General features: G+C 39.6%; 2 protein-coding genes across 2 annotated transcripts in view; both read right to left on the bottom strand.

The window, feature by feature from the left end:
• Positions 1-3177: 3177 nt before the first annotated feature.
• Positions 3178-54333, bottom strand: LOC108415118. Its single transcript, XM_037543596.1, has 14 exons — positions 54166-54333; positions 43783-43854; positions 41738-42094; positions 41082-41432; positions 39542-39631; positions 38792-38957; positions 36039-36212; positions 35743-35916; positions 35448-35621; positions 35155-35328; positions 31021-31191; positions 29475-29648; positions 23888-23934; positions 3178-3807 (listed from the first exon to the last, which is right to left on the bottom strand). The coding sequence occupies exons 2-14, from the start codon at positions 43838-43840 to the stop codon at positions 3287-3289; spliced, it is 2631 nt and encodes an 876-aa protein (XP_037399493.1). The 5' UTR covers positions 43841-43854; positions 54166-54333; the 3' UTR covers positions 3178-3286.
• A 9452-nt stretch (positions 54334-63785) lies between these two features.
• Positions 63786-72089, bottom strand: part of LOC119264774 (E3 ubiquitin-protein ligase TRIM69-like) — a 57351-nt gene continuing 49047 nt past the window's right edge. Inside the window, exon 13 of the mRNA XM_037543598.1 lies at positions 63786-66324. Within this exon, the coding sequence (XP_037399495.1) occupies positions 65801-66324 (524 nt within the window). The 3' untranslated portion in view covers positions 63786-65800. The remainder of the gene's footprint in view (positions 66325-72089) is intronic.

Below are 72089 nucleotides of genomic sequence, written 5' to 3' on the forward strand. Positions count from 1 at the left end.
AAGTCATCAAAAAAACAAAGTTAAAGGCTAGGGGTGTGACGAGATCTCGCGCGATGTATCTCAGCGATATTTCTCGTCGCGTTAAAAAATCTGTCTCGCGGGATTTGTGATCCAGCAAGCAGCCAGAATGACGTCGGAAAATACAGGTATTACTATTGAAGATGCCCCCGCCACTTTCAAATCGTTTGTTTGGCAGCATTTTGGGTACCCGGCGGAAATGATAAATGGCAAGAGCGTGACTGATAAGACACGGACCATATGCAAACATTGTATGAAAACAATGCCGTACACCGCGGCTAATACGAGCACGATACAGAGACATTTACAGCACCACCATCGTGCCTTTCTGTCCCTGCTACCTCTGTTCCAAGTGAGCGCATCTTTTCAACAGCAGGAGACATAGTCAATGCGCAAAGATCAGAACTGCTGCCAGAGAATGTGGACATGCTAATATTCTTAAAAAAGAACATGGCTGTGTAGTTGCAGCAAATTGTCAGTGACATACTTGGTCAGGCTCTGTTTGCACTATTTGCACTCTGTATTGACAGAGAAGAACTTTTTGTTTTGCACATAATATTGTTTGCACTTGAAAAAAGGAGAAATATTTATTTTATTTATTTTAACTTTTATAAAATTTTATTTTAATTTCAATTTGTAGAGGAAGAAGTTTATTAAAAGTTCATGCTTACATCATGCATGTTAAGAGTTATAATAAAACATTTCAAAATGCATGTGCAACTCAGTCAAATAAAAGTCTGTTGTCCAGTCATATAATTTGTCATTTTAGTTTTCTTAAAATCACGTCTCGTTCTCGTGAACCCAATATCGTGTCTCGTCTCGTCTCGTGAGCTGAGTGTATCGTCACATGCCTATTAAAGGCTACATTTTTCAGTGAGAGATGATGTTTCTGAAATAAAAACTGCATTTATTTTAAGGCTTTTAATACATCTTAAAGAGGGGTGCCAATAATTGTGGAGGGCGGTGTATATATTAACCCGCTAGCTGTGAAACAACTCACTAGTCATAGTGCATTAGCTCCACGCTAACCTGCTAGCTGTGAAATAGCGTGTTAGCTCTATGCTAACCTGCTAGCTGTGAAGTAGCGTGTTAGCTCTATGCTAACCTGCTAGCTGTGAAATGGTTTGTAAGCTCTACGCTAACCTGCTAGGTTTGAAGTTACGTGTTAGCTCCATGCTAACCCTCTAGCCTCTGTTTAGCCTGAAAGGTGTGTAGTTTCACGTTCAGCTCAGTCGGTTTCGTCTGTGCAGCTGTAAATAAATCAGACGCGACTTTATCAGCACTTTATTTTATTAAATGATCATAATTCTGGGAGTTTAATCAGTTCTTTATTGTAGATCTTCCACTGTTTCTGAACATCGTCTCCATCTGAATCTCCAAACCAGAGAAACACAGACTGAACTGCTTTATAAATGAGGCACAGCACAGCCAATCAGAACACAGCTCATTTACATATAGTTTTAAACACACAAACAAATACAGACAGTTTCATTATAAATGTAACGTGGCGAACGGGGAACTATAAGTTGTATAAGATTAAATAATTAAATAAGACTAGTGTAGCCAACTACGCCACTCTGGGAATTGCACCCAGAGAATTTTAAGTGAAGGACACAGTAAGACTAAGATTTCCCAAACAAAAGTTTATTTAATCAAAATCAAATTTAAATCAAACTAGATAGATAGATAGATAGATAGATAGATAGATAGATAGATACACACACACACACACACACACACACACACACACGACAACTACAAAAATAAGCATTTAATATTAACAGCAACAGCAAAGTAATACTAGATTGATCAAACTAGGAAGTTTATTAATACTACAATTATTAAAAATAATATAATTAACATTAAAATATTTTGGCTGCCAGCTGATTCAATAAAATACAATACAAACAAAAAAACCTGTAGGGCAGAGACTCACCAGGGGAGGCAGACCACCTTCAGCAACACCAAACATCTCAACACAAGTCACCCGTGCAAAGAGAAGCAAACCAAAATACACAAACTCCCAAAAGTAAAGTGAACACAAAATAAGCCACGCCCCCTGGAGCTCTCAGCACCTACAGTACAATCAACCCAACTCAACACCCAAAAGGAAAGAACAGGAGACAACGGCTGCAGTGCCGCTCGGCTAGAGAGTTACTGGGCTTAATCTTAGGCACCGCCAAAAAATGGCTTGAACTACACAAAGCTGTTACACTGAATGCACCAAGTGCACAAAACAAGCGCACTAGTATTTCTCAGCAGCCAAATCCCCCAGAAAAAGAGGATAACACAAGGCGATGGCAACCCACAGCAGATTAACAGGATGGCTGCAGTTTAGGCTGTGATAGGCCAACATACAGCTGTTCTGACGCTCAGTTAGTTCTTAAAACGGTCACTAGGGGGCGCCCCAGTCCCCCCAAACACATTCATCACACAGAACAGCCAAAAGAACAAACATTAAAACACCAGCCGCCGCTCAATAATGCGAGTGCCCGACGGCCTAATGACCGCTAAACGATCAGCGGCGCTTTAAACGCGGGCGCCGGGAGTTTCAAGGCTCCGTGAGGCGAAACGGCGGCTTATCCCCGGATACAGGCCGCTTATAGCGCTTATACAGCGGGCGCGTCGGCCGGCACCACATTCACTGGCCCCACTGATGACCATAAACAAACAGGAGCTGCAGCGCTGCTGGATCAAAGCCAAGAGCTTCAGCAGACGAGACATACTCACGGAATGAATGACGCGCCGCAGAGAAGCCTCCTGATTGGCCAAGCGCCGTCGGCCCCAGCAGGTGAGGAACAAACCAAACAACACGCTGAAGACACAAGCAGCGCCATGAAGCTCCCGACGCTCCAGACACACCTGCACGTTTACCTGAATGCTGGAGCGCGCGAGGCTCAGGCAAGGACGGTTGAACGGAGGCCAGACACACACACACACACACACACACACACACACACACACACACACACACACACACACACACCTCAGAGCAGAGCAGTGACCTGGAGGGGGAGGGGGGAACCAAAGGCAGAGACCATGAATACAATCCCAGCACATTAGGAAGCGGCAATATTAAACTGCTACCACCATTACTAACAATAATAATAACAATAATAATAATAATAATAATAATAATAATAATAATAATAAGCCACATGAAGAATGAAGATATAAATGATGTAAAAATGAATCTTTACACTGTTTTACACATAAAACCACACAAACCTGATATTTTTATGGTTTGTGTTTCACTCAGGAGGAGATTTTATTTTAAACACACTGAGGAGCGATAATCAATATAAAACCCAGCGCAGAGCGGTTCAGTGAATGTGGTGCTGAACGTGTGAAGGTGCGTCAGTGTTTGATCATCAGAGACGCTGTAGAAGGACAGAGAGCCGGCCGGACAGTCCACATACACTCCTACTCTCTCACTGGACGGCCGAGCAGAGAGTTTAGTGCTGTTATTATTGTGACAGACAGAGTAACTGTTATCAGAGCAGCTCAGAATCCAGGACTTTTTATTCCATCCAAACACACAGTCCTCACTGCCTCCTTTCCTCCTGATTGATTTATATGTTACTGCTATATAAACCGTCCCGCTCCTCTCAGCCTCCCAGTAACAGCGTCCAGTCAGACTCTCTCTACACAGAACCTGACACCAGAAATCAAATCTCTCTGGATGATCAGGATACGAGTGAGATCCCACACGCTCCACCTTCCTGTTCCCGTCAGACAGAGCGAGAGACCTGTACGCTGTGTTTGGATCCAGAGTGAAGTCACAGGAATCTGCACACAGGAAGAGACATTAGAGAGAGAGAGAGAGAGAGAGAGAGAGAGAGAGAGAGAGAGAGAGAGAGAGAGGGAGGGGGGGGGGGGTTCGCGAGAGAATGTGTGTGTGTTCGCGTGCGCGCGCGAGAGAGAGAGAGTGTGCGTCTGTTGGAGTGTGTGTGTGAGTGTGTGTTCGCGTGCGCGAGAGAATGTGTGTGTGTTCGCGAGGGAAAGTGTGTGTTCGCGTGCGCGCGCGAGAGAATGTGTGTGTGTTCGCGTGCGCGCGAGAGAGAGAGTGTGTGTGTGTTCGCGAGGGAGAGTGTGTGATCGCGTGCGCGCCCGAGAGAGAGAGAGTGTGCGTCTGTGTGTAAGAGCGCGGGTGTTGGTTTGTGTAGTTTTGTAAGGACCTCTCACAGCCCCGGTTCTGGACTGCTTTGCTTGGGGGGGGCAGTAAAACCTAATGAGGGGGCATGTTGATTGTCGTGTTTTTGAAGCCTGAAATATATTCAAGGCTTGATTTGTGCATGAATGATGACAGCCAAGCTATTGATACTGGCTTAAAGTGATGTATGAGGTAAAGAAATAAAAACTTAAACCCCAATGATTAAAAAATACATGTTGATTATGTAAAAGGAGAAAAAAGATGATCTAATTGTATTTCATTTTAATACGCCCCCTTAATTAAATTGCCATTACTAATAGAACAACTCTATTTCTTGAAAGGCTTTAATACAAATTTAAGTCAAAGCTGACAAATGTACCTACACACACACTGAGAATACTCAAACGTGGAAATAGGAATGAGTGAGAATATTTAGATTATTGGGAAATTAAAATATAAAGAAAACAAAAGAATACAAATTCTGTAAAAAAAAGGGGGGGGGGTATTCGTCACATTTCTATTTTGAAAAAGAAAAAAATATGAAAGTACATAAAATAAGGAAAATTCTTATCTACTGCACTTTAATGGTAAAAAATCTGGTAAAGTACTGAAGTTTTTATTGATGTTATGAAACGTACTGGTACAATGCAGTATTTATGCACAGTATAACAAATTATGTAAAGACTATAAGTGCAAATGAACAACAGTAATCATATTTTCATTGAACACAACTATAAACCTATATATTGTGGCTGTAACACTCCTGCCTTGCAACAAGAAGGTCATGTAAAAATAATGCCAAGTTAAAAATAACGTAACCAAACAAACTATATACAAAAAATGAAATCTCTATATGCACAGTGTGGATACAGTTATCTAAAACCTTTAGCTGAGCCTGTATTCTAAAATGAACTCAGAACTAAGAATTTACAGAAGCCGTCTTCTGTTTCTTTTAGCAAATAATCTGACAAACTCCTCCATATCAAGCCTATTGGTTATTGACTTTTCATGGCCCAGAATCACTACATTTCTTTTTCTGTCATGCAGCATTGTGCGACGAAAGGGAGTAAGAACTCTTGACAGTGTAGAGAACGAGCTTTCACACGATGCTGAGGATACACCCATCACCAGTGCGGTCACATAAAGAGAATGCAGGACAGGAAACGCTTCTTTATAGGCCTGAAGATGATTGCACACTGTTGAAAGGTTTGCTGATCTTGTCAAGAATTTATTCTGCAACATAGGCTTTGCCACGTTTATTTCATTTCTCAGGATGTTTGTGTCAGTACCTATAAAGTTGCTGTAGGGGCTCTAATATGGCCAGATCAAGAAAAGAGCCATCGTGTTTATAACAGTGAATGTAGGGAATTTCTCTACCAAGTTTTCTTTGAAGCAGTGTCTGCACTCCACCTTTCAACCCACTCATTACAGCTGCTCCATCATAGCACTGACTTATGATGTGATCAGAACAGTAACCTCCATCAGAGAGATGCTTTAGTATTTGATCAGTTATGTATTCAGCATCTAGCTGATCTAAGTCAAGTAAGCCAATAAGATGCTCTTCTGGAACAGAATTCCAGATGAACCTGATCATTAGGGAAAGGTTCTCTACATTGCACCTGTCTCGGGTTCCATCACTCTTTATACAAAAGCCTGCTGTGTCTGCAGTGTCATATTTGTGTTTAATCTCAATCAAAACCATCTTTACTAGCGTGTCAATGATCTCATTTTGCATATCTTTCGATGTATATTTTGCATTCTGAGGAATATGTTTTGCTATATCTGCCAATTTAGGGTCTTTGGTTAAAGTATATTCAAAAAGCTTGATGAAAAGTCCAGCTGATATGTCGTCATTTTGACTCGACTCCTGAGTCGACTCCTGGGTACCACGAAAAGGCAGTTCATTTACAGCCAAAAACCGAACCACATCCGCTATGCTTCGAACATAGTAGCGGGTTTTCTCTGTCTGGGTTGGACCCAATAGACCAGTGATGGTGTCACCCCTTGACTCTCTCTGTTTCTTTTCTGCCCACAAAGCCAAGCTCGGACATGACTCTGACTGGATGCGTGCTTCTGAAATCCTTTATCATTGTCAAGTGCCGCTTTCCAGTTTGTATAGCCGTGCTTTGTGAATGCTAAATCTCTCTCATTTTACCCTCAAATATTCGACACGGAAAGCAAAAGCATGCATCAGTTCTTACAGAACACTCAAGCCATGGCCTGGACCGATACCAGCTCGGATTAAAAGCCCGTGCTGTGTGGCCAAAAGTTCGCTCTGAAAAGCATTTAATACTGGCTATGATGGCGAGGAAGCGTTTAAACCATGAGCCGCGACGGCTTGCGCGGGGAAAGAGCACAGTCAGCTAACGCTGGTGGTGTTTGACATGGTGTGGAGGAGCCCTCGGGTGTGACACTCACACGGTCAGTTGATTGTTTTGAGATCAAAAAACGATGCATTGTAAGTGTTTCTACAGTTTATATTTATTAAATGAAAAATGCACAGAAAGACATCAATAAACTTAAGCCTGTGCTAGGAGAACCAAGTTAGCCTAACCGCTAACGGCTAATAAAATATTTTAAGCAACACATGTGTAAGAGGAAAGTAACACTAAAGCAACGAAAAACCACAGTTAAGCAAATATTACCATGACGACGTCAGTTTAAACTCAGAAGAGTGTTTACCAGTATACCTGCCTCTCGCTCACACTAACAGAACATACACTGCCCAACTGAACTGTTTGAGGCAGTCTGTCCATTTTTATATGACTCAAAGAGCCAATCAGGAATAAGCAAGGAAATATCTTCACGCTGTAAAGCAAAATGCATTTTTGTGATTGGTTCAGAGATAATTTTAAAAATAGCCCTTGCTTGTATTGTGCTTGGTGGGGCAAAGACACAATTTGGGGGGGCAATGCAGTCTGTAACTGTAGAACTACAGAGAGAAACTATGTGGTAAGTGGAGCTGATAAAATGGACAGTGAGTGTAGAAACAAGCAGGTGGAGTTAATGAAGTGTCCGGTCAGTGTAATGTGTGAGGACAGGCTGATGTGCTCATTTTAAATGGTTCTCTGTTGTTTTTGTGGTTCTAGAACTAAAAGTTTCTGTTCTGCTTTATTTCTGTGTTTGTGTTGACGCTGCTCTGGAAGACGAGTCTCTCTGGAGACCTGATGACCGATGACCCTGTTAGCCCATAATGAAAACCCCACAGTGGCAGGAAAACCCATCTGTGTTTATCTGCTATAAGGAGCTTTAATATGGAGATGCAGGGAGTTTAAAGATGAACATTCACTGTGAATGAAAACAAGATTAACTGATGTTTTCATTTCTAGTCTTTTTCTGAAACTTCCACATTGATCCTCATGATCATATATTTACAGAGAGCAAATGAGAAAGACCAACTACAACCACAAGAACAGCGTCTGACGCAGCCAATCAGATCACGGTTGGAACCACGTTCTGGATTTTATTCTTGTTTCTGGAACGTTGCTGAGACAGATGTGTTTCAGCCTTTACTGCTTTGAATGAAGCCCAATACAGTGTTCTGCTTAATCAGCACATCCTGGCATCGTACCACAGTCATGTCTGTGTTGGTGTATAAAGTGCCAGTAAACCATCTTTGTCCTTCTAACACAGCGTAATGACCTCATTCCTGTCCTGTGTAATCAGCGTCCTGGTGGAGCAGGTACGACCTTATGAACCACATTCTTACTGCAGGTGGGAAATTTTCAACATGTCCCTAAATACCAGCGTCAGGTGAGGTTGATGTGTCCAGAGTTTAAGTTGGTCTAGAAGAATCTGAAGTGATATTTTTAAACATTTCCAGCTTCTCTTTAGAGCAAAGGGAAAGGTGGTCCCTGTAAACACGTTCTAACTGGTTTGATACGGAATGTCCTCATAAGACTTAAAAACCTGCGTGTGTGTGAGTGTGTGTCCTGCAGCAGATCGGTGGCGTCCTGAGATGGTGACCTGAGATGAGCTAACAGCTAATGTTAGCAGCCATTTAGACACAGTAATAGTGGTTTATAAGCTGGGTGAATCTTCAGAAGGTGATAAAAGCCTGAAACAGCATGTTTCTCTCATCACTCACAGTTTATAGTCCACACAGCTGGACGGCTGGATGTGCAGAGCTGATAAATGTGGCTGGACTCTACGCTCAGGTTACGGTTCTTCTGTGTTTGTGTTTTGTGCTGCCTTCTTTAAACTATACAGGTGGGCTCATAATTAGAAACGCCGGTGTGGTGTTTCCACAGTTAGCAGAGCTGGACTAAGACTAGTTCACTCACTCTACGAGTAAATAAAGATGAGCTGAATAGCTGAAGGCCTAAAGGTGCTCTGCAGATTTAAAACATTGACCAGGGCAGCGTTTAGAGTAACACCTGTTCATGATCTATATGTGAGGTCTAGACTGACGTTTTAATAAAGTGATGTTTTAATTACATTCGGTAACATTTATACTACAAAAATTAACGGTGGCATTAAAACAGTGTTTGGTTCTTTTACTCGTGTGACGTTTTACACACCTTGTAGATTTTAATATGAACACCAGCTTCATTCCGTCTGTAACTAATAATAATAAATGAATTGGTTTGATCAGATAAACACCACTGAGGTGGAGGAGCTTAACTCAGAGGCTTCATAGGAGTTCAGCACCGTCACTGTTACACTATGAATGTGTAAAACTGATTTACAGGCTTGATTTGTCTCATTTATTCTGACGTATTTTTCCTGTTACAGAAGCACAACTGAAATATGGAGGAGACTCGACCCAAAGAACCCGGTCTGTAGTGTAACTGAACAGCACAATGGAAGAAAGACACACAGATGAGTTCAAAGGTGAGAATGTGTCTGAAGGTCTTTCTAAATGTTTAATTGAGCTGTAAGAGTCTCAGTAACAGTGGAACACCTTTTACTGTGGATGATATTCGACCAGTTGATCTCAAAGGGGGTTTTAAATGGTTTAGTAATTAAGATGAAGGTTAGAGTTGATTAACCAACAGTAGAATGAGGTGAGAATAAATGTTCAGAGAATCTGTTTGAGAAAACGTCGCCTTATTTTCATTTCATTTATCTTTTTCTCTGACGTCTTTTAGGCTGCGGTGTATTTACAAAAGTAAATATGGAGAAAGGAAGTTTTATTCTGGAGTATGAAGGACGCAGATCACAGGAGGAGATTCAGACTCTTGGGGAGCGAGATTTCAAACACTGTGGGGAAACTGAGCTCTCAGATTTTATAAAGTAGATTAATAAAGATTCTGTTCTTTCACTTTCACTGGGCACTTGGTCAACGACGGTCCAGATCCCAGTTAAAAACAATGAATAAATTGTAGTAAATGGTAAAAACACCTGTGTCTGTTCAGTAGATGTGACTAATGTCTAGTTTTGAGAACCTGGTTGGGTTTATAAGAGCTGAACGTGGCACTGTTTAGACTTTATATGTAGGCAGTCAGTGACCTGCTAGCTTAGCTGATCTTTGCCTGGTTGAATTTAAGACTTTATTTAATATTTTCTACAGGACTAATGTTGATGTTCTCTATACACTGATTTTTTTCTTTTATCACTCTAGATAAATGAAGACGTGAATCAAACGAGAACTACAGTTTCTTTAAGAAACATCACACGTCATGACCAGCTGGAGACCGACATCCCAGTAAATAAATATTTGACCCTTTGAAGTCTGTTCCTAATGAGATAAAGCTCAGTGTTGGTTCCTGCTGTGTAGGACTGAGGCTGTTGTGAGGGGGATGTTTTCTATACCTGACTTAATGCTGCTTTATAAGAACAGGGTTTGGTTTGTGAGGATTTGGTACAGAAATCAGTGCCGTGTCCTGAAGCACTAATACTGTGATTATTACAGTGCTCTAACACTTTGAGGGTTATTCAGATATCATTTGATATTCATTGTGTTTAAACTGCGCTCTGCATGACCTACATATGATCAGTGGGCGAGGAGTTTGTGTTTGAGTGACGTATTCAGAGTTTTTCTGTAGACAGACTCAGTAATTATTGTGACAGTAGATGAAGTAGATAAAGCTCAGTATTGAGTCCTGCTGTGTAGGACTGAGGCTGTTGTGAGGGGGATGTTTTCTATACCTGACTTAATGCTGCTTTATAAGAACAGGGTTTGATTTGTAGCGACTGAACTTCAGGACACTGTCTACACTGAAAGCAGCTCAAACAAAGGCGGAGATAGAAAAGTAAAATAAAAGATAATCTGAAAACTACAAACACTTCCTCTGTAATTATGAGAGGAAGATCAGCTTTAGGTTTCACTTCTTTGATCTTTGAGGAACAAACACTTTTTATGGCTTGGAGCTGTTTCTTATTGAAGCCTTCTTTTGGGGCTTTTAAGTAGTTTTGGGGCAGTTTCTCTTGTTTTTCCAGCCCACTTTCTTTTTGTGTTCTTTTCTTATTTTTTCTTTTTGTTTAAACACTCACCTGGACTAAGTACCATTCTGGTCACCCCTCTACAAAGGCATGACAAAGGGCTGCTCTTTGCCATGGCCTTAAGTAGATGAGTCCACAGGTGTGCCAGGTTGGGCCTAATCAGCCTGAGGGCTTGTGGGAATCGGAGTTCTCTGTGCTTGTGGCGCCTCGCTGTCGTTGCCCTGTGCTGGCGGCGCAGTCTGATTACTCACTGTTACTTTATCATTATTTATTATTCACTGTTACTTTATCATTATTTATTATTCTCTGTTACTTTATCATTATTTATTATTCACTGTTACTTTATCATTATTTATTATTCTCTGTTACTTTATCATTATTTATTATTCACTGTTACTTTATCATTATTTATTATTCTCTGTTACTTTATCATTATTTATTCTTCACTGTTACTTTATCATTATTTATTATTCTCTGTTACTTTATCATTATTTATTATTCACTGTTACTTTATCATTATTTATTATTCACTGTTACTTTATTATGAGTGATTTACATTAAAATGTTAGTAGGACAAACTCACGACTTTATTAAGAGCAGTGTTTATTGTGTGAGGGCTTAATGAGAGACTGGGAAAGGTCTAACATGTTCATCAGTACCTACGAACTACCTTTAAACCAGTTTTAGACTCTACCAGAGGATTAACACTTACAGCAGGATATCCAGTAATATGTGTCTATTGCGCTTACGCTGCTCTGTGTGTCCCTGAAGTGTTCTTTGTTTATAAGGTCTATTCAGGGACCTGCAGTGAGACTATGGAAGGATTCTTAATATATATTGATGGAGCTCAGTCTTTCTGTATGGTGATGGTTTTAACGTTACATTAACAGATTTGTGTGACTGTAGAGATTCTGAGGAGGAACCTGGTGTTGACAGTAATGCAGAATTGTGTCAAGACTGGCTTGTGAGATTATGTGCAGTATTCCTTAAATACGCCCCAAAGCCATTATGATGACAGTTTGGTGGGGGGTGTGGCAAAGAGCCTCTTTCACACAGGAGTCAATATCACAAAGATATATGTGTAAATGTCCCACCAGCCCTCATCTGAGTAGGTTTTCAGCACTAACAGGAGAAAGATGGGATAAATATTGACTGACAGGATGATCTAAACCCCAACCTGCAGGCTGAGGAGCTCCCATTTGAACATCACAGCTGCATTTTGTGTTTACTTGTGTGTCTTTATCTTTATTAAAACTAGTTGGATTATCTGAAACATTTAAATGAGACAAATTAACAAAAATAGAAGAAATCGAGTGAGGGGCAAATACTTTTTCACAGCACTGTGAGACAAAAGACTGGAGTTTTCACATTATGTAAAACGCAGATGTTGCACCACTGCACGGGTTAATTCAGTTCCATCAGCAGCGCTGACAGATAAAAATAAATGAAATAATCAATAATCAATCAAATATCTCGGTCCATCCATCGTGTACCAAGATGATCTATACCGGCTAAAATCTGTTTATTTGTAGTCGCTTCCATTTTAATGACGCCTTTAAAACATCCTAATTAAAGTGAAGCGTGTTGGAGCTAAACGTCCAGTGCAGTGTCTGTCAGCTGAAATGATCCATGTTGATGCTCCATAGAAACCAGCCGGACTGTAGATCAGCTGCTGACGGATTCTCTCAGGAGGCTTATTCGTATTGGGACACAGCCGATTTGGAGGTCACACAGATAATAATAGCCTCCTTTATCGTTATTAAATTAAACATGAGCTCTTAATGAGGTTTCATTTCTAATTAATGCAGAATCTGCACTGTGTATAATGATCTGTGCACTAAAGCCTTTTATTTATTTATTTATTTGTGGAATCTGATGTATTTTTCCACAATTCCTGTTTTTTTATCCCTGTTTTCTCCCCTGATAAACTACCTGTTAATGCACTGGATGTTAATGCATATGGAGCCTGTGTAGTGGAGCACCTTCTGTCTGTGTTTTTCTATGTGGGCTACGTCAGTAATTAGGATGGGAGCAGGCATATATACAAACACCTTGGGGTCCTGGTGGCAGGTTTTGGTTCATTGCTGCTAGGCTAAGTCGATGGGTGTCTTGGTGCCAGCGTTCCGTGTTGTTGGAACTGCAGGTTCAGTCTCGACTACGTTGATCCAAGTAGCCTGGAGAATCAGCAAAGTCAGCACCAACTGCAGCGTCCAGTTTACAGCACTGGCCTTAGTACCCCAGACTGACTACAGCGTACACCCTGGGCCAGCTGCTGTTCTCTTAGCACTTTAATTATTCAGTTTTTATAAGTTTTAATTGAGATGCTGCTCTAACTTTTAAAGAAAGTATTTTACTGTCTAAGCTGCCCTCTAGTCTGTGGTCATACTGTGTGTGCAGACAGGTATTTAGTGTGTTGTGAGCCACTGGCCAGAGTGGGTGCATTGTTTTAGTTATTATAGTTATTATTTAGTTATTATATTACTAAAGCAATGCGCAACTACACTGTTATCCGATTTATATTATTATTATAGTTGCGTACATGTAATGTTTTTTCCAAAAGTAGTGGGATTAAGAATTAAATCACTCCACAAACACATAATCCTAAATTTATTGTAATGATTAATTTGCATGTACAGCCAAAAGTCTGATCCAAGCTCCAAGTAAACAGGCATCAAAAAAACAGGTCACCTGTTGTAGTTTGAAATACTTTGGTTGCAACGCTATAAACCGTTCCATGCATGACTTTAACTAACAGCCATCCGCACTCTTCCATATGTATTTTTTTCATCCCTCGTTCCTTATATCGACTTCCATAGTATCCGCTGTGCAACTATCCTGCGTTTCCTTCAGGAAAGGCACAATTCTAGTTCTTACTACTATCTTTCCTTTAGTTATAGTCCAGTCTGCGTGGGGTTAAGTCTAGTCCAGGGAGTTTGGGAGGAATGTTTGGGGATGGACTGCAGTTTTCACTTGAATGGTAGAAGTTTGCAGTGCAGTGAGCTTGGATTGATTAGCAGGTGTTGCTGGATTGGTGTTTTTTTCCTTTTTCTTTTTCGTTGAATCGATTCACGCGTCATTGAGAAAATGATCTTCCGTCATCGTCCCCCTTTACTCTAAGTACAGTTAAGCCCAGAAATATTTGCACAGTGACAAGTTTTGGTATTTTAGCCGTTTACCAAAACATATTCAAGATACAGTTGGATAATCAACATAAGCCTAAAGTGCAGACGCTCAGTTTTAATTTGAGGGTATTCACATCCTAACTGGAGGAAGGGTTTAGGAATTACAGCTCTTTAATATGTAGCTGCCTCTTTTTCAGGGTCCAAAGGTAATTGGACAATTATCTCAAAAGTTATTTTGTGGGCTGCATGGGCTGTTACTTCATTAATCCATCCTCACTTAGGAAAGTAAAAGGTCTGGAGTTGATTCCAGGCATTTGCATTTGGAAGCTGTTGCTGTGAACCCACAACATGCAGTCAAAGGAGATCTCAATGGAAGTGAAGAAGAGCTTCATTAGGCTCAAAAAAAAGAGCAAATCCATCAGAGAGATAGCAGAAATGTTAGGAGTGGCCAAATCAACAGTTTGATACTGGTGAACTCGTGAATTCAAAAAGGCCTGGACGTCCATGGAAGACAACAGTGGTGGATGATTGCAGAATCTTTTCCATGGTGAAGAAAAACATTTCACAAGAAGACTTCATGAGAGCAAATACAGAGGGTTCACCACAAGGTGCAAACCATTAATCAGCCTCAAAAATAGAGACGCCAGATTAGACTTTACCAGAAAACGTCTAAAGAAACCTGGAACTTCTGGAACAGCATTCTTTGGACAGATGAAACTAAGATCAACCTGTACCAGAATGATGGGAAGAAGAAAGTATGGAGAAGGCTTGAACGGCTCATGATCCAATGCACACCACATCGTCTGTAAAACATGGTGGAAGCAGTGTGATGGCATGAGCATGCACGGCTTCCAATGGCACTGGGTCACCAGTGTTTACTGATGATGTGTCAGAAGACAGAAGCAGCCGGATGAATTCTGATGTGTACATGGATAAACTTTCTGTTCAGACTTAACCAAATGCAGCAAGGTTGATTAGACGTCGCTTCACAGTGCAGATGGACAATGAGCCAAAACTTACTGTGAAAGCAACCCAGAAGTTTTTTAAAGCGAAGAAGTGGAATATTCTGCAATGGCTGAGTCAATCACCAGATCTCAACCCGTTAGACCATGTATTTCACTTGCTTAAGACAAAACTTAAAGCAGAAAGACCCACAAACAAGCAACAACTGAAGACAGCTGCAGTAAAGGCCTGGCAAAGCATCACAAAGGACACCCAGCATTTGGTGATGTCCACTGGTTTCAGACTTCAGGCAGTCATTGCCTGCAAAGAATTCTCAACAAAGTATTAAAAATGAACATTTTATTTATGGTAAAGTTAATTTGTCCAGTTACTTTTGAGCCTCATTTCAGGGGCTTTGCAGAAAAATGGCTGCAATTCCTAAACATTTCATAGGATATTTTTGTGCAACCCCTTGAATTAAACCTAAAACTCTAAACTTCAGTTGCTTCTTGTTTCATTTCAAATCCAATGTGGTGGCATGCAGAGCCCAAATCATGAAGATTGTGTCACTGTCCAAATATTTATGGGTCTAACGGTATAAACCAGGGGTGGTGTAGTCTAGTACACCATAACGGGCCGCCACATATAAGTGTAACTGTATATTTCTGATTGGGCCAAAGTCAAAATATGAGTAATAAACATCTGTAGAGGTTAGCATAAATGCTAATACCCTTAAAGACAATGCTAGCTAGCTTACTTTACTTTTTGGACTCTTTACAAAATGATTAATCTACAAATAGTAGTTGGCTCAATAATATATGGCTGTAGTTTATATTCTGGGGCAGTCTGTGAACGTGTAATAGTGCAAACATGAAGCTGAAGTTGGGTTCTTCTTCACCAGCTTCTCCTTCAAATTTTCCATTCCACCTTAAACGACACCACAGTTACATTCTGACGCCTGTGTAAATGTGCATCACTTAAGGTGGATCAGAACATCTGGACAAGAAGCCACCATCAGCTGATTGTATTCGTGTTCTTTGTGTTTCTCTAGTGTAAATGATGATCTGTTGTTTGTCTCCGTGTTTAGGTATAAAGGGAATAAATACGTTGCTGCTGTTGAGTCTGGTGCAACTGGCTAACGGTAAAAGCAGCAACCAGACAAGCAGCACGGCAGGAAGGAGTGATGCTGTAAACACGACCGTGCAGAGCTTCATTTGTAGAAGGCTGTGTCTCTTAATCCAGCTCCCCAGAGCACCTGATCCAGCTAATGAAGGGCTCCATATTTACATTTAAATAAAAACACTGTTGGAGTTTCGGAAAATAATGTCCCAGTTACCTGTTATTCTGCCTAACGTTACCTTAATAGACACATGTTGAAGTGTGGAACACTGAAATTATTCATTTGACTTGCTGACTAAGCAGGTCAATAACCAACAACATGTTCATGCAGATTGATGATGCGGCGGAGATTCACCCCGATCAGTGATGCCCTGCAGCACATCACAACATCCAGACTAAACAGAGGAACTGGAGACAGAATTCCTCAGTTTTCAGAAAGGTGTCTGTATCCAAATGGGGTTAAATAGTGTTATGGTAATGAACAGTGGCATGTTTTCCATATTCATCAGACACTATTCACACAGTTCAATTAGGACTGGATGACTGGAGTTAGAATCTATATGATGTTAAACGGCCCGGAGGGTCTTCACTGACAGGGGCTCCAGTAAAAACATCATTTAAGCTGTTAGACAGTCAGAATACAGTCTGACTCAGCGCAGCAATGTGGTCCTGGATACAGTTGGGTGATGAAAACAGACAAGCTGCTAAATGCTGTGACTACAAATACAAACACAGTTGGGACTGTGAGACTGTCAGAACTGATCGTCCTGTTTTTACAGCCGTAAAGTGTTTTACTCTGTTTTACTTTAAAATGTTTAGAAACTAAAGAAACAGTTCACTGAAAAATCACATTCATCCAGTTTCCCCCTCACAAGCCTCACGAGCCAAAACCTGTTTGGTGTCTGAAGTTTGCTTCTTTAGCTTTAGCACTGGAGCTACAAAGCTAATTTAACTTTAGCTACATTAGCTTTGTAGCTCTAATACTAAAACTAAAAGTAAAGTTCAGACACCAAACCTGTCTCGGCTCATAAGCTGTGTAGATGTTCTTCTGCTGTATAAAGGAGCGTTCAGACTCTTAAACTCCCTCAAGCTCACATTTCATTACGTCTATGAAGCACTGGGACTGAAAACTTCTCCTCTAGTCTGAACAATAAGCTCCACATTATCAGTCCGCACGTTTAAGAGCACCATATGTCATCACAGCTGACCAATCAGTAGCAAGGAGGTCTTCTCTCTAGTCACTCATCCAACCAGGAGGAATGGTGGGCTTTGGCTGTTTTCACCTGGAGCTGAACACACTTTACACACAGACCACCAGACTGACCGTGAGAAACTCTTATTCTGGCTTCTTTCTCTTTCTGTTTACTTTAATGGGGTCTAGAATTGATGCTGCAAAGCAGGATGAGTCTTTAGGAGGACAGGTCAGTGATGACCAAACAAAGGAATGAATATGTGTAGATGATTCACCACACCTGTGTTTGTGGGTCAGGACAGTCAACCAGGTGAGGAGATGACGTGCGACTCAGGTTTGTAAAATAAAGGTTTTTATCCTCAAATTACTGTCAGAGGCGTTTTTGAGCTTTAAGTCCTGAACGTCATCTTCAGTGTTACAAATGAAGTGATATGTTTATATGATATGATTAAGATAAATGGAAATGTTTAGCCACACAACAGTTTCTAGAATTTATAGAGTATTTTAAGATTTTCTTTACAGCTGTAGCTTCATAACATTAGCACTAACTCTTACAGGAGCTACAGAAATGGAGCATAAAGGTCTTGGATTAAACATCTGAATGTCGTGTTGTTTTAGAAACATATATAGCATTTAAGTAGTAGAAGAGAAACTTTAGAAGCCAAAGGAGCACATTCTTCTTCTTCTTCTTTCGGCTGCTCCCTTTAGGGGTCGCCACAGCAAATCATCTGCCTCCATCTTGCCCTATCCATTGCCTCCTCTACTTTCACACCAACCATCTCCATGTCCACCTTCACTACATCCATAAACCTTCTCTGAGTCTACCTCTTCTCCTTCTACCCGGCAGCTCCATCTCCAACATTCTTTGCCCAATATATCCACTATTCCTCCTCAACACATGTCCAAACCATCTCAACCTAGCCTCTCTGGCTTTATCTCCAAACTGCTCCACCTTCACTGTCCCTCTGATCTGCTCATTTCTAATCTTGTCCAGCCTTGTCACTCCCAACGAAAATCAGCATCTTCATCTCCGCCACCTCCAGCTCAGCCTCCTGTCTTTTAGACAGAGCCACAGTCTCCAAACCATACATCATAGCAGGACGCACTACTGTCTTGTAAACCTTCCCTTTCACTCTTGCTGCTGTCCTTCTGTCACACATCAGCCCTGACACCCGTCTCCACCCACTCCATCCTGCCTGCACCCTCTTCTTCACCTCTTTCTACATTGTCCATTGCTCTGGATGGTTGACCCAAGATATTTGAAGTCATCCACCTTTACGACCTCTACTCCTTGCATCTTCACCTTTCCACCTGCCTCCCTCTCATTCACACACATGTATTCCGTCTTGTCTCTACTGACCTTCATTCCTCTCCTCTCCAGTGCAAACCTCCACCTCTCCAGATTCTCTTCCACATGCTCTCTACTCTCACCACAGATTACAATGTCATCTGCAAACATCATGGTCCATGGAGCCTCCTGCCTGACCTCATCTGTCAACCTTTCCATCACCATTGCAAACAAGAAGGGGCTCAAAGCTGATCCCTGATGTAACCCCACCTTCACCTTGAAACCATTTGTATTTTCCCAGTCCTCAGGTAGCTCCTCACTGCCCCCAAGGGCCTGTTGCAATTTTTCCCTGAACTGCCCGCAACCATCCTCCTCCTTCAGCTTCCACCATCTAATCTTTGGCTCTGTCTTCACTCTCTTCCTCTTCTTTGTTTCTAATCTCATTCTACAGCCAACCACCCTATGATGCCTTGCTACATTTTCCCCTGGTACCACTTTACAATCTCCAATCTCCTTTAGGTGGCATCTCCTGCTAAGGATATAATCCACCTATGTGCACCTCCCTCCACTCTTGTATGTCACCCTGTGTTCTTCCCTCTTCTGAAAATACGTGTTCAATGCCAAAGGAGCACATAAACCTTCAAAAATAAACTGGCTTTACAAAATAATCACTGTAGACATTCACACACCAGCCACTTCAGTAAGCCCACTTACTTGTTTCTACCCTCTGTCCATTTTATCAGCTCCACTCTGTAGCTCTACAGTTACAGACTGTAGTCCATCTGCTTCTCTGATAATTTGTTACCCTGTTCTTCAGTGGTCAGGACCCCATGGACCCTCACAGAGCAGGTACTATTTTGGTGGTGGATCCTTCTCAACACTGCAGTAAAACTGAAGTGGTGGGGGGGTGTTAGTGTTGTGCTGGTGTGAGTGGATCAGACACAGCAGTACTGCTGGAGTGTTTTAACACCTCAGTGTCACTGCTGGACTGAGAATAGTCCACCAACCAAAAATATCCAGCCAACAGATTCCTGTGGGCAGCGTCCTGTGACCACTGATGAAAGACTAGAGGATGACCAACACAAACTGTGGAGCAGCAGATGAGCTGTCGTCTCTGACTTTACATCTACAAGGTGGACCGACAGGGAATGAGTGTCTAATAGAGTGGACAGTGAGTGGACACAGTGTTTAAAAACTCCAGCAGCACGGCTGTTTTGAACCACTCGCACCAACACAACAATAATACACCACCAGCCTGTCAGTGTCACTGACCCACCATCCAAATAATACCTGCTCCTAAGAACTGGCTAATTCTAGAAGTCTGTAATTAGTCTTATCATAATCTACAGAGTGCACCTATATGGTAAGATGAGCTGATAAAATGGACAGTGAGTGTAGAAACGAGGAGAAGGGCTGAATGAAGTGGTCAGTTTGTGTACATGTGGTGTAAAATATAGAAAATATAAGTTTAAACAATTTAAAAGACAAAAAGCCTGTGAAACATTAGATGAACCAACACTGGAGTTCGGCAGTGCAGCATTATATGAGGATGAGGACTCGTCATTTTGTACACAGGGTCTTTTAGAAAACCTCCATGACAGCAAAGCACATTAACATGTGTTGTTCACTAGGTTAACTACTCTAGCTGATCGTTCCAGAAACAATGATTTTTCTCTTAAAAGCTGACTGTTTTCACATCGTGCCCTGAGGAGAAAATACCTTTATAGAAGATGATGAGTCCTCATCAGTTGTGGTGATAATTCATTAGTTAATCTGAAGGGGCAGCCTCTGTTACTCTAGCAACACAAAAACTTTCAGATTTTTTGACTGTTTATAAATAACAAAAATACAAGTCTATTCTTTTATGCACTGTAATATTTTGTGCCACATAGGTTTTTAAAAAATAACACCAGGACTGTCACCTAATAAGTAAGCATACAGTCCAGCGCTGTCACCTAATAAGGAATCATACAGTCCAGCACTGTCACCTAATAAGTAATCATACAGTCCAGCGCTGTCACCTAATAAGGAATCATACAGTCCAGCACTGTCACCTAATAAGTAATCATACAGTCCAGCGCTGTCACCTAATGAGTAATCATACAGTTCAGCGCTGTCACCTAATAATCATACAGTCCAGCCCTGTCACCTAATAAATAAGCATACAGTCCAGCGCTGTCACCTAATGAGTAATCATACTGTCCAGCGCTGTCACCTAATAAGTAATCATACAGTCCAGTGCTGTCACCTAATAATCATACAGTCTAGCCCTGTCACCTAATAAATAAGCATACAGTCCAGCGCTGTCACCTAATAAGTAATCATACAGCCCAGCGCTGTCACCTAATGAGTAATCATACAGTCCAGCCCTGTCACCTAATAAATAAGCATACAGTCCAGCGCTGTCACCTAATGAGTAATCATACAGTCCAGCGCTGTCACCTAATAAGTAATCATACAGTCCAGCGCTGTCACCTAATAAATAAGCATACAGTCCAGCGCTGTCACCTAATAAGTAATCATACAGCCCAGCGCTGTCAGCTAATAAGTAATCATACAGTCCAGCGCTGTCTTCTAATGAGTAATCATACAGTCCAGCGCTGTCACCTAATGAGTAATCATACAGTCCAGCGCTGTTACCTAATGAGTAATCATACAGTCCAGCGCTGTCACCTAATAAGTAATCATACAGCCCAGCGCTGTCAGCTAATAAGTAATCATACAGTCCAGCGCTGTTACCTAATGAGTAATCATACAGTCCAGCGCTGTCACCTAATGAGTAATCATACAGTCCAGCGCTGTCACCTAATAAGTAATCATACAGTCCAGCGCTGTCACCTAATGAGTAATCATACAGTCCAGCACTGTCACCTAATGAGTAATCATACAGTCCAGCGCTGTTACCTAATGAGTAATCATACAGTCCAGCGCTGTCACCTAATGAGTAATCATACAGTCCAGCGCTGTTACCTAATGAGTAATCATACAGTCCAGCACTGTCACCTAATGAGTAATCATACAGTTCAGCGCTGTCACCTAATGAGTAATCATACAGTCCAGCGCTGTTACCTAATGAGTAATCATACAGTCCAGCGCTGTCACCTAATGAGTAATCATACAGTCCAGCGCTGTCACCTAATGAGTAATCATACAGTCCAGCGCTGTCACCTAATGAGTAATCATACAGTCCAGCGCTGTCACCTAATAAGTAAATCATACAGTCCAGTGCTGTTACCTAATGAGTAATCATACAGTCCAGCCCTGTCACCTAATAAATAAGCATACAGTCCTACATTAATTTCAGTTGATGTCTGTTTATTATTTTGATTTCATTATTATTGTGATTTCCTTCTCTGTGGTTAACAGTGTGTTTATTAACTGTTACTCCCATATCAAATTAGTCAGAATACAGATTCCTAATACATGCACTTGTTCAATTTACTGGAAGCACTGATTGAAAACCACATCGTGATGTAATTTATCGCTCTATCATTCTATCATTGTATTGTCCAGCCTTTACACACATTCAGCAACACACAACCACTTCAGTGTCACGGCTGTGCTGAGAATGATCGATTATGGTGATTAATCTATGAATAATCATCTATAATGACTGATCAATCTATGGTGGTCCCGTTTCACTGTTCACTGTTTATTATGTTGTTCCATGTGTAACATAATGATTTTATGGTGTAAACTACTGGCTAAACATACCAGCCAACTCCTCACTGATGTTTCACACTTTAAAATATTCATGCCGGCCTCACAACAAACCACTTTTCAAGCCATTTCACTGGCTCAGACAAATTTCCAGTGTCTGAATAAAATCATGACAGTCCTGCTAGAGTCGCGTCGCGCTCACATCATCTCGATCGTTTAGTGTGAGGTGGTCAGGAGCCGTCTTAATTCAGTCTCTTTCTCACCTGGCTCTTTTACTTTTTCAAGTTCACTGAGTGAACAGTGATGTAAGGAAATGTGCAGACGACTTTAGGAACAGCTTTACTGAAGAAGCATTGATGTTTTTTTCTCTCTTACAGCAGCTTCTTATTTTGTTTATTAGCTTTTATGGTTTATATCATAACACCCACTCAACGATACTGAATCACTGCATGTTGTGTTGATGTTTAAGTTTTTATGTTGAATAAAAAAGTAACGGCGTGTTTTACAGGTAAATTAATAAAATTCTGGGTGATGATCTGCCAGAATATACAGCTCTACACTGAACTGCTCTGAGCCTCAGATCTTTACATGCCCAGTCAATGTATCTTTCCATTTGTACCACTACAGAGTGTAGAAGAAAAAATGGTTTCTCTGCTAGTAAACTTCCACCAGGTGCATGATGGGAAATACTCTCAAAGCTCTAGTTGCAGTTTTACAAATAGTGACCCTGCAAGATCCCCAGTCTTTACATCATCATAGTCAGAGACTGAAAGCTCTGTGAGTGTCGTGAGTTGTGAGAGGCTGTCAGACTTTAGTCTTTTAAAGCCTGTTTAAAGCCTGTTTAGTCTGTTTAAAGCCTGTTTAAAGTCTATTTAAAGTCTCTTTAAAGCCTGTTTAAAGCCTGTTTAGTCTGTTTAAAGCCTGTTTAAAAGCCTGTTTAAAGTCTATTTAAAGTCTATTTAAAGTCTCTTTAAAGCCTCTTTAAAGCCTGTTTAAAGTCTGTTTAAAGCCCGTTTAAAAGTCTGTTTAAAGCCTGTTTAAAAGCCTGTTTAAAGTCTGTTTAAAGCCTGTTTATAACCTCTTTAAAGCCTGTTTAGAGCCCGTTTAAAGCCTGTTTAAAGCCTGTTTATAACCTGTTTAAAGCTTGTTTAAAGCCCGTTTAAAAGCCCGTTTAAAGTCTGTTTAAAGCCTGTTTAAAAGCCTGTTTAAAGCCTGTTTATAATCTGTTTAAAGCCTGTTTAAAGTCTGTTTAAAGTCTGTTTAAAAGCCTGTTTAAAGCCTATTTAAAGCCTGTTTAGTCTGTTTAAAGCCTGTTTAGTCTGTTTAAAGCCTGTTTAAAGCCTGTTTAAAGCCTGTTTAGTCTGTTTAAAGCCTGTTTAGTCTGTTTAAACCCTGTTTAAAGTCTTCCAGTGTGTGATTTCCTGTTAGGCTGTGAGCAGAATTTGGAAAAAGGGAACAGAGCTGATCCTTTGATCTAAGTCCTCATGAGTGTCTTTATAAAGAAAGGTAATTAATTTAAAATGAATCTGATTAAGAATATCTGAACATCAGAGGAAGTCACTGATTAAAGTGAAACTCAGAGACCTGATAAATTCCTTATTCACTCTCTATAACGCCTTGTTACGCAGCGTCACGGCGCATCATTCATACACCTGATTATTATTTAAGTCCTGGAGTTTTTCTGTTCCTGTCCTTTATTTAACGGTCAGAACGGTGTGTGTGGTCAGTTTATCATGTCCTTACCGTGTGGTCTGAACAGGAGCATCGTGTGTTTTTATCTCCTGATATTTAAACTGGAAAATGTCCTGACTGGACTGTGAAAGTTCAGACGTCTTAAAGACGGTAGATAATAAAATATCAGCTGATGAACTTAATATATGAACTTTCTGTAACACAGACCTGTTTTCATCTCTAGATCTCTCAGAAAGAAGTTCCAGTGTTGTAGGATTATGTCACGATTTTCACAGAAACAAGTGTGTGTGTGTGTGTGTGTGTGTGTGAGTACTTACATTTCTTCAGTCCTGGTTTGATTCTGTTTTCACCTCCATGTTCCACTCTAAACACACACACACACACACACACACACACACACACACACACACATACACACTATTATGGCTTTGCCTATATATATATATATACACTGCTCAAAAAAATAAAGGGAACACTTAAACAACACAATATAACTCCAAGTAAATCAAACTTCTGTGAAATCAAACTGTCCACTTAGGAAGCAACACTGACAATCAATTTCACTGCTGTTCTGCAAATGGAACAGACAACAGGTGGAAATTACTGGCAATTAGCAAGACACACTCAATAAAGGAGTGGTTCTGCAGGTGGGGACCACAGACCACTTCTCAGTACCTTTCTGCTTTCTGGCTGATGTTTTATTCACTTTTGAATGTTGGTGGTCTTTCACACTCGTGGTAGCATGAGACGGACTCTACAACCCACACAAGAGGCTCAGGTAGTGCAGCCAGGATGGCACATCAATGTGAGCTGTGGCAAGAAGGTTTGCTGTGTCTGTCAGCGTAGCGTCCAGAGGCTGGAGGCGCTACCAGGAGACAGGCCAGTACACCAGGAGACGTGGAGGCCGTAGCAGGGCAACAACCCAGCAGCAGGACCGCTACCTCCGTCTTTGTGCAGGGAGGAACAGGAGGAGCACTGCCAGAGCCCTGCAAAATGACCTCCAGCAGGCCACAAATGTGCATGTGTCTGCACAAACGGTTAGAAACCGACTCCATGAGGATGGTATGAGGGCCCAACGTCCACAGATGGGGGTTGTGCTCACAGCCCAACACCGTGCAGGACGCTTGGCATTTGCCAGAGAACACCAGGATTGGCAAATTCGCCACTGGCACCCTGTGCTCTTCACAGATGAAAGCAGGTTCACACTGAGCACATGTGACAGAGTCTGGAGACGCCGTGGAGAGCGATCTGCTGCCTGCAACATCCTTCAGCATGACCGGTTTGGCAGTGGGTCAGTAATGGTGTGGAGTGGCATTTCTTTGGAGGGCCGCACAGCCCTCCATGTGCTCGCCAGAGGTAGCCTGACTGCCATTAGGAAGCGAGATGAGATCCTCAGACCCCTTGTGAGACCATATGCTGGTGCGGTTGGCCCTGGGTTCCTCCTAATGCAGGACAATGCTAGACCTCATGTGGCTGGAGTGTGTCAGCAGTTCCTGCAAGATGAAGGCACTGAAGCTATGGACTGACCCGCCCGTTCCCCAGACCTGAATCCGATTGAGTACATCTGGGACATCATGTCTCGCTCCATCCACCAACGCCACGTTGCATCACAGACTGTCCAGGAGTTGGCGGATGCTTTAGTCCAGGTCTGGGAGGAGATCCCTCAGGAGACCATCCGCCACCTCATCAGGAGCATGCCCAGGCGTTGTAGGGAGGTCATACAGGCACGTGGAGGCCACACACAATACTGAGCCTCATTTTGACTTGTTTTAAGGACATTACATCAAAGTTGGATCAGCCTGTCGTGTGTTTTTCCACTTTAATTTTGTGTGTGACTCCAAATCCAGGCCTCCACTGGTTAATAAATTTGATTTCCATTGATGATTTTTGTGATTTTGTTGTCAGCACATTCAACTTTGTGCAGAACAAAGTATTCAATGAGAATATTTCATCCATTCAGATCTCGGATGTGTTATTTGAGTATTCCCTTTATTTTTTTGAGCAATGTGTTTATATCCATTTCAATTGATCATTTTGGAACTTCTATTTTGAAATATTGAAAATTGTTTGATAACAATTTTAACAGGGGGCAGTCGTGGGCTGGAGGTTAGGGATCTGGCCCTGTGACCGGAAGGTTGCCGGTTCGATCCCCAGGGCCGACAGTCCATGACTGAGGTGTCCTTGAGCAAGACACCTAACCCCCAACTGCTCCCCGGGCGCCGTGGATAGGGCTGCCCACCGCTCCGGGCAAGTCTGCTCACTGCCCCCTAGTGTGTGTGTTCACTAGTGTGTGTGTGGTGTTTCACTTCACGGATGGGTTAAATGCGGAGGTGGAATTTCCCCAGTTGTGGGATCAAAAAAGTATCACTACTTACTATAATTAATGGTGTTTCCTGTTCTCCAGTTATATTAAAAGCTCTAAGAACAAGAAGGTATTTTCCAGTCCTCCTTGTACAAAATTGTCCAAATAAGTGTTTCTGCTTATTTAAAATGTATGTATGACATACTATTAGTATGATAACTTTGATTTTGTAACTTGTATTGAGCAAACAAGAGTTTTTTTTTTTTTTTACTGTGCACAGCAGATTTTTTAAGTGATGAAGATACAGCTGACAGTCAGTCCTTAAATGGCATCTTTCTTTCTGTTTTATAAAATTTAGTTTTTTGCCATATTGAGAAACTCTTTCACATGAATATAACAAATGTATAAGACTGTGTAAGATTTTATTTTATTAAACTAAACATGTGATTTATACTACAGTAATACAGGCATGCAAAGGTTGGTGAAAAGTTCTGAGAAGAGTTAAGTGAGAAGATGAACTGATCTCCAAAGGGCATAAAGCATGTAACATTCTTTTCAACTTCTTAAGCAAAATCAGTGTATTATTTTTTGTTTTGTACAATTTTAAAGTGAAAAAAGGAAACAAGCAACATGCAAACATTTGGGCACCCCATGACATTTGAGCTCTCAGATAAGTTTTAAGGTCTCAGACCTTAATTAGCTTGTTCATAATCACTGTTAGGAAAGGCCGGTGATGTTTATTCCAAACCTGTAAAAAACTCCTCCTCAAACCATTCCCAAAAATCAGCAGCCATGGGCTCCTCTAAGTATCTGCTAAGCACAAAAATAAAATAACTGATACCCACAAAGTAGAAGGCTATGAGAAGATAGCAAATTGTTTTCAGGTAGCCATTTCATCAGGTCATATTTAAGAAATGGCATTTAACAGGAATAGCAGAGGTCAAGAAAACTTTGGTGGATTGATTTAAAGGCAAATCAAAGCCCCGCTTGACTGCAAAAACTTTTAGGAACATTTAGCAGACTATGGAATCATGGCGTAATGTTCTACTGTGCAGTGGCACAAATATAACCTTCATGAAAAAAGGCATAAGAAGACAAACTTTCCTCTGTCTTTACCACAAAATTCAGTGTCAGACATTTGCAAAGGAACATCTAACCAGGATTAGCTATGTTTGGAGAAAAAAGCATCCAGAATTTCATGAAAAGAACACCTCTCCTACTGTTAAATGTGGGGGTGGATTGATCATGCTTTGGGTTTACATTGCAGCCAGTGGTAGAAGAAACAATGGATTAAATTAAAAACAGCAAATTCTGGAAACAAGAACCATACTGTGGAAAAAAAAGCTGAAGTTGAAAAGAGGATAATGATCCTAAATACAGCAAAATCCACAATGGACTACCTCTCAAGAGGCACAAGCTGAAGGTTTAGCCATGGGTTTTATAGTCCCCCAACCTAAAAATCATGGAAAATTTATGAATAGACCTCAAAAGAGCACAACATGTAAGATAGTCCAGGAACCTCACAGGACTAAAAGGCTTTTGCAAGAAAGAATGAGTGAAAATCCCACAAATAAGAACTTAATGACACTTAGCTGGCTACAAATATGGTTTACAAGCTGAGATACGTCCAAAGATGGTGTTATTAAACACTAAACATGCATGGTGCCAAAACTTTTGCTTCTGACCCTTTTCCTTTTTGTTTTAAAACTCTAAAAGTTGGAAATAAAAAAGTAATCTTGTGTTGTCTTTAACTTTATTCCTTTTAGAACTCGGGTCATCTTTTACATGCTTACGTATTTACAGTGTCAGAAATTTTGCATGGCACTGTATTTGTACTGTCCTATGAAATATAATCTTTATATGAGCTTTATTAAATTATAGTCTTTATGATGTACAAGCTCACTGTCAAAGCTCTGAGGATAGTGGTTTGTTTGTGAGAGAGACCAAGACTTTGTTTTTCCTCTATGTTTTCCACTCAGAGTGATTTTCCAGTCATATGGCTGAGCATATCCAGTCTTCCTCTTCTTCACTGGTGACACTGGTTTTTCTGTGAAAGCTTCTTAACTGCAGGAAATATTTGATAACACAGAGAAAAATGACTCCAATTTCTGTTCTGCGTTTATCCCTTTGGTTTCCATCCATAATTGAACAAACAAACGTAGCACTGTAGTACTTGCAAACTTTTTTGAATAAACTGCAGACCCTTGGGGTTCCCCACCAAAAAAGAAGACACTAACAGCACTGCACACGTAGCCCAGTAAGCTGTAGAACAGAAAATCCTAGAGATGAATGTAAAACCTAAAAGAGGAGTTCCAGAAAGCAGCAATCAATCAAGAAGTTCACACATTTCCAGACGCCTTATGAACACCTCACATGTTCAGTGGAAGAAAGGTGAATATCCAGGTTTCCATGTATTTATTTAAATTTTTTTTCCCCAGCAATTAACAATATTTATCTTAATATTTATTTTATCTGAAAAATGACGTCACATTACAACATATGTTTTTTTTCTGAGCCTAAGGTGGATATAGTCAGTACTTCAAGTACTTAAAAAGAGAGCATAATGTGTTTCATTGGAAGTACATGGCACCCAGAACAAAATTTTTATATTTTGTGATATTGCTCAAAATTCAGCACTACAGATCTCGTTTTTTTATTTGTTCCAACTTATATATAAAAAATGAAACATTATGCATACTGTGCAATTTGAGAATATCTGCATTACATTACATTTTTGCCATTTTTTACTCAGATTTCCATTACAAATGAAAATGCAACAAACAGAAATCAAATATCTGATGCATTTATAAAGCAACAGACCCCATTCATTATAAAGCTCTGGAGTACCAAGAGTTGAGCAAAGAAAACAGTCCCCTCACTTGCCTAGTCCTAAAGCACAGTTCTACACCAATGTTCATGATCTCAGACTCCGAATCAGAATCAGAGCACACAAGCAATCCTGATTACAATAAAACCAATTATAAAACACCTTAAACGAAGCTTTATCACATACGAGAATACTAAGTTAATAATCACCCTCTGATCTAAAACTGCGATCCACTCTGATAAAGAGACTCAGAGATCATGGCCTGGTCATAGAATGTGGCAGACACACGACGTCTTTTCTGCCTAAAGAGCAATGACTGTGTCAACACTGACCGCTAATAAGACTGAGACAGTGCTGCACTTACTGACAGAATGAGCAAAATTCAATCAGATTCAAATAGTGTTCTTTACTAAAATATTACACATTTTCCTAATAAATATTACCAATAATAATAAATAATAAATAAATATTACTTCCCAACATGGAAAAGCTGCTCTGTTTTCTATGTGAATACAATGAATGCAGTCTAGGTGAGTGAAAACAGTGTAGGTGAAAGAGCTGCTATAGATATTATAGCAAACATAAACTAGAATCAGGATGCTGGAGAGCCAGCAGAAGTACAGAAGGAGCAGAAAGTTAGTTTTCAGTAGTTCATTCTGATTCCACCACACACACATACTCACACACACACACACACACACACACACACACACACACACACACACACACACACACACACACACACACAGGCATCTCTGAACACAGTTGTTCACACCTGAGAGTTCTTAGTGTGCATCGTGGATCCTCCAGTCTAGCTGAGAGCACCTTCACGCCTGACTCTCCTGGGTGATTGTAGGTCAGATCCAGTTCTTTCAGGTGCGACAGGTTTGAACTCAGAGCTGAAGCCAGAGAAGAACAGCCTTCCTCTTTGATCATACAACCAGACAATCTGCAGAAAGAGGAAAAGGAAGACAGATAATAGAGTGAGAGAGGTTATTCACATTCATATAAAACATAACAAACATGCTAAACATATGATTTCATTTCAGTTAAGCATATATTTAAACAACTTCTTTGGCAAAAGTGGCAGATCTCAATGGAAGAACAGCATCCAGTGTTAGGATTTTATTCCCTATGGCAAAGAAGAGTGTTTTTTGACATGCACATTCTGTGGTCTCTTTTTTGGCACCTTATCTTTTTTTTTTTTTTATGACAAAACCATTTGATGTCCCATTTGATTAACCTTTAGAACTTTATTACTACATTGTGTGGGTATTCTCTACTGTATCTTCTCCGTTTCATTCTCAGGAACTGATTAAAACAGGCAAATACACATAACAATCTGTAGTTCTTACTCTAAATACGTACTAATCTAGCACTTATTTGCATTAAAGTGTCAGCAAATAACCCAGTTTAGATTTGGAAACTCACTGCTTATCTTAATATTGTATTCTTAATTGTAAATACACATAAAATATTGTACTTACTTTGGTCTGGATAATGTACATTATCAGTGATATGTTATCAATATCATAAAGGTATATTTTAGAAGTTGAAGTTGTTGAGGAAAAAAAAAAAAGACATAATTAAGCATATCTAAATTCTGTTAGCAAACTTGTGTCTGAGTAGGCAAAAGTCTCCTGAAAAAATACATATGGCATGTATGATTATAATGTAATCACAAAAGAACCAAAACTTGAGTGTTATTTTCAGGATTTATCTTTCACTATAGAACCCAGCTCTCTAATGAAGAGCACCAGGGAAGACAATATCAAGAAAAACTTCATAGGAGCTTTAGGAATAATTACTGAGAGGAACCAAGACTCAAAAGGGGAATGCCTCCTCCTCTGGGTTGCATCAGAAAGAGTGGTTACAGAGACAGGGGTATAGAAAACAGAGAACAGAAAATGCAGCATGTAACCAATACTAAACCTTAAATTCATACTTTGGCTCCCGAGCACTGCAAAAACTCATTTTTTCTGGTTAAGCCTTGTGAGTCTGTTCTAAACAGACTGAATATCACAGCATGTGTGTGATGCAGAATGATTGTGTGTATGAAATGTGCAAATGATGACTGTTGACCTAAGGTTAGTACAGATGGTTGGTAACACTTTGATGTATTTAATTGGTAAAATCATGTTTAAATGATTGCTGTCATTTAGTCTTTCTGCTGGAATTTAACTGTCTAAACTATGTGACCAGTTTATTTTTAAAATTTAAATTCAACAGAAATCTTGTTTTATGATATAAAGAGATGTATTATTAAAGTAGTGAAAAACATAATATTTATCATTCAGGAATGTAGTGAAAGAAACACTGACATGAGTTTTTCCAGTTTACAGTCTCCAGTCTTCAGTCCAGCACAGAGCAGCTCCACTCCTGAATCCTGCAGATCGTTATTACTGAGGTCCAGTGCTTTCAGGGAGATTTCCAGTTTTAAAAGTGATCCTAGCCTCTCACATGTATTCACTCCAAGATTACACAAAGCTAGTCTGCAAACAAAGAATACATATACAAATTTTAGAGAATGATGATACTTAATTGGAACAGTACTCAGTTATGACATTACAGCTGTAAACAAAATTGTGGGCATCCCTGGCCAAATTGATTTTCTTTTTTAAAAAGTGAAACGAAGCAAATACAATCTTCAAAGCATACAATTATTTATTTTTTCTTTATATTTGATGTGGCATGTTCAGATATTTGGACAACCTACTAAGACACCACTTAGTAACAGCCCTTTTGCAGATATCAAAGCTTGCAAATGCTTTTTGTAGTGTTAGTTTTTCTTATCTTGTGTCAGAAAATTTCAACCACACTTCCTTGCAGTACACTTCTAGTTCTTGAAGGACAAAACAACAGAACTATGAAAATGAATGTTAAAATCCCAGTCAGTACAACTGGCTTGATAATCTGGAAACATAAAATTCATGTAACCACAACTAAGCATCTCCAGTCAAGTGCATCTCACAAGAATTCTCAATGCCCTTAGGAAGGAAAAAAGAAGCTAATAATTACTGTTTCAGGACAACTTGAAAGCAGCTGGTATATTATGGTCAATATTATGTCACTTGTCATGCATGGCTGCAACAAAACAAATGATTTAACTAATGTCAGTTCAAGACTCCCAACTTGACTGATTTTATGATCCACCCAAGCAAAGAAAATAGCAAATAAAATGTTATATTATGTTGTCTAAGAAGGCAAATGTGTTAACTCTACAGTTAGGTTCTACTGAACGGTCAGCTTCCATCATTTATCCAAAACCAAAACCTACCGCTATAAGATCGAGTGACTACAAGCCCTCCCTGGGTTGATTAATGTTGCCATCGTTTCCATTTCATTATTTTTTCATAGATACAGTTGCTGGTCATAAAATTAGAATATCATGAAAAATTTGATTTATTTCAGTAATTCCATTCAAAAAGTGAAACTTGTATATTATACTCATTCGTCACACACCGACTGATAAATTTCAAGTGTTTATTTCTTTTAATTTGATGATTATAACTGACAACTAATGAAACCCCCAAATTCAGTATCTCAGAAAATTTCAATATTACTTAAGACCAATACAAAAAAAGGATTTTTAGAAATGGTGGCCAACTGAAAAGTATGAACATGAAAAGTGTGAGCATGTACAGCACTCAATACTTAGTTTGGCTCCTTTTGCCTGAATTACTGCAGCAATGCAGCGTGGCATGAAGTCGATCAATCTGTGGCACTGCTCAGGTGTTGAGTGTGTGATATATGATAGTGGCCTTCAGCTCTTCTGCATTGTTGGGTTTGGCATATTGCATCATTCTCTTCACAATACCAAATAGATTTTCTATGGGGTTAAGGTCAGGCGAGTTTGCTGGCCAATTAAGAACAGGGACACATTGGTCCTTAAACCAGGTACTGGTAGCTTTGGCACTGTGTACTGGTGCCAAGTCCTGTTGGAAAATGAAATCTGCATCTCCATAAAGTTGGTCAGCAGCAAGACGCATGATGTACTCTAAAACTTCCTGGTAGACAGCTGCGTTGACCTTGGACCTCAGAAAACACAGTGGACCAATACCAGCTGATAACATGGCACCCCAAACCATCACTTTACACTGGACGTCAAGCAACGTGGATTATGTGCCTCTCCTCTCTTCCTCCAAACACTGGGACCTTAATTTTCAAAGGAAATGCAAAATGTACTCAGAGAACATAACTTTGGACCAATCAGCAGCAGTTCAGGCCTTTTTGTCTTTAGCCCAGGCGAGACGCTTCTGACGCGGTCTCTTGTTCAAGAGTGGCTTGACACAAGGAATGCGACAGCTGCAACCCATATCTTGTGTACGTCTGTGCCTGGTGGTTCTTGAAGCACTGATCCCAGTCTGCAGTCCAGTCTTTGTGAATCTCCCCCACATTTTTCAATGGGTTGTGTTTCACAATCCTCTCCAGGGTGCGGTTATCCCCATTGCTTGTGCAATTTTTTCTACCACATCTTTTCCTTCCCTTCGCCTCTCTATTAATGTGCTTGGACACAGAGCTCTGTGAACAGCCAGCCTCTTTAGCAATGACCTTTTGTGTCTTGCCCTGCTTGTGTAAGCAACCGTCAAGTCAGCAGTCTTCCCCATGATTGTGTAGCCTACAGAACTTGACTGAGACCATTTAAAGGCCTTTGCAGGCGTTTTGAGTTAGTTAGCTGATTACAGTGGTGCACCAGGTGTCTTCAATATTGAACCTTTTCACAATATTCTATTTTTCTGAGATACTGAATTTGGGGTTTTCATTAGTTGTCAGTTATAATCATCAAATTAAAAGAAATAAAACACTTGAAATTTATCAGTCTGTGTGTAATGAATGAGTATAATATACAAGTTTCACTTTTTGAATGGAATTACTGAAATAAATCAACTTTATGACATTCAAATTTTATGCCCAGCACCTGTATTCTTATTTCTTCACTGAAAATTAAACAAAGATAAATCATTTTTGTGTACTACAAAAATTTGTGTACTACAAATATTACTGTGCTACTGAACTTAGTCTGGTAGGTCACAAATGCTACCACCGGACTCCATAGCCTGTGCTGAGTTGTTCTGACTCACATAGCACTAGTAACTAAAGCAAGCAAATGGTTTGCAAATCAACAATTACTGTATTTTACTGTAATTACTGTATTTGAGTTTTTTCTTTTATTTTACTCCCATTGTTGAACCACTGGTGTGTGTGCCTGGTCTTCTATTGTAATGTACATGATCCTTTTCTGTGTGCTGAATGTGATCTGCTTAAAAAAATTAAGGTTCTAAAATATGACGTTATCTTTGAAATAAAGTTGCTCATGTAAATGTGCGGCAGTTTTCTGTTTTTAAAGCTCATTCCAGATTTTTACAAGTCTTCCTCTCAGATTACACAAACTAGTCTGCAAAGAGAGAAATATAGTTTATGTAAATGACACATTTGAAGTTTTAAAGTTCTATGTATTTCTTCATAATTCATCAGCATCAACTTACCCTCTGTTTCAGAACAACCACTAAGCAGGTGTTATTAGGATACTGGATCATCAAACAGATGGAATATACACTGTTGTTATTATAGAACTAAAAATTTAACTGGATATGTGAAGAAATAATTGTAAAAATACTTGTTTCTAATGAGCTCAATCTACCAAAAAACTTATTGCAATATTTAAAAAAGGTCTAAAAAACAAGAATATATATATATATATATATATATATATATATATATATATATATATATATATATATATATATATATATATGAGCACAGGGAGGCTGGATTTAAGTGCAAGCAGGCTTTAATAACAAAAAACAAACTACAGGGCTTAAACAAAGAAACACAAAGCACAAACAAAACGTGAGGCAGGGAAAGAACAACTACATAAGACAAAGTCACAAGTGATGAGTGACAAGTAGACCAGTGTGTGTGTGTGTGTGTGTGTGGAAGGGGTGGCAGAAAAAATATATTTTCTTTCATTTTTCGACAAATGTTAGCACCTGGATTTCACTGCACACTACTGGAACTTGGTTCTATTGTTAGAACAAACACTAAAAGTGTGTATGAACAAAATAAATGTTATACAGAGAAGAACCCCATCCCCAGTGTTAGGTAGGGAGGAGAGTCTATGTTGTTTAGGGATATTGGTTAGGATGGCTACACGGCATAATGGACTCGAAGGAGTACCAAGAGAATTTAAATGAAAATCTGTCAGTCTCCTCTAAAAAGCTAAAACTTTGTCATGGTTGGATCTGCCAGATGGGCAATGATCCAAAACATACATCCATATCCACAAATTAATAGTTCAATGACCACATAATCAAGCTTTTGTCATGGCCATCATGGACCCTGACCAAAATTCCCTTTTTTGTTTCAGTTTCAGTACTGAGGAGAAGATATTTTGTTCCATGTTCTCATCGTTATAGATTATATAAGCAATTTTTATGAAATATAAGAATACTGACCTTAGTATTTGCAGTTTGCAGATTGAACTCTTCAGTCCAGCAAAGAGGTTCGCCAGTCCTGAGTCATACAGGTCATTGTTACTGAGGTCTAGTTCTTTCAGGCAGGAGGTTTCTGTTTGTAAAACTGAGTTCAGAGTGTCACAGGACTGTGCGCTGAGTTTACACACAACAAGTCTGCAAAAGAAGAATAAAAGCAACAAAGTACATTAAATAAAAATTCTTACACATTGGTTGCATATTTTCATTGTGCTGGTGTGGAATTGCAAAATGCCATGAAATTTTGGAATTCTGACCTGACTATCTCCAGTTTGCAGTGTGAACTCTTCAGTCCAACAGAGAGCTTCTCCACTCCTGCATCCTGCAGGTCATTGTTACTGAGGTCTAGTTCTTTCAGGCAGGAGGTTTCTGTTTGTAAAACTGACTGCAGAGTGTTACAGGACTGTGGACTGAGTTTACACACAGCAAGTCTGGAAAAGAAAAGTAAAGACAACATATAGTACATTCAATAAAAATAATTATAAATTGGTTGTTTTTTTCCATAGTGCTGGTGTAGAATTGTAAAATCTTATGAAATTTTGAAATTCTGACCTTAATATCTCCAATTTACAGTGTGAACTCTTCAGTCCAACAGAGAGATTCTCCACTCCTGCATCCTGCAGGTCATTATTACTGAGGTCTAGTTCTTTCAGGCAGGAGGTTTCTGTTTGTAAAACTGATGTCAGAGTATTACAGGACTGTGCGCTGAGTTTACACACAGCAAGTCTGGAAAAGAAAAGTAAAAGCAACATATAGTACATTGAATAAGAATACATATATATTTGTTGCATAATGCCACAGTATATTATGGTATATTATGAAATCTCATGAAATTTTGTAATTCTGACCTGATTATCTCCAATTTACAGTGTGAACTCTTGAGTCCAGAAGAGAGCTTTTCCACTCCTGCATCCTGCAGGTCATTTTTACTGAGGTCCAGCTCTTTTACAGAGGAATTTTCTGTTTTTAGAGCTGTACTCAATATTTCAAGGCACAGTGCAGTGAGGCTACAGCCAGCAAATCTACAGGTGAGGAAGAAAGTCAGTAAAATATATAAAGATTCTCAGTGTTTGCATTTGAAATTATTTGAAAAAAAAAAATTCAATACTGACATTGTAATTCTTGATACTATCTTTTACTCTTGCACTCCACTGACATGGATATGTGGAGACACATTACCTTTGTTCCTCCTGTGTTTTCTCCCACTTGCTTAATTAAGTCATTAATTGTTATCAAGCTTCCCTAGAATTAAAGTAGGGATTTCTCAGAGCAAGAAATCACAGACCATTTTTTGCTTGATAATTTAAGAAAGGAACTTTAGCATTCCCTGTTGAGGTTTACAATGATCTTGTACTTTAATATATGTACTATGTTAACAACTGCGTTTTTAAGAAGAATATTAAGTAATTATCATTTAAAACAAGCAAGTAGTGATTTATGATATGACTAAAATCAGTCTGATGGCTATACAACCCCATTTCCAAAAATGTTAGGAGGCTGTGCAAAATATAAACAGAAATACAATATAATCATGTACAATTAATTGAAACTGTATATTTAATTTAAATGACAACATTTAATAATTTAAACGTCAACATATCAAATGTTGAAACAAATCAATTTCATAGTTCTTTGAAAAATATATACCAATTTTGAATTTGATGCCTGCAACACATTTCAAAAAAGTTGGCAAAACAGGGGCATGTTTACCATTGTGATGCATCACCTCTTCGTTTACCTATACACTGTAAGCACTTTGGAACTGAGACCTTTTACAGAAATTTTGAAAGTTAAACATTTTCCCATTCTTGCTTGATATGAGATTTCATCTGCTCAATAGTGCTCAAAAAGGGCAGGGGTGTCAATCTCAACCACTAAGGACATACTAAATAATCTCAACAAATATCAAAAATTTTAAAAAATGTTTTTCATTTTTAATTAATGTTGCACTCTAACTTATAATAGACCTTGAAATATTACATGAATACTTGTAATTTCCCATTTCTTTTAAATGTCACCAGAAGCTCAGTCTTTCAAACTTACCTTTGCTTAAACTAGACACCTGGCGTCCTTTCTTTGCTGCAAGTTCATTAATATACTTTGGCTCCGTTTCTGTGCTGCTGAGCTAATGTTAGGTGTTTATGATGGTTAAACTGCAGTTGAGATGATGGTGATATGACTGGTGTGGAATTGTGTAGACTTCAGGTGTAACTGCTGTTCCATAAATTGTTGTTGGAGTAGGAGTATTTAAGCACATAGTTTAAGTTGCAGTGCATTCTGGGGACTGCAGTGCAGTGCATTGTGTCTGACACATGGGGTTGGTGGTCTCTTTTGTCATATTTTCAATGCACCAAATGTTTTCAATGGGCGACAGGTCTGGACTTTAGTTCTGTTGCTTGGCCCTGTTTTGGGCAATCTAGATGGCAGCATATGTTGCTCCAAACCTGTACATATTCAGCATTAATGGTGCCTTCAGAGATGTGCAAGTCACCCACTAATGCACCCCCAGACCATCACAGGTGCTGACCTGTGAACTATGTGCTGACAACAAGCCAGATGGTCCCTCTTCTCTCAGGGTTCATACACCTTTTCCCAGGTCAAATTCAAACACTTTTCAAGCACATTCAAGGTCCATTTTCAAGATTTTCCAGCACCTTAAATTATGTAGTAAATTATGTATTTACACAAATACGTCTATACTCAAAAGAATTAATTCACTTTTTATTACATTAAAAGTCATTATGCTAAAAACAACCAGAACTGTGTTTGGTAATAGCAGAAGGATAAGAAATGAATGGAAACATCTTACATTTTATGTTTCAAAATGTGTCACCTGTTTGTAAGTAGACTTTCCTTGCTATCTAACCTTGCTGAGTCAGCATAAAACAATTACCCAAAAAAATCACTGGACTTGCCAAGCGTATCTTGAGGGAAAACAGCGGGAACAGCACTACAGACTGACGTTCTCCCTTTAACTTATGTAGAAGTTCTGAAATAAAACGTTTTTAAAAATAAATATTACAGAGGCTTATTTTTGCTCCTCTGCTTGTCTTGTATTGCTTTACTTACCCAAGTCACAGAAGTTGAGGTGAATGTTGACGGCTAAACTTCAAAGTGGGAGCTCATAAATCAGATGATAATGCATAAAGTAAAATGCATATTTACTGCTTAACAGATTGCGTGGGATCCGTTTTTCTAAGTGCATTTTGTACAAAATTATACGTAACATTACTGTTTATTTCTTTGTGTGTTAGAAATAAAGCAGTTTCATTAAGGTGGATGAGGACGGAATGAATCTTGAAAAATGAAAAACAGTGTGGAAGGTCATTTAGCAAAGCTGGTGAGGCAGTGTATGCGACATGTAATCTGGATGAAGAACTCTCAGGTATGCAAACTGAAATGTGTTCCTACCATACACATGTATATGTGCAACATATGTAATGTTTTTATGTAATATCTCATGCTTTTATGCAACATGAAAGTAACAGTACTTTGACAAGACCATTAAAGTTCTTTAGACCCCCTAGACTTCTAACAATTTGCCCATAAATTACACCACAGTATTAATATTAGCTCAATAACGGTTATGTAAAACACTCACTGAGCCTTTCTGCAGTTTGTGACAGCTGGGATGAGTCTTCTGTATCCCTCCTCTGATGTGTTGAATTTCTTCAGGTTCAGTTCTTCCTTCTTATTCTCGGACTGGACTCGCATGTAGGTTATGACTGAACATTGTGCAGGAGAGAGCTGCTTTTTTGAGAATTTATCTAAAATTAGAGAGAAACAATGGAAATCTTTCAGAAAGCCCTATCATCCAGTGACTGTAATTCAGAATTATAATATTCAGAAATGCTGATACTTAGTGATTGTAGTCTGTGTAGTGAACTTAGCAACTTTTTGTATATTGTTGTAATGAAATATGACAAATAAAATATGTTACATCAACACAATCAGTTTGTTTTTTTAGTTCTTCTGTTTTGGTAATTATGTTGATGACATTTGATCAATTTGGAACCATTTGATGTATTTCAATATTGTTTCAATTTGAATAATTAAAGCACAATTTTTTTACTGTTCTACTGAAATGTAACTTTGCTAGTTCTGGCAACCTCCTGATGCTTTAGTGATGAAAATCAACAAGTTAGAGTGAACACGGTCCATATTAACACACAAGAGGATGTGAGGAGCACATAACCTGACAAGGAGCTCAGCTTTTTGAAATGTTATCATACTAAATTATACAGTCTTCCAGAAGTCATGACATTGCACAGTTTCTGCACATGCATACAGTCCATAGGGAAAATGTTTTTAAATATAATTTATTCCTGAAAATTATGAATTCAAAAATTACCTTTCACGATGTAAGCTGTAAAAGCGGTTAATGTAATGGCAAAAGCTGACATGCAGATGAGGACAATCTTCCAAGCATGAAAACCTTTTCCTGAAACACAAACATGATAAAATTGTACTAAAGTTGTGATATATTAGGCATAGTTCAGAATTCAGAATGACTATGTGCAAGAAATAATTAGAATAAGTTTTTACAAAAGTAATTTTTTAATGAAATATTGCCAAAAAATGTTAATTGCTGTTTTAAACTATCTTTTATGATCAGAACATGACAAACACTCGCCAAACAGTGGAACGTTTCACAAATCTGTCATGGGAGAGTGGGAAAAAGTTTCTGGTTAGCTGTTTTTACCAGCTGGAAAAGCATGGCTGCAGTTTTTGTAATAGTCATAATTTAAGAAAGTTTAACACTTTGAGTTTCTGAACAACGCATGTTACGAACCATGATGTATCTAACACCAGACAGACTCCTCCTTTTAGCTACGTTTAAACTGAAATAAACTTTTTTTGTCTTGTTTGATCTACAGTATCATCAATTCTCCGTGTTGTGTGAGTGACGGAGCACTGCTTCAAGTTAGCCAGCTGCTAAAAACAGCTAGCCTGGAAAGATAGCGTTTTCCGGCTTTTGGTGACAGTCGACTAGTGTCGCTTTCCTTGCAGCCACCTGGGCTGTCACTTGAATGTGGAAGTGTCAGAATGGTGTATTATATTGAAGATTTATCGAGCACTAATTATAGTTTATTATTATTTATTAAAGCATATTCTTTTTATTTATTAATGTTATATTGCGATGTTTATCATTATAGTAATATGTAGAGTATGCTTTTGTCTAACACTGAATGCTTAGACATAATTTCAAATTTTGTACTTAAGAATCTAAAGTACTGTATGTGGTCTTTTATGTGATATAAAGATGAGCTTGTAACACTTGATGGTCTCAAAGCTATATTTAATTATGTTGTTAACCAGTAATTACCTGTTAGTGATATATTAGTTAATGATATATGATATAATGATGTGTTTAATTGTTTTGTATGTAGAAAGTGCTGCTGCATTGCTGCTCAATTTCTTTGTACACTGTGCAATGACAATAAAGGCATCTTATCTCATCTTAACTGTTAATTCAGCTTGTTTATTACTTAGTAACTGATTAATTAAAGAAGGAAATATTTAATGATGTTTCACTAGATTGATTAAATTATAAGTACTAGCAGTCTAATTATGCTCTTTTTGAATAAATTCACATGAATTTGTTGGCAATATAATAAGCAGTAATTAGTACACAGTCAATACACTAGTAACAAAAGAGAAACTATCAGTTAAATGTTTAATGTACTCAAATACTACATTCTTAATCCATTACTAAATAATAAATACTGCTTAATCAAATGTTAAGTAATATACCAATAAAGCAACATTAATAACTTAAAAATGAATAATTAATTTTGAGACCTATACTGTAAACTGTTACTGATTAATTCATGCATTATGTAAGTTAATAAATCAGAACTAATACACAGGGAAATTGTGATGGTTCTTACCTTTAACTTCAACATATATATTTACATTATTATTCCAGTCTCTATACTCAACGTAACACTGATAAACTCCCTCGTCAGAAGGTTGAACTGCTGAGAGTTTCAGTGAAGTGTTTCCTTTTTTTAGTTCTTCTTTGAATAAGCTTGTTCTTCCTCTGTAAGACTCCATCTGTTCCTGATTTCTGTCTTCATAATCTACATACAGGTGCACTAATCTGTCATTCAGGTACAGTCTGATCCACTCTACCACCATATCTTCAGCACTGATCCTGGGTTCAATAGAACAGGGCAGAACCAGATCTTCACCAGCTTCAACAACAACAGGTGCAGCTGGACCAACTACTTTAAAAAGTTCTAGAAAGAAAAATAAAATCAATGAAAATGATACATCCATTTTTCTAACAGTTTCTTAATGTAGTCACAATTAGTCTCTTTTTATAAACATAACTTTTGAGATACAGTACACTTTAAATTACTTTACATTTTCTTAACATATTACACACACACACACGCACATACACATTAACTGAAAATATACTAGTTTATTTGTATCATATTTATACATTCTCTTATTGGTTTCCAATAAATAGAACACTACCACCATCACCATTATTATTATTATTATTATTAAGTGAAGCACTCAAACTGTTATCACTCACCTTTAACTACAATATGAACAGTGACATCATCATACAGCGACCCAGACTCAACGTAACACTGATAAACTCCCTCATCAGAAGGATGGACTGCTGAGAGCTTCAGTGAGGTGTTTCCTTTCTGCAGTTCTTCTTTAAACAGAGCTGTTCTTCCTCTGTAAGACTTCATCTGCTTATCATTTGTGTCTTTATGACCTTCATAGAGATGCACTAGTTTGTCAGTATCAGTCCGATCTGTTCTGATCCACTCCACCGTCATATCCACAGCACTGATGTTGGGTTGGAGAGAACAGGGCAGAACCAGGTCTTCACCAGCTTCAACAACAAGAGGCTCAACTGGGCCAACAACCTTAAAGTTCTCTGTAATGGAAAATATAGTGTATAATAAAACAACAGTATTAAAAAAATTATACACACACACACATATATATATATATATATATATATATATATATATATATATATATATATATGAAATTATTTGTAAAAATCACTGCTTTCTCTTATTTTTTTTCACATTATTCTGCAAACATGAGGGCGAACATGCTCCAGCACAGTTGTTTTTAATTCATAATTCTCATCCAGGGGAGTCCAAAGTTCAGCCTCAGGTCCAAACAGGGCCCACAGATGGATTTTAATTGGCCAGTGGCTTCTGTATAAGAGTGTGTTAAGAATGGTCCACCAGCCAGAACATTGCATCAGTACCTTAAAGTAACAGTGCAATGCACTGCCATGTGATACCAAGGTTAGCTAAAGTTTAAGAGTCTTTCTTCTCTGACTAGACCTTCAGCTTAATGACTATAGCCTTCAGTCAAGACTACAGCCATGAAGCACAAACACTAAGAACAGCACCAATTTCTCATTAGAGCAAATTCAGTAGTTCAGTTAAAATGTATTTAATATTACATTTGTTTTGTCTCATTATAATACAAATAAACACTTTAACAGGATAATTGTGACGCATGCAGACAGTACTCCAGAAGACATGAACTGCTCTTCACAGAATCCCCTGGGGAATCACGAGGCTCAGCTGTTTCACTCGCTACTGTTTCCGGATCCAAACTCCATTTCCCAGACTCCTCAGCCACGTCATGTGACTACAGACATTTCTTCACCATCCTATCAGTGGTTGAGGTTACCTGAGTATTAATGTGACTGAGTGTATTACATGACTCTTTTAGTTTAGTGGAAGAGGCCGGGCTTTAGACTAGACCAGTGCAAAGTGTTGCTTTCACCTGTGAACATACTGAGCATTTTTTGGATAGCCCTGGATCGTGTGTTCGACTTCCTGCCTGTTCTCTTTTGACTCTGTTTTTTTGGATTTGCCCCTTTTGCACTGTTGCCTGGTTGGTGTACTTCATGGTTCTGACTCATCACCTGTTTTCTGGATTTTGCCCTGCCTTGCTTTTCTCTGTTATGGTCACCTTTCTTACTTTGCTGTTCCTCCTGGATTTGACCCATGCAGGTTTATTGACGACTCTCTGCATTTCCGATTCCCCAAGTTAAGCTTCATTTTTGGTTTCAAACCGCAAGCATCTGCTTTCTGGTCATACGTCCCAATAATAACTATTACATAAGACTTTATTGTTACTCTTAAACAACTGAATTATTTGTTATAAGAGTTTACTGTTCCACAGTGCTCTGAGAAATCCAACAATACATATGCCTCTCTCTCTCTCTCTCTCTGTCTCTCTCTCTTTCTCTCTCTCTCTCTTTCTCTCTCTCTCTCTTTTCCTCTCTCTCTCTCTCTCTCTGTCTCTCTCTCTCTTTCTCTCTGTCTCTCTCTCTCTCTCTCTGTGCATCTGTGGAAAGTGCATCTTTTATACAGTGACAGGAAACATGGGAGCTCACAGAAAGCTCAAATTCCATACGTGAATATTTTTAAGACTTAAAATTGTAAATTATTGGTGAATGATATTTTGGCCCACAGATATTTCTGACATCTGATATGCTATCTGGCTCTCTCTGAGTTTGAACCCCCCTGATCTATTGCATGTTTGATGCACATCTCGCTCAGATACACAGCTTTTTACATGACAGACACAAACCTGAATTGGCCTCCATGAAACCAGAGAAAATCAGCAGCATCACACACAGAAGCATCATTGCTGAAAGACAGTCTGAAGAGGGAAAAACGCAAAATTAGAGCTCTGCATGCAAGAAGATCCAGTTAACTCCGAAATCTGAAGCAGCATAAACCTTGCAGACCAAACAGAAATGTAACTAGAATTTAGCAGTTATCCTAATTTAGACACTTAACAAACAGTAAGTACATGTACATGAAGCCTTCATGGTCTATTCAGGAACAGAACAGTAACGCTTCATTATAATTACATAATCAGCCTGAGATATTCATTAAATACATTCATTAATGAGTAGCAAGTATACATTAAAAACATAATAAAAACATATCCTTTGATGTTTAATACATACATTAATATATATATATATATATATATATATATATATATATACACACATATGTGTATGTATATAATCCTGTTTTTGAGGAAACGAACACAATTCTATATGCATGATATTTAAAAGATATCCATACCTCAATAATTATTGTTGACTTAATTACACCCAGAAGACATTAGTGTTTCATGAATATAGTGCAAGTTCATGGCATTTCACATGCCTATACATTACATGCAACATACAGCACTTCAAAATGGGATTATGGGTATGTGATGTGCATTACAATGGAGGAATATGTAGGAATAATTGTATATTCTATCAGCCATTTTCTTGAGGATTTTAGGGATAACTTTAGGAATAGCCTTCCTACATAATCTCTTTTAATGTAATAAGGTAAGATGCTGATTTAGCTGTTACAGCTTCAGGTTCAACACAACTGAGACACTCTACAGTAGTTTCTGTATACGTTCATTATTCTGACAGTGCAGTATGAGCTGTGGTAAAGATGATATGATTAACATTATTTTATTGACTGTCTCAAAGGAAACATTTGTCAAAGTATACTCATTAGATTGTCATACAGCAGTTTGATGTAATTCATAAACATTTTATTTTAAGGTTTTGTAATGTGTTTGATATGAATAAACCAGGGACAGGACTCTTGGGTACAGTATGGTACACTGCTACCTCTCGGTTCTTATCAAACATTTAGGTGAAAAATAATGACTTTCGTTTACTCTCATCACTGAACTCACTAACTAATCCTTGCTGAACAGGTACGGTGTCCTTCTACCTCCTGTTCTTGCTTTGTTGTAGAAAAATATACTATTTATTAATAAACTTCAAAGCTGTTGTATATGTTTTATTGCAAGTGCTTATTAGCTAGCTAGTTAACAGGTGTCAACCCATTGCCTGTTGATGTGTATAAAATACAGTTTTGGAGGTTTACAGCCATATAAGGAAATCTAATCTAATACAGGATTATTACAATAATTCTGTTGTGCTCAGATTTCTTTTTCATGTTGTTTGTTTTTTAGTGTCCTGAATATTAATGTGATCAGACTAGGGGTGGTGAGGTGTGAGCTCAGGTGTAGGATTTATGTGAAATTCTTCATGAGCATGCTGCACACGGTCAAAACAGAAACTGCTTTATGTGAGGAAACATCAAAGCATTACACACTAAAATGAAAAACAGTCTTGCTGTAATATTCAGATCATCGTTTGATCTGATTGAATGAAGAATTCTTTAAAGTTGCTGTGTTTGAAATGTAACTTACAACCTCATTTTGGGAAGCTGTGCAAAATGTAGATAAAAAAATGCAATTATGTGCAAATCGCTTAAATCTTATATTTAATTGAACATAACACACAACATAACAGTGTATGTAAATATATATGCCCACTTTAAATTTGATACCAGGAAAATGTTTGAAAAAACATTTTTCACATGTAAGATGATTTGCTTTAGTTTTATTTGTCCAGATAATTTCCAATGACATACCTGAGCCAGCTCAGAAATATTCTCAGCTTGTGACTGAGGTTAAAAAACTCAGTTACTCAAACAACATATTTATGGTTGAGTAATTTCCTGAAGAATGCCAAGATCTGTGAAAATGCTTAGTATGCAAATTGTAAACTCCCCCTTTCTGCCACATTTCTAAACCCCACCCCTTCCCCCCAGTACCATGTACGGTAGTTTTGGTAAACCTTTTTTAGGAGTTTTCGGTCTCCAGTCACTTGGTTTCACTTGCCTACTGCCTGCAGACTTTATCCTCTAAACGTACCTCAGTTAGCAGGAATGGCTGAATTCAAAATGTAATTTTGAGCGGATGAGAAATTTAAGTTCATACACAGGTTTACCTGCTCAGATTTATTTTAGTCTTTATTCTAAAAACATGTCCGTGAGGCTTCAGTCAGTTGGAGTAAACCTGTAAACCAATCAGTACTAAAGCATCTTCAACATAATTATGCCATAGAATGAGTTCAGTAGGTGAGAAGATATAATCTCCTATAGGAGAGGCGCTGTTTACCTTTCATTTGAATTTTACCATCTTTCTAGCTTGGTGTTCTTTCTGATCATTTCAGTTTCAAATGCATTTTTAAAGAGTGTAAACGTATTTAAGGAAACTACATTTTAATTACCATCATTAATTATAACAGTTATCATGATAATCACATGATAAGTAACTATGGAGCTCCAGAAATACCTTTAATTTATTTAAAGCTGCTTTTAAAGAGAGTTAGAGTTTAGAGTAGTCTTTTAGCATCTACTCACCACAGGCTTTCATCGTATAGCTTCATCAAGGAAGTTTATTTTTCCATAATCCGAGATTTTAGTTTGGGGTTTATATATTTTATTGAAATCTGTGTTGTACTGCTGAAAATAGAATAATATAAGAAATTAAACTTCAACATGATGTTTCACCTTTGCTGCTTTCCTGATGAATAAAACCAGCAAGAGCTCCCCTGCTGGATATTTGCATACATAACTTCCTGAAGCATTTTTCACAAAGTCTTAGAATTGGTCAGATAACCTTATAATAAAGATCTGTTTGGCATTTCTTATAGACCTGATCCACATAGCATTTTGTAGTGTTACAAAAAAGGCTGAACAACGTTAAAAGTATTTAGTCTCTCAGCAACTATTAACACTAGACTTTCACATTTCTACAGAAAAAAGTATGGACATTACTATTTAACTCATTATGAACTCTAAAGCATTCAGCAATCATACATGAACTCTTCATATATGAATTAACTGAATATAAATAAACTCCTACAATCACACTTCTTGTGTAATTAATGTAGAAATGTATAAAGAGCATTATTAAAGAATAACTCCTCATGATGATGCTACACTGGCCTCCACATGTTTGCTGACCCCACATACACACGACTACAGTGGGAGCAGTGAAGGGTCAACCACCCAGCCTGAAATAATCTCGGGGAAACACTGCCTGTGTATAAACTGGTGGACTTTATCTTTTATAAAGTGAAACTAACCAAATGAAAACAGAACAATATCACAGAAACTCAAACTCTGACGAGGACTTAAATAAACCAGGTGTGAGGACCACGTGTCTCCACTTTACCTTCAGTACTCCACACTGAAACCATATTCACAAGCAGAACTAAAGCCGAGAGCAGAGTCACCTGCTTCTGAGGTCAGAGTTCAGAGTCTTTCAGAGCCTTCAGTTAGAAAAGTTCAGCTCCATCTTTATCAGGATCTCCAGTCCTACAGCAGAGACACTCATCAGCTCATATATGATAATACCATCTGTAGTTTCTCACAGTCCACCATCTTATTATAACACACTCCTGAACACACACCTGTACATATTCCTGCACACACACTCCTGTACACACACCTAAACACACTCCTGTACACACACCTGAACACACTCCTGCGCACACACTCAATCCCAGTCCAGACTGAATGATAATCTGACACCTCCCTTTTCTTTAGAGAGAGAAAACCAGTTGGAGCACATTTCACTCTCACTATATTAAAAGTGTATCTGAGGTCAAATCAAATCAACTTGTACACAGAACTTTATTCTGATGTAGAAACACTCAGTGCTTTGGCTTTATGTGTGTGAAGTCAGTAAACACTGAACAGACTGTCTGAATGTGACCCAGAAATCCAGACAGACAGCATTGCTGCTGTTCTAATGGTCTGATTTAGTGACCACATCATCCATGTTCAGTCAGATTAAACAGGTTCTAATGTTCCACTCATACATGAAGAGAAACACAGCATGAAGCTCAGAGACAGAGTTACTGCAGGAGAACTTCAGGGAGTTACTGTGTTTCTGTTCACAGAGAAACGGTTTCAGTTCAGGTTCACAACTCAATGAGTGTCTGAATCAGTTTTTCATTAGAAAAACATGAACCACTTTCAGGTTCCACACAACACCACATTCCACACACAGGAGTGGCTGAACACAGGAATACAGAGAGAGAAAGAGAGATGGGGAGAGACAGAGAGAGACAGAGAGAGAGAGAGAGAGAGAGACAGAGAGAGAGAGAGAGAGAGAGAGAGAGAGAGAGAGAGAGAGAGAGAGAGAGAGAGACAGCTTATTAAGAGTAAGTTACAACTAGAGATTCTGCAAAAGCCACACTTAAAACTTCTTATAAAAACTATGAAAGCAGTGATACATTATTTTCAGTTTCACACGTGCAAATGGTTTACATTATTAACTGAAAGCTCTAAAAATCTGCTGTAGCACTACTGAAAGCCAGCCTGACTGCTGCACTGATCTCAGAGTGGGGCTTTAATGTGCTCAACAATGTTTTCTGGTCAGTAGTTTGAAAAGGCAGTCAGGATTAATGTGATGACTGTACTGAGCTGAGTGGTCTTTAGCCCAGAGGACACAGTGTCCATGATTTCCAAAGAATTTCAAATGTTGATTCGTTGGACCACAGGACACTTTTCGATTTCACCTCATTTCGTTTTAAATGAGTTTGGGTCCAGAGAAGGTGGCAGCATTTCTTGACCCTGTTTATATTTGGTTTCTTTGCTTGCGTTTTGGAGTTTTAAACTGTATTTATGGATGCAGCAATTAATTGTGTTCATAAACATTGGTTGTCAGAAGTGTTTCTGAGCCTATGCAGTTATTTCCAGAGAATCATATACCCGTTTTTAATCTAGTGCCACAGTTGTCAGTTAATCAAAGCATTACACAACTTTACCAGCCTTTTGTTGCCCTGTCCAAACTTTTTTGGAATGTGTTTGCTGGAATCAAATTCAAAATAGGCATATATTTATAAAAAAACAACACGATTTTTAAGCTGGACTGAAAACGCTGAATAAGAAACTAAACAGGAAGCCAGGTCCACCTCACACATAACTTTTGGCTCAAGAACAGCAAGTTTGAGAAGAGTTTGCTAGCTGATACCATGATTAACTAAATTATTCTAAATTGATGTTTAAAACACTTTTGTTGTTAAAACCATAGAGCGTACAGTAAGATGCGAAGTGTTAAATCTGTCTTTTAGAACAAAACAACTGAGATCTATGACATGCTGTAGCCTATTGTTTGATCCAGTGCCTTAGGCAGACATAAATTGGTAGGCCTGTGAAAAAGTGGGTAGGCCAACTTAGTACATGCTGTTTCCAAATTTGTTTATGTCGCATTCCTAGCCTATTCCAGCCATACAGTCGTCACCCTACCTAATCCAACACTTCTACTCTATCTTAATACAAAACAACAGCAATTAACCGGAATACAGGATTCACATAAACACAACCAGCACTGCAGCACACTTCACTATAAAGCATGTATACGCTTACCACAGCCATGTCTGCCCAATGAAGATGACATTAAAAAGATAAAATCAGATAAAACAAAAACTTTAAAACCTAAACTTCATCATTTTAGGCTAAAGCGTACTGCCACAGCAGGAATAAAAATATTAATGACCCATTCATGTCTTACCTTAATGCACTGACATGACATCAGATGTTTGCTTTCACATTTTTACAAAGCCTATGCTAGCCTTTGTAGTAATATAGCACTATAATTACAAAATTCACAGAAAACGAGGTTTTCAGGTTTGGACAAGAACAAATCGTAAGGATCCCCAGTTTAACATTCCCAGTTTACCAGACTGGAGCTTCAAATTCAAACACTGACATGCTAAACAAACTGAAGGTTTGAGACAATGGTGGATAGCAAAAGTTGCTGTGCACTGAATGCAGGGCTTAGAAAAGAAGTGGAGCTTGGTAGAGAGTGTATGATTTGATTGGGCTTAATACAGACAGCTCACACAGAAAACTAATCAAATTTCCCAAGAACTAAGATCAGTCTGGGCAGGCTCAGGTAGTGGAAGGGAACACACCAAAGAAAAATTAGAGGATCTGAATTACTCAGGGCCCTGGGCTTCAGCCCATGCTTTAAGTTGCACCTGCATATCATCCCTTTCAGAACAAAACCTTGTACCTCTTGTACATTTTTGTTGTTTAACATTTTTACAGAATTTGAAATTTCCAGCTGCACCTCAGAATGTGTTACATTTCATAATGAATTAGTGAACAGAAAAGCTGCAGAATTACTTGGAAATGCTATTCTGTTAACTTCCATTCAGAGTTAAGTAGATTTTGTTCTTCCTCTGTAAACAATTTCAGTAAACCAAGATTATCAGAATTTAAAGAAGATTTTGTTGCTGCCTCCAACACCAGTCAATGCTGCGAGGCTTTAACTGTATTGTACACAGACAGTCATAAAATGATAAATATATACAGAACACAGATCTGAGGCTAAAGAAAAATATACACAGTGCAAAGAAACACACCGTGAATCATTACATAAACAACCCAACAGAAAGTAATAATCAGAACTGGAAACAGCAGAATTGTTCATTTTCCTATGTAGACATTTCAGCAAATAACCACAACTCACTGAACTGAAAACTTCCTCTCTCTAACCTCAGTTCAGTCTGAGAGTCTGTTTCACACCGAAAGTCAAAAACAAGCAGTAAATCAGTAAAAATACCCAGTAAAGCCGAGAGCAGAGTCACCTGCTTCTGAGGTCAGAGTTCAGAGTCTTTCAGAGTCTTCAGTTAGAAAAGTTCAGCTCCGTCTTTATCAGGATCTCCAGTCCTACAGCAGAGACACTCATCAGCTCATATATGATAATATCATCTGTAGTTTCTCACAGTCCATCAGTTTATTATATCACACACTCAGCTCCTCTACTGGAGTTCAGACTGAATCATAAACTAGCTGGAACTTGCTTTTCCTCAGAAAGAGAAAACCAGTTGGAGCACATTCAGTCACATTAGAGTGTCTCTGATATCAAACCTTAAAAAGACTGGGCCAGCAGGCTTTTCATGGATCAACATCAGCTACACTGCATTTGTCACACAAGCGTCTATGATACTGGATTTATTCATGTACTAAACTTTATATACGTTTCTGTTTAGGTATGGATGGAAAATTCCAGAGGTGTAAGTAATGAATTACATTTACTCTTGTTGCTGTAATTGAGTAGAGTTTTCCCTGTAACTGTAGAATTAAATCACAGTACTTTTACTGTTACTTGAGTTCATTTTTAATGAGATGCTTTTACTTCACTACTTTCATTTTTAACTTTACAGAGTAAAAATAAATTATAACCGTATCAGTTCAAACACCAATACGAACGACACGCGGTTAAATTTAAAAGATTCACCAACCTTAAAACAGCAGCTCTGGCAGGAAAAACACTACAGAGATGTCCAGTTTAGTGTAGAAGGACAGAGGAGAACTGAACCAGCACACAGGAGGAACAGACCACGTCCAAACGGTCACCTGTGTTCATTTAACATGAACTAAATAAAACAGCGTTATTATCAGCGGCCAAACACGAAACCTGCTGAGATCCGCTCTCACAGCTGGACTCCAGCCTGAGGCAGCGTTAGCTGAGCTAGCTGATCCGAGATAAACAGGTACCGTGTTTACGGGTTTCTTCTTTCTTTTATGATGATTCTGTTTATTAACCTGAAATCTGTTGTGTACATTTTATTACAGTGTCTGTCAGACACTTTAGTTAACAGGTGTCACCCACAGTTTACCTGTTTATACAGCCTAGTTTAGCTGCTGTGTTGGAGATAAACGGTCGTGAACGGCTGTGATACAGAAATCTAGTCTAATACAGGTTCTTCATAAACTCTGAACAGTGATTCTCTCAAGCTGTCATTGTTGAAGCTGACTGGCCTGATCTGATCAGACTGCACATATTCATTATTCCTGATAACAATACTACAAATATCTCAATACACTTATTGTATAGTAAAACACATGTAGGTGCATATATGTGTTCAGGAGTGTGTGTGTAAAAAAAGAGAGAGAGAACGAGAGACGAGAGAGAGAACGAGAGAGAGAGATGAAGAGAGAGAGAGAGAGAGAGAGAGAGAGAGAGAGAGAGAGAGAGAGAGAGAGAGAGAGAGAGAGAGAGAGAGAGAGGGAGAGACAGAGACAGAGAGAGAGAGAGAGAGAGAGAGAGAGAGAGAGAGAGTGAGTGAGAGTGAGAGGACAAAAGGGTGCAACAGTGTGAATGTTTATCATTGTGTTACCACTAGATGGCGACACTGGGTCGTGTCTGAAGAAACACTGAAAGGAAACTGAAAGGAAACTGAAAGTAACTTGAAGCTGTGGTGGTTAAAGAAGGAGAGAAGCTGCAGATTTCAGTTCTCTGGACTTCACTCTGGGAGGTCAGGAGGTTTGGCTGCTCTAATGTGAAACAGTGTAAAACTAAACGAATCTGATTGAACTCAGTGTTACTCAGGATGGATCAGTGGTGTAGAGGAGCACTGCTACAGAAGGTCCTCTCAGTGAAATGATCTTAAATCCAGTCAATATATCTACCACTTCCCATTTTGAGATGGTGCTCATTATAAGATTCTAGCTCATTTCTAGAAATTATCTACTAATTTAATGAAGTAAAATGATCTCACTGTACCGGCAGATCGAACAGATTTCTCACAACAAGGAAAATAATCTGACAATAAAGTGAAAATTTCATCCAATAAAATCACTTAAAACCAGTTAAAAAGTGTCTTTTTACTTTTACTCGACACTCCCACTAGGAGAAATATTAGATTATTAATTAATTAGTGGATTATTGTGTGTATATAATACACTACATATATATTATATATATAGACGCTATATTGATTGTAAATACTGACCGCACGCTGTTTAACGCCTGAGAGAAGCTTTTCTTATTTTGGAGCTAACATGGTGGATGTTGTAGTTGCTTAGAGTGAAAACACGTTTATTTATTTTCAACTTCAATGAAAAACATGCATTTTATACACGCCCACCACGTCGTATGGTTCTTAAATTAATAATAGACAAAAAAAAACCTGAACCCAGTGGTTTTTATTAAAACTGGGTTTTAATCTGGGACTAAAACCCAGTTCTGTGGTACATTTTACTCTGGTCAAAGTCCCAGTTTGGTCTAAATGATGATTTGACTGTTTTCTTCTCCTAATTTCCTGAAGCTCCTCGTTCCTCTGCTCACATCGTGGCTTCTGTTACAGGAACGTCACGGTCATGTTTGAGGTGCAGAGCTAAGAGGATGAACTCACCACAAGACCAAACCTGACGGTTCCCAGTCCAACAGGAACCTCTCAGTGAAATTAAAGAGGAATTTTACAGAATCACACAGACGTTCAGCTCAAACCAGCAGCTGAACACAAACGAGTTTCAGAGCAGAAAAGCTAAACTATTACAGTAATAACTGGGTCTTTAGTTCAGGCTCCAGACTGGACCACAATGATTAATCTGAGTAATAAAGTTCATCAATAAATAAGTTATATTAGATTAATTAACTGGCCAGCGGCGACTGATGGATTATTATTATTTTTATGGGTAACTATTTATTTCTGTTCTGTATTTATCACTTTTTGTTTTTCTGCATTTTCTTTATCCATTTTCATCTTAAAGCGTAACTGATAGGCTTTCGTCTGGTTCCTATCATCATCACTGTGAACAGTTCTGACTCTGTAAGTCTCTCTAGAACCAGGCGTTTCATACCAAACCGCTCTGTGATGTTGTTGGCATGGTAACCATTTAATTATGCAGAAACTATGAAAAATGGGTGGAATTCCCCTTTAAATCACAGAGCTGGTCTGATTTTTTTCTGTGAATCGGCTCCGTAAGCTACTTTTTATCTAGAGCCCTGTTTAGTTATTAGCCATCATTTCTAAGTGAAGATCTTGAGAAAATCAGCCGTTATTCAGTCTTATTTAATGAGTTACAGTGAGACCCAGAACCATAAAAGGTTACAAATATTTTGGCTGCGTCCCAAACCGGAACACAATGTCAGTAGACTGTGAGTAATTAGAGCTTCTATTAGTTCATTTGGCTCTTATCATGTTGGGAATATAAACGTCTGAAAGCTTCAGAAGCTCTTTTTACTTTTCTGCTGTAACTGTTTAGTCCAGACATCATCAAACCCACTGCAGCTGCTCTTTATTCTGGACTATTTCAGCTCCAAACACAGTGGATTATAAAACCTCTGTACCTTTCAAAGCTCCGAGCCTCCTGTGGTGCTTCGGCTCTCGGCCTGGACTTTTATGGTGGGAGAGCTTTTTCCCTCTGAGCTGATGTTCCTCTAAACTCAGACAGATCAGCTCTTTGATCCCGAGGCTGTCCTCAGTTTCCCTGCTCTTTCTCCTCCACTGCTCCTCACTCGTTCACCAATGATAACCTGAGCAACGACAAACAGTCAGGGTTTACAGCGCGCTGCTCTGAGTGGACCCTCCGTGAAGCCCCCCCCATGTGGTCAGGCATGGAATAAAACGCTAATATTGGTTTGAGCTGTTTGAGCAGTTAAAAGAAACATTTGAGCTTTTAATTCTTCAGCTGCTGATAAACAGGTTTAGTCACTAGTGATGACATCATCACCACAGGATCAGCACTGGGTGATGGTGAAGACCTGAGAAAGGCTGAATTCCTGTTAGTGAGGTTTTGTGATGTCACGCTTAGTTTAAGGAAGAAAAACATTCATGTTGGTCTTTCAGAGTATCTTGTGCGCTCATGTTAATGTGTGACTTGTTAAAACGCTCATCAAATATCAGCGGAAATTTACTGGAAGCACCAGGAACACAGCGGGTTTTAACAGCGACCAGGGTGGGCTCACATTATCCCCTCTGGGGGGTTTGTGGATGTAATCTGTTGACGTTGATGGGGGGCTGAGTGACGTCACTTATTAAAAACATTTTTAGTCTATTAATTGATCATTAAAGTAGCACAAACGAATATTAGCAGCTTTATTCCGTCTCTGACCACATGGGGGGGGGCTTCACGGGGGTCTGAGTGGCGCTAATCTGCCGCAGCAACGAGGCTCCAACAGACAGAGCTTAGCTAGATTAGCTCCTTCCGCTAACCTTCCCGAGCGTTAGAGACAGGACCCCCAGAGAAGCAGAGAGAGGGTCTAATTCCTGTCAGGGGGGTTTAATTTAATCACTGCCCACCTTTTAAAGCGAATTCTGCCCCCTGAAGTCCGGTAATCCCGGCTGGAGCTCCACTTGACCCGGCGCTGCTGAAAAATCCTCGTTTTTGTGTGTGTGGAGCTGAAAAAGGTCTCCGGGTCCCGAGCGGCTCCATAAAGCCTGTAGCGGCCGTTTGGAGGAGGTTTTACCGGAGAATAAAGCCGATAAACCCGCTGCTGTTGATGCTGTGAGCGAGTTACTGTGAGCAGCTCGTAACGGTCGCTCGGTTTAAACTAGTGGTGCGCGGATCGATACTGAAATATCGATTCCATCGATACCAGGTCTTTATGTTCTAAAATCGATTTTCAAATCAAAATATCGATACTTTTGATACTTCAGTCATTTGAGGTAAGGCAAAGCACTAACATGAAAACTGTGGAAGTAACTAAAATATTGAGATCTTGTCTAAATGTCATGCGGTTGGTGGGAACTACTTTTTCTTCCGCCTGGGTCAGTGCATAATGCGTAAGTACTGCGGCACGCTCACCCAGACGCTCGCTCAGTCTACGGCGCTGTACGTACCGCTATGGCGGAACGCGAGAGAAGTCATGTGTGGAGCTATTTCAGCTCCACAAACAGCCAAGATGCTGTTTGTGATTTGTGTAAAAAAAACTATAAGGAGTTGTGGCAACACAACAAACCTTGTTAAACACCTTAGGGTAAACCACACGGCCAAATATGAGGCTTTCACGCTTAGGCGGCCAGAAGAGGAGAGCACTGTGTCAGATGCTGCTAATGCTAGGGCAAGACAGACCTCTCTAGCGGAGGCCTTCGGCTGCGGTGCCGCAGGCGGACACTGTCCAGGTACAGAGGGAGACAATGTGAAGCCTTAAGCAGCACTAAGCGCTGTTACTGTTAAGAGCTGTTCAAATCAATACCATAAATATGGTTATGAAGTAAATAACGACATAAATACACGATTCAACAAAAAGCTGCATCAGTTTAGCTTAGAGTAAAAAATATGTGCATCACTGGGCGATTTATTCAGGTAAGGTTTGCTAACGAATTGATAAGTATTTATAATTGATAACTATAAATTATTTAAAGTAGATTACATATACTAGGCGTCACTAAGTTATAGTAATTGTGATAAAACAGCCATGGTGAACTTTCAGTGAACATTTCATAAAATGTATCTATTATTATGTACAGTCAGGCTAATTTGCTGTTAAATGAACATATAAAAATGTAGGTATTGTCAACCTTCTGCAATTATTGTGGCATTTATTTATTTAACTAAATATTTTACTGCCAATTTCAATTTCAGTTACCCAGTATTATAAAACAGCAAGTATTTAATTTGTTTTGCCCTGTGATTTTATATTGTTTGAAGATGATTCCCCAAGAGCAGCGACACTCACAAGATGCCTGGGACAGATGATTGTGAAGGATCTCCAGCCTCTGTCCATAGTGGAAGACCAAGGTTTCCAAGCATTTGTGAGAGCTCTTGACCCTAAATATAATCTCCCAGGAAGAAAAAAACTGACAGACTCATCTTGTTAATATGTTCGATGAATGCAAAGGCAAAGTAAGGGCGTCTTTGCAAAATGCTTCTAGTGTTGTAATTACCACTGATATGTGGACTTCAGTTTCCACAGAGGCATATTTAACTGTAACATGTCATCTAATTGAAAACTGGCAAATGAGGGAATTTGTTCTGGAAACCCACACTTTCCAAGGGCAGCATACAGCAGATAATATCTGTTTAACCCTTAAACGAATCACAGATGAATGGGGCATAACTGACAAGGTTGTTGCAGTTGTGACAGACAATGGTGCAAATATGGTAGCTGCAGTGCACAAGGCTGGATGGAGGCATCATCCATGTTTTGCACATACACTAAATTTAGTTGTAAAGGACAGTATAAAAACTGTCCCAGAAGTGGTGAAAGTGCTGGAGAAATGCAGTGCGATCGTGTCCTTTTTTCACCACAGCACACAGGCCACACAAAAGCTCAGGGGTATTCAACAACAGTTGAAAGTGGCAGAGCACAAGCTAATCCAGTCAGTAGATTCCCGCTGGAATTCAGCTTCTTACATGCTGGAGAGGATATGGGAACAAAATGAAGCTGTGACCACTGCCCTCTGCCTTTTAGGGAGGAATGCACTGTGCTTAAATCAGGGAGAACTATCCCTCATCAAGCAAACAGTTGATGCATTAAGACCATTTGAGGAAGTGACACGGGAAGTTTCGGCTGATAAGTATGTTTCAGTCTCCAAAGTTATTCCACTTGTATCACTCATTCACAGGGCTGTAGCAGCCTGTGAGTGTCAAGGTAGCTCACTTGCTGCACAACTGGCACAGCAATGTCAGCGCAGATTCAGGGGTATTGAGAGCATTTACTGTCTAGCTGCCAGTACATTTCTGGATGTTAGATTTAAACATCTCGGATTTCGAGACAAGGACAATGTGGAAGTCATGAAAAAACGTCTCCTCTCAGAAATGCAGGAAGTGTATCAGACAAGACAGGCAGCTCCCACTCTAGCCCCAAGCTCAACAGCTACTGTTAGCTCTTCCCCATATACTTCCACTTCAGGGTCTTCTACTTCAGAGCCAAACCAGAGTCCTGCCCCCTCAGGTTCAGCTGTATCAAAAGGAGGCATATGGACTGATTTTGACATGCAGGTTTTGTCAGGACAACATCACAGGTCAGCTGCCAGTGATGTACTCATTGAAATACGTCAGTACTCAGAAGAGAAAGTGATTCCCCGAGATAGTGATGCACTGGTTTGGTGGAAAGAACATGAACCAACCTTCCCAGCCTTGAGCAAACTAGCAGTGAGATACATGGGAATTACTGCCACTTCTGTCCCAGCAGAGAGAGTCTTTTCAAAGGCAGGAGAGGTTCTGAGCAAAAAACGCAACAGACTAAAGGGGAAAACAGTAAATATGATATTGTTCCTCAACAAAAACCTGTAAATTAAGTGTTATTTAGATATTCAGTATGTTCATGTTAATGCAATATTTCAGGAGTTCTAGATAATTAAACACTCATTTATTTTAATTGTTTTATTATTTTACTTATTTAATTTTTTTTGCATGTTTGAAAACAATTTGTGTGAGGGTTCTGTTTTTTCTGTTGAATTAGTTCTGTTATATTGTAAATGAGGCTGCTACCTCAATATACTTTATTTAAAATAAATAAATAACTCTTATATCTTGTATTTCTTTTATGATGCTATGACTTGAAATACACTACTTTTTTTAGATTTACGAGACACATTAAGTGTAGTTGCACAAGGTATCGGTATCGGATCGGTATCGCCGATACCAGCCTGAGTTTTACTCAGTATCGGATCGGAAAGGAAATCGCTGGTATGGAACATCACTACTGACTGACTCACGCTCTTAACTCCTCCCCCTTATCAACTCTCCAGCAACCTCTGACCCCTTTGTAAACGATACTTAACAAAATAATATAAATGCTATAAAAATATATGAAACAACTAAATTTTCTAAAAATTCTGTACTTTTGCTTCTAACAACTTAAATATGCCTTGCGTAAATAAAATAACAAAAAATATACACAAGTACTGTATTTATGAACTGGAACTCCTTCCTGATATTCTTTTAGGCTGCAACACATGCAAGGACTTCAGCTTTTGAGCAACCTGTCCCATCCCATGTTGTTTGCAATTTGGCAGACTGAGTCTTTCACTTTGAGGAGGCTGGAAATGAGGTTGAACCTGCTTGACCAGCATGTGGGGCAGTCATTTACAACAATAAGGCCACACTCGTCCAGTAGCCTCTGTGCTGCAATGGAAGACCTGCGAAAGAGCTTTACCACTGACCACTGATCAAGGCCTCTCTTGACACTTGATTCCTTCTGTATCGTGTGGATGACGAGCTGTAAGGTGTGCGTGACACACGGTGTCTGTTCCACATCCATGTCGACATGATGATTCCCAACGACAGGAACACAGATAAATGAGCATAAGTATATAAAATGGTTTTAAATGGGTGTGGAGTCCTTTTCTTCTTTATTTCTATTTTCTCTTGTTATACAAAATTATCAATGTAGTACACACACACACACACACACACACACACACACACACACACACACACACACACACACACACTACATTGTCTATTTTATTAATTGAACTATTACCCAAGAAGAATACAAACACAGTGAGGAGAAAGAGATACAGCACTAGAACATACAGTCTCAGACATATATTTATATAAAAGCTGCGTATATGGACATATTTCTATATTGTGCTCTATTTACACAAAATTAGGTCAGTTCATCATTTATGTTGAACAGATTCTCCCAAAATTTTACGCTTTTTGCAGTTTGAATAGATGTGATGCTTTGCTACACACAAGGATATTAATTGTGTGTTTGACATCATATAGAGAACCTGCAGATAACGCCTTTCAAATTTGTGTTTTTCAAACTGGGAATGTTATGGAATACCATGCTGGGCTGAAGGACAAACAGCGTAATTCCTAGTCAACAGTGCGTTGTAGTGTCACTTTGTGCTCTTATTAGTACTAAGATCTGGATTTTAATGTGTTAATAAAATGTACAAAGTTACTGACACTCTGGGTCACCTGTGTGTGCATTACAGGGTCAGAGCTGACCAAGGCGTGGAAAATGATGAAAATCCCAGATTCACGTTGAGTGTTCATGGAACAGACAGGGAAGCTTCATGTCTGGGAAAAGCGTTCATAATCAGAGGTTTCTCATGTTTTACCAAACATTTGAGGTCTATTTTGTGTAAAATCATAAATACTTTTCTTGCTTTGTCTTGTTTTAAAACACTGACACCCATGAATATACAACAGATATACAGTGCTGTGAAAAAGTATTTGCCCCTCACCTGATTTCTTCTATTTTTGCTGATTTGTAACATTTAAATGTTTCAGATCATTCAGCTAATTTACTATAATGTAAAGACAAAGTGAGTAAACACAGAATGCAGCTTTGTGATCGTTCCATTTATTGAAGATAAAGATTTATTCAAAACCATCAATCATGTGAAAATGTAATTGCCCTCTAAACTTAATAACGGGTTGTGCTGCCCTTGGCAGTAACAGCTGCAATCAAATGTTTGCGATAACTTGCGATGAGTCTTTCACATCATTGTGGAGGAATTTCGGCCCACTCTTCTTTGCATGATTGTTTTAATTTGGCTACATTGAAGGGCTTTCGAGGATGAACTGACCGTTTAAGGTCTTGAGATGGGATTCAGGTCAGGACTTGCCTGGGCTACTCCAAAACCTCAATTTAGTTTTTTGAGCCATTCATAGGTGGACTTGCATGTGTGCTTCAGATCATTGTCCTGCTGCATAACAAATGCGCTTGAGCTTTAAGTCACAAACTGACAGACGGACATTTTCCTTCAGGATTTTCTGATAGAGAGCAGAATTCATGATTCCATCAGTTATGACAAGCTATCCAGGTCTGGCAGAAGCAAAGCAGCTCCAGACCATCACACTACCACCACATTGACTGTTGGTATGAAGTTCTTGTGGTGGAATGCAGTGTTAGCTTTACGCCAGATGTAATGGGACCCATGTCTCACATAAAGCGCCACCTTTGACTCATTAGTCCACAGAATCTTGTCCCAAAAGTCACCTAGATGTTTTTTGTCAAATGTGAGACGAGGCTTTGTGTTCTTTTTGGTCAGCAGTGGTTGGCGCCTTGCAACTGTCCCAACAATGTCATTTTCACCCCGTCCCTCTTATTGTGGAATCATGTTCATTGACCTTAACTGAGGTAACAGAGGCCTGCAGCTCTTTAGATGTTTGGCTGGGTTCTTTTGTGACCTTCTGGAGGAGTCATCAATGTGCTCTTGGAGAAACTTTGGTAGGCCGACCACTCCTGCATTCTTCCTTCAATAAAATCATTTAAAACCAGCATTTTGTGTTTACTTAGTTTTCCAGTGTCTAATATCAAAAGTAGTATGAAGATCTGAAACACTGACGTGTGACAAATATGAAAAATAGAAACTGAAGGGGCAAATTCTTCTCATGGCCCTGTAGATACAGTGTCTATAGACTGGGCCTAGATGGCTTCTACCCCTCAGAACTACCAGATACCAGGGCGGTTTCTTTCCACATGCTAATACTCTTTGTTCATCATATTGTCTGTAAATTCCTCGGATGTGTCGGCATTGACTCGATTCTGATTAAAAATATTGTACATGTTCCTAGCATTGAACGTCTCTGGTGTGATGTCAAGACCTGCGTTACCTCAAAGTACTACAACATGCTCCAGAGTCTGGAGAGGGATCAGCTTCTCTGTGTTTCCTCTGCAGGTTGGGAACTCCAAGCACTCTTAACTTCTCAGAAAAACATCAGTTATGGATATTCAACTTTTCAGTTAACAGAAACCTGTACAGAAAATTAGATTCTTACCCTGAGCATGGTTATGAAAATGTTATGAAAATGTTCTTCATTTTGATTTTGCATGTTGTGCGGCACATACTTTACATATTCATACAGCACTCTCCATAATTATTGGCACCCCCCGTTAAGATATTCTTAGGTTTCTAGTAATTTTTTTCAATAATATAGGACAAGAATGCAAAATAGAAAAACCCTTAATTAAAAAACTTTAATTCAAGTGCATTTAATCAGTGGGAAAAAAATCCCACATTAAGAAATAATTATTTTACATGAAATCATCTGTGCCACAATTATTGGCACCCCTGATGTTAAAACTTTGTACAACCCCCTTTTGCCAACAAGACAGCGCTTAATCTTCTATCACACTTCAGAAGATGGGAGAATACAGAGAGACGGATCTTCCACCATTCCTCTTTGCACAATCTCTCTAAATCGTCCAGAGTCCTGGGTCCTCTCCTATGCACTCTCCTCTTCAGCTCACCCCACAGGTTTTCAGTTGGGTTAAGGTCTGGGGGCTGAGATGGCCATGGGAGGAGCTTGATTTTGTGTCTGGTGAACCAGGTTTGTGTAGATTTGGCCACATGTTTAGGGTCATCATCTTGCTGAAAGACCCAGTGATGACCCATCTTCAGCTTTCAGACAGAGGCCACCAGATTTTGATTTAAAATGTCCTGGTATTTCAAAGAGTTCATGACGCCATGCACCCTAACAAGGTTCCTGAGGCCTTTGGAAGAGAAACAGGCCCACAGCATCACTGATCCTCCCCCGTACTTCACAGTGGGTGTGAGGTGCTTCTCTACATACTCATATTTTGTGTTACGCCAAACCCACTTAGAGTGTTTGTTGCCAAAAAGCTCCATCTTGGTGTCATCTGACCAAAGCACACGGTCCCAGTTGAAGTCCCAGTACTGCTTAGCGAAGTCCAGACATATTTTCTAGGAACTGTTTGGGGCAGGCAACAACTGTGGAGCAGGTGATTTTATGAGAAGTCATGTGAACTTAAAAAAAACAAAGTTAAAGGCTAGGGGTGTGACGAGATCTCGCGCGATGTATCTCAGCGATATTTCTCGTCACGTTAAAAATCTGTCTCGCGGGATTTGTGATCCAGCAAGCAGCCAGAATGACGTCGGAAAATACAGGTATTACTATTGAAGATGCCCCCGCCACTTTCAAATCGTTTGTTTGGCAGCATTTTGGGTACCCGGCGGAAATGATAAATGGCAAGAGAGTGACTGATAAGACACGGACCATATGCAAACATTGTATGAAAACAATGCCGTACACCGCGGCTAATACGAGCACGATGCAGAGACATTTACAGCACCACCATCGTGCCTTTCTGTCCCTGCTACCTCTGTTCCAAGTGAGCGCATCTTTTCAACAGCAGGAGACAGTCAATGCGCAAAGATCCCAACTGCTGCCAGAGAATGTGGACATGCTGATATTCTTAGAAAAGAACATGGCTGTGTAGTTGCAGCAAATTGTCAGTGACATACTTGGTCAGGCTCTGTTTGCACTATTTGCACTCTGTATTGTTTGCACTTGAAAAAAGGAGAAATATTTATTTTATTTATTTTAACTTTTATAAAATTTTATTTTAATTTCAATTTGTAGAGGAAGAAGTTTATTAAAGGTTCATGCTTACATCATGCATGTTAAGAGTTATAATAAAACATTTCAAAATGCATGTGCAACTCAGTCAAATAAAAGTCTGTTGTCCAGTCATATAATTTGTCATTTTAGTTTTCTTAAAATCTCGTCTCGTTCTCGTGAACCCAATATCGTGTCTCGTCTCGTCTCGTCTCGTGAGCTGAGTGTATCGTCACATGCCTATTAAAGGCTACATTTTTCAGTGAGAGATGATGTTTCTGAAATAAAAACTGCATTTATTTTAAGGCTTTTAATACATCTTAAAGAGGGGTGCCAATAATTGTGGAGGGCAGTGTATATATTAACCCGCTAGCTGTGAAACAACTCACTAGTCATAGTGCATTAGCTCCACACTAACCTGCTAGCTGTGAAATAGCGTGTTAGCTCTATGCTAACCTGCTAGCTGTGAAGTAGCATGTTAGCTCTATGCTAACCTGCTAGGTTTGAAGTTACGTGTTAGCTCCATGCTAACCTGCTAGCTGTGAAATGGTTTGTAAGCTCTATGCTAACCTGCTAGGTTTGAAGTTACGTGTTAGCTCCATGCTAACCTGCTAGCCTGTATTTACCCTGAAAGGTGTGTAGTTTCACTTTCAGCTCAGTCGGTTTCGTCTGTGCAGCTGTAAATAAATCAGACGCGACTTTATCAGCACTTTATTTTATTAAATGATCATAATTCTGGGAGTTTAATCAGTTCTTTATTGTAGATCTTCCACTGGTTCTGAACATCGTCTCCATCTGAATCTCCAAACCAGAGAAACACAGACTGAACTGCTTTATAAATGAGGCACAGCACAGCCAATCAGAACACAGCTCATTTACATATATCAGTCTTAAAGGCACAGAAACGAATACAGACGGTTTCATTATAAATGTAACGGAGAACTATAAGTTGTATAAGATTATATAATGAAATAAGACTAGTGTAGCCAACTACGCCACTCTGGGAATTGCACCCAGGGAATTTTGAGTGAAGGACACAGTAAGACTAAGATTTCCCAAACAAAAGTTTATTTAATCAAAATCAAATTTAAATCAAACTTGATAGATAGATAGATACACACACACACACACACACACACACACACACACACACACACACACACACACACACACACACACCACAACTACAAAAATAAGCATTTAATATTAACAGCAACAACAAAGTAATACTAGATTGATCAAACTAGGAAGTTTATTAATACTACAATTATTAAAAATAATATAATTAACATTAAAATCTTTTGGCTGCCAGCTGATTCAATAAAATACAATACAAACAAAAAAGCCTGTAGGGCAGAGACTCACCAGGGGAGGCAGACCACCTTCAGCAACACCAAACATCTCAACACAAGTCACCCGTGCAAAGAGAAGCAAACCAAAATACACAAACTCCCAAAAGTAAAGTGAACACAAAATAAGCCACGCCCCCTGGAGCTCTCAGCACCTACAGTACAATCAACCCAACTCAACACCCAAAAGAAAAGAACAGGAGACAACGGCTGCAGTGCCGCTCGGCTAGAGAGTTACTGGGCTTAATCTTAGGCCCCGCCAAAAAATGGCTTGAACTACACAAAGCTGTTACACTGAATGCACCAAGTGCACAAAACAAGCGCACTAGTATTTCTCAGCAGCCAAATCCCCCAGAAAAAGAGGATAACACAAGGCGATGGCAACCCACAGCAGATTAACAGGATAGCTGCAGCTTAGGCTGTGATAGGCTAACATACAGCTGCTCTGACGTTCAGTTAGTTCTTAAAACGGTCACTAGGGGGCGCCCCAGTCCCCCCAAACACATTCATCACACAGAACAGCCAAAAGAACAAACATTAAAACACCAGCCGCCGCTCAATAATGCGAGTGCCCGACGGCCTAATGACCGCTAAACGATCAGCGACGCTTTAAACGCGGGCGCCGGGAGTTTCAAGGCTCCGTGAGGCGAAACGGCGGCTTATCCCCGGATACAGGCCGCTTATAGCGCTTATACAGCGGGCGCGTCGGCCGGCACCACATTCACTGGCCCCACTGATGACCATAAACAAACAGGAGCTGCAGCGCTGCTGGATCAAAGCCAAGAGCTTCAGCAGACGCGACTTACTCACGGAATGAATGACGCGCCGCAGAGAAGCCTCCTGATTGGCCAAGCGCCGTCGGCCCCAGCAGGTGAGGAACAAACCAAACAACACGCTGAAGATACAAGCAGCGCCATGAAGCTCCCGACGCTCCAGACACACCTGCACGTTTACCTGAATGCTGGAGCGCGCGAGGCTCAGGCAAGGACGGTTGAACGGAGGCCAGTGGCGATAAACACCACACACACACACACACACACACACACACACACACACACACACACACACACACACACACACCTCAGAGCACAGCAGTGACCTGGAGGGGGAGGGGGGAACCAAAGGCAGAGACCATGAATACAATCCCAGCACATTAGGAAGCGGCAATATTAAACTGCTACTACCACCATTACTAACAATAATAATAACAATAATAATAACAATAATAATAATAATAATAATAATAATAATAAGCCACATAAAGAATGAAGATAAAAATGATGTAAAAATGAATCTTTACACTGTTTTACACATAAAACCCCACAAACCTGATATTTTTATGGTTTGTGTTTCACTCAGGAGATTTTATTTTAAACACACTGAGGAGTCGTAATAAATATAAAACCCAGCGCAGAGCGGTTCAGTGAATGTGGTGCTGAACGTGTGAAGGTGCGTCAGTGTTTGATCATCAGAGACGCTGTAGAAGGACAGAGAGCCGGCCGGACAGTCCACATACACTCCTACTCTCTTACTGGACGGTCGAGCAGAGAGTTTAGTCTCGTTCTTATTGTGACGGACAGAGTAACTGTTATTAGAGCAGCTCAGACTCCAGGACTTTTCATTCAGTCCAAACACACAGTCACCACTGCCTCCTTTCCTCCTGATTGATTTATATGTTACTGCTATATAAACACCTCCGCTCCACTGAGCCTCCCAGTAACAGCGTCCAGTCAGACTCTCTCTACACAGAACCTGACAACAGTAATCAAATCTCTCTGGATGATCAGGATAGAAGTGGGGAACTATCACATTCTTCACCTTCCTGTTCCCGTCAGACAGAGAGAGACGACTGTTCACTGTGTTTGGATCCAGAGTGAAGTCACAGGAATCTGCACACAGGAAGAGACATTAGAGAGAGAGAGAGAGAGAGAGAGAGAGAGAGAGAGAGAGAGAGAGAGAGAGAGAGAGAGAGAGTGAGAGAGACAGGGAGAGAGAGAGAGAGAGAGAGAGAGTGTGAGTGTGAGTGTGAGTGTGTGTTCGCGCGCGCGAGAGAATGAGAGTGAGTGTGTGTTCGCGCGCGAGAGAATGAGAGTGAGTGTGTGTTCGCGCGCGCGAGAAAATGAGAATGTGTGTGTGTTCGCGTGCGCGCGAGAGAGTGTGTGTGTGTTCGCGAGGGAGAGTGTGTGATCGCGTGCGCGCGCGAGAGAGAGAGAGTGTGCGTCTGTGTGAGTGTGTGTGAGTGTGTGTTCGCGTGCGCGAGAGAATGTGTGTGTGTGTGTTCGCGAGGGAAAGTGTGTGTTCGCGTGCGCGCGCGAGAGAATGTGTGTGTGATCGCGTGCGCGCGCGCGAGAGAGAGAGCGTGCGTCTGTTGGAGTGTGTGTGTGTGTATATGTGTGTGTGTGTGAGTGTAAGAGCGCGGGTGTTGGTTTGTGTAGTTTTGTAAGGACCTCTCACAGCCCCGGTTCTGGACTGCTTTGCTTGGGGGGGCAGTAAAACCTAATGAGGGGGCATGTTGATTGTCATGTTTTTGAAGCCTGAAATATATTCAAGGCTTGATTTGTGCATGAATGATGACAGCCAAGCTATTGATACTGGCTTAAAGTGATGTATGAGGTAAAGAAATAAAAACTTAAACCCCAATGATTAAAAAATACATGTTGATTATGTAAAAGGAGAAAAAAGATGATCTAATTGTATTTCATTTTAATACGCCCCCTTAATTAAATTGCCATTACTAATAGAACAACTCTATTTCTTGAAAGGCTTTAATACAAATTTAAGTCAAAGCTGACAAATGTACCTACACACACACTGAGAATACTCAAACGTGGAAATAGGAATGAGTGAGAATATTTAGATTATTGGGAAATTAAAATATAAAGAAAACAAAAGAATACAAATTCTATAAAAAAAAGGGGGGGGGGGTATTCGTCACATTTCTATTTTGAAAAAGAAAAAAATATGAAAGTACATAAAATAAGGAAAATTCTTATCTACTGCACTTTAATGGTAAAAAATCTGGTAAAGTACTGAAGTTTTTATTGATGTTATGAAACGTACTGGTACAATGCAGTATTTATGCACAGTATAACAAATTATGTAAAGACTATAAGTGCAAATGAACAACAGTAATCATATTTTCATTGAACACAACTATAAACCTATATATTGTGGCTGTAACACTCCTGCCTTGCAACGAGAAGGTCATGTAAAAATAATGCCAAGTTAAAAATAACGTAACCAAACAAACTATATACAAAAAATGAAATCTCTATATGCACAGTGTGGATACAGTTATCTAAAACCTTTAGCTGAGCCTAAAGTTGCTGTAGGGGCTCTAATATGGCCAGATCAAGAAAAGAGCCATCGTGAGGGAGGAGACCATTAACAGCTGTCATCAAATCCAGATTTCTTCTACAAAATCTGTTCTTCATTTCATCAATGGCTCTGTCTAAAATTTCCAGAAGCGACCTCCTCAAAGATTGATTTGGTGTATGACATGAGTCACCAGGTCTGTGCCCTACACTGGAAAGCACCACGCTGTCAGTCAACTGTGTGTTCATAGTCCTTTTCCGCTTTGAAGGTGGACTCTCTGACATAGCCAGATCATTCAGGGATTCATCAGTACGTAGATCTTTTAAAGCACTCAGAGATGCACAGATGACCTCCCCAGCCTTACACAGGTCTACAGAATTGGCTTGCAAGATTGAATTGGCGGCTTCAAAATGGCAAGAACTTTTAAAAGGAACTTTCCAATTTCAAAGAAATGATGTTTTCTCATCTGCACTAAGAGCCCTGATGCCTCTGTGCATAAATCAACAGGTGCATCAGAATCTTCAGACACATCAGACAGAACTTTAAAAATGACCTCTTCATTCTGCACTAAGCAATTTGTCACATCAAAATGACTGGTCCACCGGATCTCTAGAAGCTTTTTGAGAGGGGGGGTGTCATAACGCCGAACCACATAATGTCGCTGGAAAAATGAATGAAGTGTGCTAGAAAGTGCAAAAAAGGATTTAGCACGTGAATCTGCTTGCATTGCATGGACCACTGTGAGATGTAGCTGGTGATTATAACAGTGAATGTAGGGAATTTCTCTACCAAGTTTTCTTTGAAGCAGTGTCTGCACTCCACCTTTCAACCCACTCATTACAGCTGCTCCATCATAGCACTGACTTATGATGTGATCAGAACAGTAACCTCCATCAGAGAGATGCTTTAGTATTTGATCAGTTATGTATTCAGCATCTAGCTGATCTAAGTCAAGTAAGCCAATAAGATGCTCTTCTGGAACAGAATTACAGATGAACCTGATCATTAGGGAAAGGTTCTCTACATTACACCTGTCTCGGGTTCCATCACTCTTTATACAAAAGCCTGCTGTGTCTGCATTGTCATATTTGTGTTTAATCTCAATCAAAACCATCTTTGCTAGCGTGTCAATGATCTCATTTTGCTCATCTTTCCATGTATATTTTGCATTCTGAGGAATATGTTTTGCTATATCTGCCAATTTAGGGTCTTTGGTTAAAGTATATTCAAAAAGCTTGATGAAAAGTCCAGCTGATATGTCGTCATTTTGACTCGACTCCTGGGTACCACAAAAAGGCCGTTCATTTACAGCCAAAAACCGAACCACATCCGCTATGCTTCGAACATAGTAGCGGTTTTTCTCTGTCTGGGTTGGACCCAATAGACCAGTGATGGTGTCACCTCTTGACTCTCTCTGTTTCTTTTCTGCCCACAAAGCCAAGCTCGTACATGACTCTGACTGGATGCGTGCTTCTGAAAGCCTTTATCATTGTCAAGTGCCGCTTTCCAGTTTGTATAGCCGTGCTTTGTGAATGCTAAATCTCTCTCATTTTACCCTCAAATATTCGACACGGAAAGCAAAAGCATGCGTCACTTCTTACAGAACACTCAAGCCATGGCCTGGACCGATACCAGCTCGGATTAAAAGCCCGTGCTGTGTGGCCAAAAGTTCGCTCTGAAAAGCATTTAATACTGGCTGTGATGGCGAGGAAGCGTTTAAACCATGAGCCGCGACGGCTCGCGCGGGGGAAGAGCACAGTCAGCTAACGCTGGTGGTGTTTGACATGGTGTGGAGGAGCCCTCGGGTGTGACACTCACACGGTCAGTTGATTGTTTTTAGATCAAAAAACGATGCATTGTAAGTGTTTCTACAGTTTATATTTATTAAATGAAAAATGCACAGAAAGACATCAATAAACTTAAACCTGTGCTAGGAGAACCAAGTTAGCCTAACCGCTAACGGCTAATAAAATACTTTAAGCAACACCTGTGTAAGAGGAAAGTAACATTAAAGCAACGAAAAACCACAGTTAAGCAAATATTACCATGACGACGTCAGTTTAAACTCAGAAGAGTGTTTACCAGTATACCTGCCTCTCGCTCACACTAACAGAACATACACTGCCCAACTGAACTGTTTGGGGCAGTCTGCCCATTTTTATATGACTCAAAGAGCCAATCAGGAATAAGCAAGGAAATATCTTCACGCTGTAAAGCAAAATGCATTTTTGTGATTGGTTCAGAGATCATTTTAAAAATAGCCGTTGCTTGCATTGTGCTTGGGGGGGGGGCAAAGACAATTTGGGGGGTGCAATGGTTGTTTAATATTCATATTTAACTGGCTGTGTTTATTGATGTGTTTGAGGTTAATGTGGTCTGATGTGGTCAGCATGTTCTCGGTTTTCTCTCATAGGCTGTGGCGTATTCAGCCGTGTCCATTCTGATAAGGGAGGTTTTCTTCTGGATCACAGAGGAAACTAAGAACTGAACATGAACCTGAAAGGAGACAGAAAACGTGTCCTGATGCCCTGAAAGTGGTCATGTCTGAGTTTCATTACAGTGGAAAGGTTTTCAGTATGAATGATATTACTCTCTCATTTAGCTGGACACTGGGCAGCCACTTCATTCAGTCCACCTCCTACTTTCTGCACTCAGGGTAACAAAGTATCAGAGGAACAGATGGACTGCAGTCTGTAACTGTAGAACTACAGAGAGAAACTATCTGGTCAGTGGAGCTGATAAAGTGGACAGTGAGTGTAGAAACAAGCAGGTGGACTTAATGAAGTGTCCGGTCAGTGTAATGTGTGAGGACAGGCTGATGTGCTCATTTTAAACGGTTTCCACGGTTTATCTGCTATAAGGAGCTTTAATATGGAGATGCAGGGAATTTAAAGATGAACATTCACTGTGAATGAAAACAAGATTAACTGATGTTTTCATTTCTAGTCTTTTTCTGAAACTTCCACATTGATCCTCATGATCATATATTTACAGAGAGCAAATGAGAAAGACCAACTACAACCACAAGAACAGCGTCTGATGCAGCCAGTCAGATCACGGTTGGAACCACGTTCTGGATTTTATTCCTGTTTCTGGAACGTTGCTGAGACAGATGTGTTTCAGCCTTTACTGCTTTGAATGAAGCCCAATACAGTGTTCTGCTTAATCAGCACATCCTGGCATCGTACCACACAGTCATGTCTGTGTTGGTGTATAAAGTGCCAGTAAACCATCTTTGTCCTTCTAACACAGCGTAATGACCTCATTCCTGTACTGTTAAATCAGCGTCCTGGTGGAGCAGGTACGACCTTATGAACCACATTCTTACTGCAGGCGGGAAATTTTCAACATGTCCCTAAATACGAGCGTCAGGTCAGGTTGATGTGTCCAGAGTTTAAGTTGGTCTAGAAGAATCTGAAGTGATATGTTTAAACATTTCCAGCTTCTCTTTAGAGCAAAGGGAAAGGTGGTCCCTGTAAACACGTTCTAACTGGTTTGATACGGAATGTCCCCATAAGACTTAAAAACCTGCGTGTGTGTGAGTGTGTGTCCTGCAGCGGATCGGCGGCGTCCTGAGACGGTGACCTGAGATGAGCTAACAGCTAATGTTAGCAGCCATTTAGACACAGTAATAGTGGTTTATAAGCTGGGTGAATCTTCAGAATGTGATAAAAGCCTGAAACAGCATGTTTCTCTCATCACTCACAGTTTATACTCCACACAGCTGGACGGCTGGATGTGCAGAGCTGATAAATGTGGCTGGACTCTACGCTCAGGTTATGTTTCTTGTGTGTTTGTGTTTTGTGCTGCCTTCTTTAAACTATACAGGTGGGCTCATAATTAGAAACGCTGGAGTGGTGTTTCCATAGTTAGCAGAGCTGGACTAAGACTAGGTCACTCATTCTACGAGTAAATAAAGCTGAGCTGAACAGCTGAAGGCCTAAAGGTGCTCTGCAGATTTAAAACATTGACCAGGGCAGCGTTTAGAGTAACACCTGTTCATGATCTATATGTGAGGTCTAGACTGACGTTTTAATAAAGTGATGTTTTAATTACATTCGGTAACATTTATACTACAAAAATCAACAGTGGCATTAAAACAGTGTTTGGTTCTTTTACTCGTGTGACGTTTTACACACCTTGTAGATTTTAATATGAACACCAGCTTCATTCCGTCTGTAACTAATAATAATAAATGAATTGGTTTGATCAGATAAACACCACTGAGGTGGAGGAGCTTAACTCAGAGGCTTCATAGGAGTTCAGCACTGTCACTGTTACACTAAGAATGAGGTGAGAATAAATGTTCAGAGAATCTGTTTGAGAAAACGTCGCCTTA

The sequence above is a fragment of the Pygocentrus nattereri genome, chromosome 12 (genome assembly GCF_015220715.1).
Source record: "Pygocentrus nattereri isolate fPygNat1 chromosome 12, fPygNat1.pri, whole genome shotgun sequence".
NCBI classification, from domain to species: domain Eukaryota; kingdom Metazoa; phylum Chordata; class Actinopteri; order Characiformes; family Serrasalmidae; genus Pygocentrus; species Pygocentrus nattereri.

What these genes read in the sequence shown, in the direction of transcription:
- LOC108415118 (XM_037543596.1), bottom strand. Translation starts at nt 43,840, where the DNA reads ATGATGCTTCTGTGTGTGATGCTGCTGATTTTCTCTGGTTTCATGGAG. An exon ending in ACAAACTGCAGAAAGGCTCA is followed by an intron (nt 36,213 to 38,791) that starts GTGAGTGTTTTA and finishes CCTCACCTGTAG; the next exon opens with ATTTGCTGGCTGTAGCCTCA. An exon ending in TGCAAACTGCAAATACTAAG is followed by an intron (nt 31,192 to 35,154) that starts GTCAGTATTCTT and finishes CTTTGTTTGCAG; the next exon opens with ACTAGCTTTGTGTAATCTTG.